The sequence below is a fragment of the Urtica dioica genome, chromosome 6, assembly GCF_054948205.1.
Source record: "Urtica dioica subsp. dioica isolate 48M chromosome 6, U.dioica_male_clone48M_v1_H2, whole genome shotgun sequence".
NCBI lineage: Eukaryota > Viridiplantae > Streptophyta > Magnoliopsida > Rosales > Urticaceae > Urtica > Urtica dioica.
The window spans coordinates 6,062,811-6,134,899 of NC_142761.1; the positions used below are offsets into that span (position 1 = coordinate 6,062,811).

At 37.6% G+C, this 72,089-nt stretch overlaps 3 protein-coding genes across 4 annotated transcripts; 2 read left to right on the forward strand and 1 right to left on the reverse strand.

Annotated features, from left to right (window-relative positions):
• Positions 1-21,765: 21,765 nt before the first annotated feature.
• LOC149393140 (FCS-Like Zinc finger 8-like) lies at positions 21,766-24,215 on the forward strand. 2 transcript variants are annotated; one of them, XM_089617317.1, is made up of 3 exons: positions 21,766-22,587; positions 22,671-23,443; positions 23,653-24,215. In XM_089617317.1, the coding sequence occupies exons 2-3, from the start codon at positions 22,686-22,688 to the stop codon at positions 23,735-23,737; spliced, it is 843 nt and encodes a 280-aa protein (XP_089473443.1). In that variant the 5' UTR covers positions 21,766-22,587; positions 22,671-22,685; the 3' UTR covers positions 23,738-24,215. The 2 variants fall into 2 exon arrangements, with proteins under 2 accessions (XP_089473443.1, XP_089473444.1); XM_089617318.1 differs by lacking the exon at positions 21,766-22,587 and having other exon boundaries at positions 22,611-23,443.
• A 26,982-nt stretch (positions 24,216-51,197) lies between these two features.
• LOC149393141 (Major facilitator superfamily protein) lies at positions 51,198-54,806 on the forward strand. The gene is made up of 8 exons (XM_089616324.1): positions 51,198-51,557; positions 51,933-52,174; positions 52,258-52,322; positions 52,417-52,579; positions 52,884-53,032; positions 53,164-53,406; positions 53,497-53,758; positions 54,331-54,806. Exons 1-8 carry the CDS (start codon positions 51,272-51,274, stop codon positions 54,628-54,630), a joined length of 1,710 nt encoding a protein of 569 aa, XP_089472450.1. The 5' UTR covers positions 51,198-51,271; the 3' UTR covers positions 54,631-54,806.
• A 12,326-nt stretch (positions 54,807-67,132) lies between these two features.
• On the reverse strand, positions 67,133-68,897 carry LOC149393142 (uncharacterized). Its single transcript, XM_089617918.1, has 2 exons — positions 68,467-68,897; positions 67,133-68,204 (listed from the first exon to the last, which is right to left on the reverse strand). Exons 1-2 carry the CDS (start codon positions 68,895-68,897, stop codon positions 67,133-67,135), a joined length of 1,503 nt encoding a protein of 500 aa, XP_089474044.1.
• Between the last annotated feature and the right edge of the window lie 3,192 nt (positions 68,898-72,089).

Sequence of the window (72,089 nt, forward strand, 5' to 3'; positions counted from 1 at the left end):
TGAGAATACTAAGGTGTGAAATGGCATGTCTCATTTCAGGATTAAGGTAAGCATGATGCAATTCATACATAGTGACTTCGAGACATAAGAGGTTAAATGGTTTGTTCTTATATTGTCTCTAGAAGTGCACTGGTCAATTCAGTACCTTCGGAAGATACCTAGAAGAACTATAGAGTCTCCAACTCTCAATGCCTCATAACCAGACATCATAGATTCTTGTAACAATCATACTGAGGTCAATAGTCCTTTGACCCTAAGATTGCGAATATATCGTTTTAAGCAAACTACGAAGAGTTTGTTCATGCAAATCTAAATTTGTCTCTTTGTAAGTTGTTAAGTTTGTTTATGGACTAAAAGACTATGGTTTTATCATAAAGCTTCAAACAAAGAAAGAATGAATGAACGTTTCAACTTTATTAATGAATAGATAGGCAATTACAAGCAAGAGTCTTCATGAGACTTTATTACATCAAATGTACAAAATAAAGACTACAACTCTTCTTGTGGGCACCATTGACAACAACTTTCAGGTGCGACTGTGTCGCATCAGATAGTTTTAAATTTTTGGGCGGGCCTCATCTCCCCCTCTTTTATTTCATTAATCTGACGTGGCGAATGAAATTTTTATTTTTTTTTAATTATAATCCGGTGTGACTAGTCGCATCTGATGAGTTATCAGGTGCGACTAGTCACACCTGAAGAGTTATCAGGTGTGACTAAGTCGCACCTGATGTTTAGGGTTTGTTTAAAAACCCAGGTCGCAATCCTTTCTTCTCCAGCCGGTCAAACCATTTTTTCACTCTGTTTAAAAACACTCTCCTATCTCTCTCGCGGAAATAAAAACACTCTCCTCTATCTCTGCCCCCTCCGCCGCGCTCCGCCCTTTCCACCACCTCCGCCGATTCTCTCTCTCTATGCCTCATCTGCCTCACGCTCCTCCGTCTCTCCGCCAAGCCGCGCGCGCCACCAGCCACGCTCCGCCGCTGGTGGGACCTCCGCCGCAGCCAGCAGCCCCTCCGAACCTCGCCTGGCGCTCAGCCCCTTGGCCTCGAGCCCCTCCGAACCTCTGCCGAGCCTTGTTCCGGCTCACTCTCACTCTCCGGCTCTCTCTCTGCCTCACTCTCACTCTCTCCGTCAGGTCATCGTTAGCTCTTCCGGCCGAGCTTCCGACCGCCGCTCAGCCTCGGCGTCTCTGCCCCGACAGCCCTTCTGCCTCGACGCGTGCTCAGCCTCGGCGTCGCTGCAATCCCGGTAAGCTATCTCTCACTGCCTCTCTCTCTCTCTCTCTCTCTTATTTTCCCTTTGACTGAACTGCTGCGCTGTCCCGTGCTCAGCCTCGTCAAGCTGCCTCGTCCCTGCTGTTTCGACGAGTCCCTGTCCTCGACGAGTCTCTCTCCCCGTTGCACCGAACCGTCGCTGCCTCGATCCTTCCTCCGCCGTTTCACCGAGCCGCTCTTCCGCTGCACCGAGTCTCTATTCCAAGTAAGTCTAGCTTTTTTTTTTAAAAAAAATTATTGTTTGTTATATAAGCTGGCTGTTAGTTTAGTTAGTTTAGTTAATTAGGCTAGTTGATATAAAATGTTAATTAGTATGTAAATGTTAGTTAATTAAATAGATATGTTAGTAATTAATTGTTTAGAATGTTGAGTGTTAGTATGTAAATGTAAATGTTAGTTAATATAATTGTAGTTAATAATTGTAAATGTTAATTAGGTAGTTAGTAATATGTTTAAGTTCTTTAATTTAATTTTGATTAGTTTATGTTAATTGTAATTGTAAGGAAATTATAATTAATTACAATACCATGTTAATGTTTAGTAATGTGTTTAGGTTAGTGTTTAGTTTAAATTTGTTTTGATTTATTTTAATTTATCAATTAGGAATTGTAATTAGTCTAATAATTACATGAATAGGTTGTTTAGTTTAAAATTATTTAATGAAATTAAAATTGTAATTGTAATATGCTACTTTGAAATTGATTAGTAATTGTAATTGATAATGTCACATGTTTAATAATTTGATTAGTTTAGGTTAAAACTAAGTTTTATTTGTGTTTTGTGACATGTTTTGATGTTTTGTGACATGTTTAGTATAAAATGAAGTTTAAGTTAAAATGAAGTTAATGAATTTGTGATTAGTTTCATTTGATTTAACATGAAATAAAATTGTAAGTTTAAATAAGAAAAATAGTTTGTGACATGTTTTGATAGTTTGTGATATTTTGTTTATTTCGGTTTTTCATTTATAAATGTTGTGATCGAACCACGGAGGTTCGGTTTAGGGCTGAGCTAATTTATAGGATAGTTCTGGATGGTTTGTGTATGTTTTAAAATAATTTTGCAGGTTTTTGGTTTGTCAGTATAATAGGGGAAACTCTGCCAAAATTTCGGTAGAGTTTCGAATTAATTAGTTTAAAAACACCCAACTTATTCAATCCGAGCTCAAAATAACATAGAATTCATAATCTCTCTTTCATTTTGTTCTCCGTCGTCCTTTATCAATAACTCTTCCAAACTTTCATTTCTCGCTCTCATTCAGCGAAATGTCCAATCCAAGTAGAGATTGGATCACGGGGAATAATCGGGTGACATTGCAGTACAAAACCGGTGTTAACGAGTTTATTCGCGCTGCAAGAAGATTCCCTAACGAAAAAGCCAAATATCGGTGTCCTTGCAAACCTTGCAACAACGTGAGATGGCACGACATCGGGGTTGTCAGGAATCATTTGCTGAACAAGGGGTTTACCCCAGGCTACACAAAATGGTATCATCACGGCGAGCTTGAGCGTGTCGTCCTTCCTCATGAAGAAGATTCCATCTGAGGAACAGATCAGAGAGGAATAGGAGGATTGCACGGTGCTATGGAGGATATCAGGGATCACGAGGATTTCGACGATGCTACGGAGCCGACCCAGAGCGAGGTGCGTGCAGAGGAGCAAGTGGAAGACCTCTTCGCCAAGTTGGAAGCAAAATTGTACCCTGGATGCAAAGAGTTTTCTTCTTTGTCCTTCTTGGTTTCGTTGATGCATCTCAAAGTCACGAACCATTGGACGAACAAGTCGTTCACAGAACTCTTGCAGCTCTTGAAGAAGTCTCATCCAGCTGGTAATCGAATTTCGGAGAAGCATTACGAGGCAAAGGCGAAGCTGAAGCGTTTTGGCATGGGATACGAGATGATCGATGCGTGTATTAATGACTATGTCCTATTTCGAAAAGATCTCGCGGAAGTCGACGTGTGCCCAGTATGCAACGAGAGCAGATGGAAGCCAACTGGGAAGATGATACCGCAAAAGATTTTGCGATATTTTCCCCTGAAAGATCGATTGAAGCGGTTGTACGCGTCTCGACATACGTCGCTTCTGATGCAGTGGCACGAAAGAGATCGCGTCAGGGAAGTTGGTGTTCTACGACATCCTGCGGATGGTACGACGTGGAAAAACCTGGACAAGAGATACCCAGGCTTTGCTGCATAGCCTCGAAACGTGCGGCTTGGACTAGCTGCGGATGGATTCAATCCGTTCGGAGAAATGAGTTTATCGTACAGCATGTGGCCTGTGGTACTAACTGTGTACAACTTGCCGCCTTGGTTGTGCATGAAGAAAGAGTACTTGATGCTGACGATTTTGATCCCGGGGCCTCACTCACCAGGAAAGGACATGGACGTGTTCTTGCAGCCAATTGTCGAAGAGCTGAAAGAACTGTGGGAGACCGGATTCCGTGTTCGAGATGGCGCCAACGATGAAGTGTTTCGATTGCGTGCCGCGCTACTTTGGACGATTAACGATTTTCTAACTCGATCCTATTTATCGGGATGGAGTGGCCAAGGGTATCTCGTTTTCCCGACGTGCAACCTTGACACGCCGTCTTTGAAAGTCAGAAACAGGATCGTCTACTACGACCATCGTCGTTTCTTGCATACGCGTCACCGATTGAGAAAAAGCACCGATCACTACAAGGATCGCCACGAGAAACGCAGTAAACCCGAGAAGTTGACTTCGCAAGACATACTCGCTCAGTTGGCTAGTGTGTCTTGCACGACAACTGGCAAACATGCTGGCTCTGTGGGCAGAAAACGAAAGCGAGCCGAGTGCGAACTAAATTAGGCCAAGAAAAGCATCTTTTACAAGTTGCCGTACTGGTCAGATTTGGAGTTGAAGCATAACATGGACTTCATGCACATAGAGAAGAACGTGTGCGAGAATCTTCTCGGAACCTTGCTCAGCTTAGAAAAGAAGAACTACGACACAGATAAGGCGAGGTTTGATTTGATGGACTTGGGCATCAAGACCGCTCTCCACTTGAAAAAACAAGGGGATTCGTGGTACAAACCGCGAGCATCGTACACCTTAACCCTTGATCAGAGGCAACGATTTACCGAGTTCCTCCAATCTGTCAAATTCCCAGATGGGGTCGCTGGGAATTTGAAGAAAAATGTGACTGCTGATGGAAAGCTCACAGGTTTGAAGTCGCACGATTGCCACGTGATCTTGCAGAGGTTGTTGGTTGTTGGTATTCGTCATTTTGTGCCAAAAGAAATACATCAGACGATCTCCGAGCTTTGCAACTTTTTCAAGCTGATAAGTTCGAGAACCTTGAGAGTAGAAGATCTTGAAAATGCGCAAGAGTCTATCATCGAGATCTTGTGTAAGCTTGAGATGATATTTCCACCAGCTTTTTTCACGATCATGATTCACGTGGCGATTCATCTACCAGAGGAAGCGTTGTATGGCGGCCCGGTGCATATGCGGTGGATGTACCCATTTGAGAGATACCTTGGGACGTTAAAACATTTTGTCAAAAATAGAGCTAGACCAGAAGGCTCTATTGCGGAAGCTTATGTTGTAGAAGAAGCTCTAACGTTCGTTGCAAGGTATCTTGAAGATAAAAAAAGTGTAGATGAAGTTCAAGTGCGAGAGCTCTCTGTTGTTCGATCCGAGATGTGTGTGCCTTATGGGATGATGAAACCGATAGTATTAGACGATGAACAGAAAGAGAACGCGGAGTGGTACATCTATACCAACTGTCCTGAAGTGGATCCATATTTGACGTAAGTTATCGTTGGGAATGTGTTTCAATTCATTATTTTTATATATTGCTATTGAAGTAATGTTTTTAATAACAGCGAGCATTTGGATCTCTTGAGCGAATCTGGAGTTCGCGATATTGAAGCGGAGCATAGAAAGAGGTTCAAAATTTGGTTTGAGAAGAAGGTAATAACACAATATCAATGCAATTTTTTGATAAACGCACAAGTGCTAATCAATGCTTTCTTAGGCAAATGTTGTGGGCAAATGAATGTCGCCAAGAAAGAAATCCCAAAAGGATATCAAAAAGACGATTGGGAGAAAGTGATAGAGGAGTTCGCAACTGACGATTGAAAGGTAATGTATAATTCAAAAAAATTATGTTATCTTATATGAAATCGAATTATAACGCAATTTAATATATGCAGAAAAAGTCTACTCGCAACAGAGACAATTCAAAGAACAAGAAAACGAAGTCCACACAAGGGTCGATTTCTTTTTTGGCTCATCGACATTTGAACGTAAGTTTTATTCTAATTTTGTAAAAAAAAATTTGCAATAAATACATTACTCATATTTTCATAAGAACTGCAGAGTAGGGAAGATGGGACTTTGGCCTCGGCGTTAAACACGTGGGAGAAAAAACATCAAGATGATCAAGGCAATTGGACGACAGCTTGGGCGCAACAAGCATTTGTAAGTTACTTGTGTTAATTACTTAATAATCAAGTTTCGATAATCTTAATAATTTTTTTAACATATGTTTGAAGGCGCGAATTATGACTCAAGTCGAGGATATGCAGCGACAAGCAGCGGAGTCAGGCCAAACGTTTGACATAGACCAGGCGGAGCAGTACGCGATGGATACTGTTCTCGGGCAACGTCGAGTTTTGTATGTCGGGATAGGTCCCTCGATCGCGAGATCCTCGTATCTCTTGGCTCAGGCTCAGGACGACAGCTCGTCCTCAGGTTCTTCATCGACGCGCGTTCCAGATCCAGTGATTAGCGAGCTACAAGCAGCGTTGGCCGCACAATAAGCTCAGATGGAGGCGTTTCAGCGACAGTTCTTTGCCTACACACAGCAGCATCCGTCTCCCATGCAGACATCCCCCGCGATGATGCACCCTGGGACGACGCCGCCATCGGCTTCAATGCCGAATGTTCAGACGCCGCCATCCGCTTCAATGCCGAATGTTCAGACGCCGCCATCCGCTTCAATGCCAAATGCTGATCAGACGCCAAGTTCGGTAGAATTTCAGCGACATCGTTCGAGCGGCAGCGCACCAGGCCGCCAAGGCGCACGAGGAAGATCTGGCGGAAGAGGAGGCCGTGCATTCCAGAATTGGCAGACTTCGAATGAAAAAAGGGAAACAAAAAGAATAGATTGTATTTTTTTTAATTTATTGAACGTAAATTATCAAATTTTATGAATTTAATATTAGAATTTCTATTAAATTATTTATATAATTATTCTAATTAATAGTATTCAAATTATTAATTTAATTTAACAAAAAAATTATTTAATTAATTTTTAAATAATTTTTTAAATTATAATTTTTATATATTTAATAGGCTGATTCTATTAGAATCAGCATTTAAAAAAAAACTACAGACAATCAGATGCGACTAGTCGCATCTGATACCTTCGCGGGAAGAGTATCAGATGCGACTAGTCGCATCTGATTGTACTGTAACCCGCCAAAATATTAGGCAGGAAATTACTATCAGATGCGACTTGTCGCATCCGATACTTTTCCCGCGAAGGTATCAGATGCGACTAGTCGCATCTGATACTATAATTCACGCTTTAATATCTTATTTTGGAGGATATTTAGGTGCGACGTTTGGTGCGACTAGTCGCACCTAAAATGTTGCACCTGATAGTGATGACTTTCAGGTGCGACAAGTCGCACCTAATATCATCAGGTGCGGACTTTCAGATGCGACTTTGTCGCATCTAAAGTCGCACCTGATGATACTTTCAGGTGCGACTATGATGCTTTCAGGTGCGACTTTTGTCGCATCTGATGCTATCAATTGTACTAGTGTATGTATAGTTTTGTACTCGTACAAACTGAACTTTGTATATATATAAAAAAAAATATCAGTTTATCTAGTTAGTCACATAGATCACTAATGTTCAGGACATCGGTTCAACTTCAAAGACCATACCTATAATTATACATGCATGCACAAAATATTTATATGTATATATGTAGATATATATAAATTATCATATATATATATATATATATATATATATATATATATACTATTGTACTATCTCTTCTCTATTATATTTAATTATTAAATATTTGAATTCTAACTGATAATTAATAACTTGTATTTATAAATTATAGCTGCCTCTTATTAGAAAATATAATATCATAGAATTAACAAACAATTTTGTTGAAAGATTAAAAAAAAAACATATGTACTTAAATTATAATAATAAGTGAGATATAGATTGCGTAATGTGTGTTAAATCAAATTGAAATGATAACCTAATATTTATTAAATAAATTATTCTTCTTCCTTTTGGTTTATATGTAAAGTTGTAATGAAGATAGAGAAACAATCAATGTAGTAAAAATATATATACAAAGCCTCTCGTCAGCATTTTCTCTTTGTCTTCTCGCCGTATTTATTTAAAAACGATAAATATATTACTATAATTTATTATATTAATAACTCTAGGTGATTCATATTTTCATAATGAATTTTTTGTTTGAATTATATTCTAATGAAGTTAACAGTGACTCTTCATATATGTAATTTCAAGTATTACCATCAATTGTTAAAAACTAATGAAAAGTATAGTAATTTAAAATAATATAGAATACATATTCACAAAAAAAGGAAACTACACTCTGGAAATAATTACTTAGTTTTTTTTTTTAATATGACGATATCAACATGTCAGGGATATAAGTCTATATTGTGCCTTGTTTAAAATAACTCTTATCCGTAAACATACATACACATATACATATATTTGTCTATTTTGAATATTTAGGAGTAGGATACCGGATTTTGATGTTTAACTAATTTGTTACATTTTATTTACAATAGTATTTTAAAGTTTATTTTGCTAACATTCGTATTTTTAAAGTTACTATGGTAAAGAGTATAACGTGTATTTATACGCAAATGTAAAATATAAATGTTAGGATTTAGGGACGTAAGAGTTATGTCGTTATTTATGTATACTTAAATATTATTGCATTGTCTAATTATTAATAGATATATGTTAATCATAATAAGTTTAATGTTATCATATATGTATTTTAATATATATATTTTATTTAGTATATAAGATATGGAACTTTGAAAAATATGTTTTATGGTATGAAATTAAAATTATTTGGTGGTTTGTAAACTTTGTATACAACAGTAGAAGAAAATTGAGTGGATATATGTATAGAGAGAGAGAGAGAGACAAAGAAAGATAATCAGTTAACAAAATAAAAGTAAAATAGAATAAATTTTGTAGGACCCTATCAGTTATGTAAGAGAGAAGAGACATAATTTGAGTGGGCCCACTCGTTTTCAACCAATTAAAATAGTTTTAGTAGGGCCCACTTATAATGTGGCAAATAATGATAGGAGAAAAAGTTTCTACAGTGATAATGTACTCTTTTTTAGTATATATATATAATGGCTATTCTGCGATAATTAGAAGTTTACTATTTTACTAATTATATATTTTGAATATTTTCCAAATTATATACATTTTGATTTATTTAATAAGTAAATTTGTCCTTAACTTAATTTGAAACTAAATAAATATAAAATAATTGTTTAGTTTTACGCAATTTTGAGTTTAGCTAAATGATTTTTTTCCCATTACGTTTAGGTATGAATTCTACTGGACTCATAATTAATGGTAAATTTATTAGTAACCTGCTGAGCCTAATATTTTTGAATTATTTTATCAATAAAAATATACTAATATAGTACGCGAAATGAATATTTTCAGCTTCTTTGTTAAGTTTAATATATTTAAAGACTTATCTGGTCTTTTTAAATCAAATCAAAACTAGTAGCATTTCCATCACGAATTTTATCAAGATTTAAGTTAAGTATTTCACTGGAAAGTAAATTAACCAATTTAGAAGTTTTACATTGCTAAATAGTTAATATTTGGTAAATCTTAGATAAATAATCATTTTCATGTATTTACAGACGTAAATCTTAGATAAATAACAACTTCCATGTATTAGGTCACATCATTATTTACGGTTATTTACCTAAGATTTACCAAACGTTGGTATTTTAGCAATATCAAACGTTTAAGTTGTCTATTTTTCTAATTTTGTGTGTGTATATATATATATGTGTGTGTGTGTGTGTGTGTGTGTATGTATGTATGTATGTATGTATATGGTTGTGCATAAACATACTATATAACTAATATATGAATTCAGAGGATAGTTTATTGAGCTTAATTATAATTTCTTACCTTTTTTTAGAATGAATAAGTAAGAAAATAAATCGCAAGCATGTATACTATTACTAGCTAAGCATGCATGTGGGTAATCAACAGCTTCAATTTATATACAAGTATAATAAAAAAAATTAAAAAAAAAAATTAATTGTTCATGCTCATGTTAAGCATGCTAGCTCATTATGAGTCCATTCCAAGAAAAAATATTCAAAATAACAATATTATCTTCTAGCACTATCAAAAGAAGGCATTCAACTTCATACTGAACAAACACAACTACTACTCTTGGAATTGTAATAATGTTTTTATATAATTTTTTTTTAAAAGATGCAGCTCCTTATTTATTAATAATAAGATCTTAATACAATTACATAAATATATGTATATATGATATATATATATATATATATATATATATATCAGAATTCAGAAACACGAACTTCATTAATTCAGTGTATATCTTCAAGAACTAGTGAATAGTAAAAAAAAAAAAGCAATTTACACACGCAATAAGAAAAAGAACAAAAAAATACAAAAAAGGTGAGGTGTTGCATACAACAGTCCAAATTAGAGGTCCTTTTTTAATGCTTTTTATACATATACAGAGAGACAGAGGTCCTATAACAAGGCTGTTAGGCGATGTTTTGCATTAAATAATAACAGTGACACAGAAGAAGATGTAACGCAAAGGGCGTCCATAATTTACACTGCTAAATCCCCTCAAAAAAAAAAAAAAAAAAAAAAATTACACTGCTAAAACGCCAAAACCAGAGAACCGCACAGATATATCTGAATGGTATAAATTAATAAATTAAATACTTAATTCGATTTCAACCCTTCAATTTTAAAGTTTGTCACATTTTGACCCCACAGCTAAAACATGACACAGCATTTAACCCTCACGAATTCAATAATTGGAGCAGTATTATGTACTAATAAAATAAAATTAACCATTTTCTATATATATATATATATATATATATATATATATATATGTAATTAACTAACGTGATTAAGATGGTTGTTCAGGTTATAAATTGAACAAGTTATTGAACAAATGATTGTTTTTAAGTAGATTAATCAAGATGATAAGCAAGCGAACAACAATTAAACATAAAGCAATAAAGAGCACATGACAATTGGCAATCATATTCACTATAAACAACCTACTCATAGGGACTGATACGTCCGGGTGAAATCATTCTACTATAATCAATCAATCAAAGTTATATGAATATTAAGTTTGACAAAGCTCCATTTCGCAAACACCTCTCTCTTTGATTATCTCCAATGGATATGAATCCGGGCTCTCCTCAAATCTAGAGACTCCCTCTCTATATTTCGTCCGATCTTCTCCCGAAAATCAATAGCACGTCAATATGCAAAACACGATCTCTCTCACACACACACACACACACACACACACACACACACACACACACACACACACACACATATATATATATATATATATATATATATATATATATATATATATATATATAGTTCGGTTCCCAAATCCTATGAGGAAATCAAATCAATCAGATTCTCCAAATCCGATATTATTATTCCAAGAAAAACGAGTAACTAACCAAAAGTAATTAGTTACTGATTCCACGTGAGGAGAAGTCGCAAGTACCCTGACTAAAGTTGTTTGAACAACTTGTTGATGCTCCGACTTAAACAACTCTGTTACAATTTGTTTTTCCAAATAAACTATGCCATAAAGGTTTCAACAATATATATATATATATATATATATATATATATATATATATATATATATATATATGGCGTTGTAGATTTTATTTATATTTTGAGCCGCTATTTTTGTACGTGAGCATGGAAAAGACCATTTAGTTTTGTGTTTAAAAATAAGAAAAATGACACATATATGCTTTGTGTTTAAGTGAATGTCGAGTTTAACTTTTGGTTTTTAAGAATGTCGAAGTTATATCTTATGTTTTATTAAAATGATAAAATTAACTTTTTAGTGACTTTTTTTTTTTCAATGTTGGCTATGATATTTATATGTAAACCTTATTTTACCCTTATTCATTCGAGCCTTGTATTCCCAAATATAATTTATTTAGAAATAAAAATAAAAAAACAACCCCCAATCCCCAGTTTTGAAATCGAAGTAAATCAAATATGACTAGTAAAATTACAATATATCTCTCAAATTGTGACTTTGATTATGTGTTATCCACGATATTTCATATTTCAGAGATCGTTTTTTTTTATTTATTTTTTACAACAAATTACATATATGATTATAAGGAGCGAATGAATAAGTGTAAAATGAGGTTCACATATAAATATCTGAGTCAACATCGATGAAAAGTCAATATAATGAATATTTGTGGCACAATATAGCAGATGGTACAAATTCGACATTTTTGAAAATCTTAGGTTAAATTCGATATTTCACTTAAATAGAGGGGAAATATATATATATATATATATATATATATATATATATATATATATGTGCGTGCGTGCGTGCGTGCGTGCGTGTGTGTGTGTGTGTCATTTTCCCTTAAAAATAAAACAGACCAGAGTTTAAAATTTTGATTAAACGCAATAAACACCGTTAGTAAGTAAATATGTTTATCATAACCTATGTTCTAGTTTAATTAAGACGATCTCAACGTTAATAGTAATGAGTATCAAAGCATTTATACCCGAATTTATTACGGCCAACTCTACTAGCATTGCACAAAGTGAATCGCCAACTTAACAGAGTAGTAAAGCAAACAAACGACACAAAGGCTAAACGAAATTTAATAGTACACGCCATTAAAGAGAACGACATTAAAACAATGAGAAAAAAATGACAATGACGTTGAAGCTTCATTAATGGCCCTTGTCAAGTTCGACACCTATGATGGCGGTTGTGAGCACTTCGCTGAGCTCGGAGAAGCTTGACATGTAGAGCGCTTTTGGTGAAGATGTCGGTAACTTTATAAGGAACAAAACGCATTTTCAAGTATTTTAGCTAACACTTTTACGCGAGTAAAGATACCATCGATTTCAATGTATTTTTTTCGATTATGAAAGACATGATTAAGAGCTAAGGAAGTGGCACCAACATTGTTACTCCAAATAAATAGAGTCTCGACAATCTTGACTCGAAGTTTATTGAGCAAATATTGAAGCTAACCTTACTAAGAAGTAGCTTACGCAATCCCACGATACTTAGCTTCATAGCTAGATCGCGCAACGACCTTTTGCTTCTTGGAACACCAGCTAACCAAGCGACTTCCCTTGTTTTGAGGGTTTGAATATTTGACCTAGTGAGTGTTACATATTGCAATGCCTCAATAGTACTCTCTCGAGTAGCAAACAATTCTAAATAATAAATCTAATGATGATCAAGCACTAGGAAGCACTAAACACAATTCATAAGCATTCCATAACATTGAAGCAAACAAGCATAATCTAACCATAACGAACCCTCCAACTATTATCAATCCCGACTACATTGCAAGCCCATAAGAAACTTAGCCTCTAGTGGTGTTCATGATCATCGACAAACACAACAAAATTATTGAAAGCAATAAAACATGGATTAAAAGAAAAACAAAATTCATATTAATTCAGATTGATGTTGAACAATAATATAAATAGCTTGAGAATAAAAAAAAAAGGAAGAAGAAGAACAACAACAAATGAATTAGAGTTCCAAAGTCTCGTCGGAGGCGTCAATTTTAACGAAGAACAATTTTTCTCTTCTCCAAAAACTCTCCAAAGTAGCCAAACACAATATGAGAAACTATATAAAAGCAAAAGTGTGTTTTTGAGGTTACAAGGTTGAATATATAGTTCATGAGGCAATTAGAGCCATCTGGACCTTTAAATGAGATCCAATGGCCAAGATTCGCTCAAAAAAAAAATTAACAGTTCAAGATTAGACGTCACTGCGTTGCGCTCAAAATCTATCGCATCGCAGTGAATAGTGTGATTGAGCACGCTCTATGGCAGGCTTTCAACGTGGCGCGCTCAAAGTCACTGCGGCGCGGTGAGCCTTGACTTTTCGATTCCCAGCTTTGACTTTTCCAAAATGTGTTGTTTTGCCCTGTTTTGACTCTCGGGAGCTCCAAAATATCTCTAATGTTGTCTTGGCACTCGATTAAGCTCCTAAAACTTTAAATTAACATGAAAACCTTGAAATGACCGTCAAATACACTTAAAAACGAGCTATATTCAAATCGAAAGAAAGAGGATTCATACATAAGAAATGAATTCATCAAATACCCTCAAACATGAATATTTGCTTGTCCTCCACCAATACACTAAACTAGACAATAAAAATAGGGTTATTAAGTTATATAGCCACACGGATATAGTGGATTGAGATATAGCCCACCTTTGGTTAATTTCTTTTAAATAACCAAGTAAACTTATTAACAAATTAATAAAAGTCTTATTTAACACAACCAAACATATATTTTAGGTAGTTAATTGGCTGCCACGTATGCAAGTTGGCTATTTACAAATTATTTACCAAAGGTTGGCTAATTTACAATTCCTATAATTTAGGTGGCTTACGTAGCCAATTTTTTGATAAAAATAAGCACAGAAAAGAAGTTACACTAAAAATTAATGATCATCACAAAATTTAGTAACGATTATCAAGTGTATGCTATGTTCCTCTACCAATCCAAAATTTCCGAAAGGGAATCAATTCACAAATGAGACCAAAAAAAAAAGTTAGATGGACTAAATGTCATTTTGCAACAAGTTCTTGGTCAAGATCCCCCATGTGTGAAATATTTCCCGAAAGAGAGAGTGGTCTAGCTACCCAATAAGTTTGTTCACGCCTTCTACTGTCAAATGCTCAAATAATAATGAAATGAATACCATAGTTTTTTTTCACTCACTATCCACTAATGCAAGAGACTTACCGATGATATCAATAGGGTTTTGTCGGCTTGTCGGCTTGTAACTCGATCCTTACCAAAAATTTCCAACTCTCACAAGAATTTTTACTAACCCTTTTCTCACGTTCATGGCATAAAATTTTTCCTTTCGAGAATGTTTGCTTTTCCTAAGTCTTTTTTTTTTCCTAATGTTCTTCCTAACTTTGACTATGCAATGATCCAGTCTCTAAAACTAATGTCACTGAAAACCACGTCAAAAACTAAAAATAACTAGACACATAAAATAAATTGCAGAAATTACACACTCTTTTTATGTACTTTGTATTTTTTCTCTCTTTTGTAATTTTTTTCTTTTTGATACAAAACAATAAATATAAAAACAAACAGTCACCGGCGTGGTGGAACTATAAAACACGTAGAGAATAGTTGAAAAATAGGTCGCAAAATCGAAATAATTTAGTCAAAATGTCCATCAAGAGTTGCTAAGTTAATGTGGTTCTTTGTGGGATTTCAAACATTAGGGCTCGGATTTTTCAAACTAAGTATCGAGAAAGGAATATTGTTTGGATTTTTCTAAAAGAGTGCTCAAGGATAAATGTAAGGGTCCGCTTCGTCCAAATGAAGGCCTTAATCATTTTTTCTAAGTTCGTGTCAAGTCATTTCGCCTCGAAGAGGCCTAGAGCGGTTATTATTGTTCGTGATAAAAAAGAAATCTAAAGATGTGATCAAACTTCTAAGGACTACTCAAACCTTGGGACGGGTGTGTGTGCATAAATGAGAAAAATATCAGAGGTTCGTCTCACGCAAACCAAAGTCAATCTTAATAAAACACACAAATATTTTTTCAAAATTGACTCAAATCCGAAATTTCTGGGAACCTGTGGTAGCATTGGCACATAACGAACATAAACACCTAAACACCACTACTAACATGTGATCACCAAACAAAATTAAGAAAATAAAAATTAAATAATAAAATCTTATTTAACAGAATTTTCCAACAAAGTAGGTCAATTCCCCCCCCCCCCCCAAACTTACTTTGCGAGGGCGGTAGAATGCCCCGACTCGTCGCTGCACCGCTCAGGCGGCGGCGGATCTTCTTTTTCGTTTCGGCGCTATTTCTTCCTCCATATCTCTTTGAATGGTTTCGACCATTGTCTTCGCGCCAGTTTGAATGGACAATTTGATGTCCTACCCTTTCTTTGTTTTTTTAGGAGGAGCACGTGGCAGCAATAGGGTCGGTAGATGTTTGACTTCGTTAGTCTCGAGGACATAGACCTTTTTCTTCTCTTCTGCGCGCTTAGGGACTTTGTAGATCCGGAAGGTCTCTTCCTTGTTCTTCAACCGTGTATTCAGCTCGCCTTTTTGCACGTATATACGAGCTCCACAAGTGGCTAAGAAAGCCTTTCCCAGGAGTACGAGGATGTCGCGGTCTTCATCCATCTCGAGGATATAAAATTTGGCCGAATAAGTGAATTTTCCAACCTTGACGAGGATCTCTTGCACGAAGCCGCGCGTGTGCCTGATGGACTGGTCCGCCAGTTGAAGAGTGGTGTGCGAGGGCTTTAGTTCACCCACCCCGAGTTTGTTGAAGTTGGTCGTGGGCATGAGGTTGATGCTCGCCCCTATATCACACAAGGAATTTTCGATGGAGACGTCTCCTATGGCGCATGGCAAGGTCATGTGGTACGGGTCCTCAAATTTGGATGGTGCTCTTATTGTTGAAGCGCGCTACACTTCGCGGAAAGTATCATCGTGAGACTTTGTAAGAATAGAAGTCGCGGCTTGTAGATGTGGATCGACAATGACGGCCTAAGAGATTCGACAACTGAGGCTGCCTTTTCTTCTTCTTTCCTCGGGCTCTCGACGACCGTAATGCGTTGATATGAAATAGAGTTACATTGCTTCCTAGGGTTTACTTTGGAGGTGCTCAAAATTATGCCTTGTGGCGGTAGTGAGTTGCCCTATCTGCATCGCGCGACTCCGGATTTGCATCGATTGAGTTTGAAGCATTGTTTGCGTCTCGGTCATGAACGTGTTGGTGGTGGTGGCCATCTACGTCACTATGTCCTCAAGGTTAGACTTTGGATCTTGAGCTTAGTGCGATGGTTGATAAGCGTGCGGAGCTGCTTGCATTGGCGTGTTCCTCTAGCCCGCGTTGTAGATGTTGGTGTGTTGGAACGCCACGCGATTGTGGTTGGCCACATAGTTCATATGTCCACTGTTTGCCCCATATGCGCATCCCTTAGTTTGTAGGGCGTGGACGGAATGGGCCAATGCTTGTTGGCTGTAGACAGTTTGGTGAGGTCGAAAAACTGCGTAGCGAATGCCTTCAACAACTCCTTCTCTAGTGTGACCGGATCTTTCTTCATGATTCTCCGCTCGGCTGGACATTGATCGTTGTTGTAAGAGAGCTCCTCGAGGATTGCGTGTGCTTCTTCTTTAGTCTTCTGAAAGAATGACCCTCCCAAAACGGGGTTGACGAGGGTGCACAACGATGGAGAGAGCCCACAGTAGAATATTTGCACCATCATCCACATTTGGATGCCATGATTGGGACACTTTCGCTCGAGCTCTTTGAAGCGAGCCCATGCCTCGTAGAGAGATTGTCCATCGTATTACGCGAACGACTGGATCTCATTATGTCTTCGATGTATCTTCTCGAAGGTGAAGAATTTGGAGATAAATTTCGTGTGCAAATCTGCCCATGAGGTGATAGAGCCCGGTGGAAGAGAGTAGAGTCAGGCTATGGTGCGGTTCCCTAGAAAGAATGGGAAGAGGCGGAGATGGATTGCTTCTATGGAGACGTTGTAAAGCTTGAACGTGTTGCTTATCTCTACGAAGTTGGCAAGATGATCTTGGGAATCTTTGGTAGGCAACCCCGTGAATTGGGATTGTTGAACCATGTTGATTATGCATGTCTTGATCTCAAAATTTTGGTTCCTCGCAATGACCGGGAGTACAACGGCCGATTGCGTCATGTCGATCGGTGGCAACCCATAGTGGAAGCATACAGGTTGCGATAAAATCACACACGCAAGCGTATGTGCAGCCAAGTAATAAAGTTATGGAAGTAACGAGTGTCGAACTAACAAAGACTAGAAGAATTTGCGATTTTACTCTAACTTGGTGCGAATTGATGCCAAGAAAAATGGAATGGTTTGGTATGAATGAAGAAATTAAAGAAACCTAAAACTATATATGCGAAAATTATAACCTAAAAACACATCTTTTGGTTTAATTTTTTTCTTATAGTCTGTTTTGCTACTTTTAAAAGCTTTTTGAGAGGAGAAAACATGTTTTTCGCCATAAATGACGCGCGGACGAATCTCTTGAACTCTATTTCAATTGTTCTTTTTTCATCTTCCTTTCTTTTTATTGTTAGTTGCTTTAAAATATTGTGAACATCGTTTTTGAGTAATATAAATTCCTTTTTTCTTTCAATCATTGTTTTATTGCTTTCAATTATTTTGTTGTGTTTATCAATTATTTTGTGCTAGTGATGTAGCCGAGATTGATAATGGTTGGGATGTTCGCTAGGGTTAGATGATTATTATTTGCTTCATCATTATGGATTACATTATGTGAATTATGTTTAATGATTTCTAGTGCTTGATCACATTGTTATCTATGGTTGTTTGCTTCTCGAGAGGGAGTAGAGAATCGTGCAAATATTCATGTCTTCATTGTTGACCTAGGTTAGTAGAAAACTCTAGGCGATTGCACGTATTTATTTGAATAGAATTAGAGGTCGAGAAGATAACAATCCATCATTTATATAGGTTTGCTATAACACTCAACAGAGGCTAGTTAGTTTCAGCTGAAATCGTGACTCTCGTTTCTCCTTTATTAAAAACTAGCGATTATTCTTTGTTTTTATTATTTTTCTCAATCATTTCAAAACAACCTCTCGGTTACTTGGAATCAATTCGCAACAAATTAGATTAAATCATTAATATTTCTAGTTATTGTGGGATCGACACTTGCTCTTACATTCACTATATTACTATTTGGGCGACACGTATGCTTGCATATGTGATTTAATCGCAACAAAATCTTTGGACAATTACTCTTTCAACTTGATTGTCTCTAGTAAACTGAGAAATGCTTTATGGATTTTTAGTGATACGAGGTACATGTAGAATGTTTTTAAGTTAGAACTAATTGTGTGTATATGAAATATAAAGAATGGAATAACAAATATGAGATATTGATATTAGAGAGCCATACTCTATAACAAGTACGCATTTTCATTGATAGTTGGATTACACACTAAGCTTTTCGAATAGAGAGTGCAGTTATGTTATATGTTGGCTTTATTTTTTAGTGCAAGTTTTGTGGAAAGATGTCGATCGTTATGCTTCTACTTCTTGTGAGACATCTTTCCTCCTGTGTACAGAATTTATTTAAGGCAAGTTTCCAGTTTTGACAGATTGCCTCGCTGGTGACTTCATTGTGAGATATTGCCTCGCTGAGGACTTTATTATGAGATATTCGTATGAGGCTGGGTAAGGAAAGCCTAGATTCACTTCCAGACTTGTACAGCTGCTATAAAAGCCATGCGCTCCCCCTTAGCAGCCTTGACGCTTTTGATAAAACACTTAGAGCTCTTAGACGTGCAAGACCGGCGGACTGGGAGGCTTTGTGTTTTGTTGATCGCGGTGTATTCTCTCAAACACTATTCCACAAAGATTGAGTGTCTGTGAGAGTTGGGTTTTGTGTTCGCGTTATTGAAGGTTCACGAATAGCTGAAGACTGAAAGTCATCCGAGCACAGGTGGTTGCTCGAAGGGTGGAATTGAGACGGAGCTCAAATTCAGGGGGAGTCCCTGACTAGGTATTCACTGGTGGTAATAGTCTCTAGGTTTTATTGATTTAAAGATTAGAATCATATATAAACCTTGTGTGTACTATTGACTACAAGATAGTGAAATCATTTCCACTGGCAGAGTGCCCCCAGACGTAGGTGTATTTCACCGAACTGGGTAACCATATCGTGTGTACTTTGTTTATTGCACTTTTTGTTGTTTATCCATAATCTGTGTTCAAGCAAGTTGTCGGACACATTGTCAACACATTGTGTGCGACATCTTGTATTTGTGACTAATCAAAATTTCAGAGAGGTCATAACATTAGCATCAACCGATGAGTCGTGACTATAGTTGTAAATTGATTATACAAGTGGTGAAGACTACATGCTTCTTCAAAGCATCGTCGGTCCTGATATGAACTTGATAATTGAATTTAGGAGGTTGTGTATTGTGTGTTTGTCCTGGATAAACACTTCGAAAGTGAACTTAAAAAAATGAAAGCACTTACTTGCAATGTGCCCAACACAGCCACATAAGTAGCGTAAAAGCATGCCTCTTCAATTGAGCCGCGTCCACAACCTTGACTCTATATTTCTTTCCCTGGATAGAAGATTGATTGCTTCTAAATCAGACTTCACTTTAAAACCTCCTTGGTTTGACTGATATTGTTGTTGAGAACAACATTTGCAAATAGTCTATCTAAGAAAGCCTCATCTCCGGGGATCGTAACATGAATTGAACTTTCAAGCGCTTCAAATTATCTTGACGAGATGTGAGATAAATTACTACTAATTCATATGTTGCTATGATCTAAACATAGACATTGTGTTTATCTGCAATGACCTTTATCTTGAGAGTATACTCATTAATTGATATATTATCTTCTTCGCGGTTTGGAAGAGAAATTTGGCCTTAAGAAATTGTGCTCTAGACATAGTCGAATTGAAGTGTTCCAGAGTGAACCAGACCTCTGCAAAGCTCCTGCATGGATTCATATGATCGAGAAGCTTATCATAAATTTATCTTAGCGAAGCCTATTCAGAATTTGCTCGTCGAATATGTGGCTGAGCTGGATCTACAAACGATTCAACAAACTCAGTACTAGATAATTTTCTTTTATCATATCCATGCGTACTGACCGTCAGAAGCCCCTAAGATCGCTAGAGCATGTAATTGTGACGATTAAGCTTCATAGGGAGAGGATTCAAGTGTGGTAAGGCTGTGAACGGTCCGGTCCGGTCCAACACCGGCCAAAAAACCAGACCGGACCGCTCAAAATGGTCCAAAAAAATCCAAACCGGATCCGACCAAAAAACTGTAAAAACCGACCGGACCAGACCATTTTAAACGGTCCGGTCCAGTTTAAACCGTTTTGAACCGTTTAGACCGGACCGTTCTAGACCGTTTTGAACCGTTTTACATAATTAAAAAAAACTACTAATTTTCCACCAAAACAAAAAACATATAATCATGTAGGGAGGGAAATTCATGCACAAATTCCTAATTTGGCTAGTTGGACTTTAATTTATTTTTTATTTTTATTTTATTTTTTTTATAAATAAGTCGGTCCAGTCCGGTTTAACAGTTTAAAAAAAAAACCGGACCAGACCGTTTGTAATGAGTAGATCGGATCGGATCGGACGAAAAAAAAAAACCGTTTTAAACCGGACCGATGGTCTAAAAATCATCGGTCCGTTCGGTTGACAGTTTTTACGGTTTTTTTGCGCCGGCCTAAAGTGTGGTGTGAAAGTTTAAGCAATTTAAAACATTGCTGATGATTTTTCGGTGATCGGAGTTAAGGAGGAGTGCGTCGTCATTGTTGAATCCGTGATCGGTGACCCAAAAGTATATTCCTCGGTATTATAAACATAGTAGGTCTATTAGTGATATTACAAAACTTAAGAGTTATAGATTAAAAAATTTAATAGTAAGTCTCTAATCTTACATTTTGTTAGAATCAGTTGAATAATGAATTAGTGATAAAAAAACAACCCTATAACCTTTATGAAACATGATTAGTTATATTTGGTGGTCAAACTAGAATAGTTCATGGTTCACGCTGGGATTTCGGTACGAAAGCTAGTGGAAGGAAGACTATTTTTTTTTTTGCCTCACATAAATATCATTTCTATAGCTAATAGTATCGGAAGAAAATCTTCCAATCGCGGGTTGGAAGTGGAAAAAGCTATCGGAAGGCCTTTTTTCCGCAAATTTTCATTAGTCATTTGTATTTGTATATTCTAATTGAAAAAATTTGAACCATTGATAATTACACATCTAACAGTTAGTATTATTTATCTTTTATTAATTATTATTATTTTTATTAAAAATCGGAAATTTGCCACTTCCGCTAAATAATAAAAAACACATTGACGAAAGTGTTATTTACACTTTCTTCCAATGTCCACAATGATTCCTAATCCTTACATTAATTTAGAGTAAAATATAAAATAAAATGACATTAACCCCTAAAAATAACAAACCTACCGTATATTTACTTTCAAAAACTGCTAATTTGTGAAGAAAGCGGGGTGGTTTTATTTTATCAAACCCACTGATTCCTATGCACACGCTTCTTTATAAAATCACTCACAACCACCTCTCACTCCCACGACTCTCTCTCTCTCTCTCTCTCTCTCTCTCTATTTTTATGTGCCTCAGCTTCTTTTACTTTTTATTTTCTATGCAAACTCGTAGTCTATTTTTCAGTATGATAATGGAAAGCTGATTTTCGACTACCCAGATTTATTTATTTTAAAATGTCGAAAGAGAGGTAAATCCACTAAAGGAAAAGAGAGATAAATTTTGTAAGAAGCCAGTTTTTTTTTTTTTTAATACTTTGTGTGTATATTTGGGCTTTGGTTTTTCAATATCTTTAGTGCTTTGATATTTTTTTAGTTTTATTACTAACGTTGAGTGACAACTCCCTCTTTGTCTTCTTCTCTCTTAAAGCTTGAATCTTTTTCTCTGAGGCAGCACAAGAAACTAAAAAAAAAAAAAAAAACTGATGAGTTTCTAGTAAAAAGAAGAGCACTAAAAATACTACAATACAACATTTTTTTTCTCTCCTTTATTTTTAGAACATCCTTATTTTTATTTGTATTTTTATTTTTGATATCTGAGGCACGTCTTGTCCCTTGGGATCATGACTTGTGAGAAGAAGGGTCTGTAATAGTGTCGGTTCTGAGCTTCAGGGTGTCTTTTCAAAAAATCAAAATTATTTAAAGAAAAACAAGAGCGAGAAACTCGGGGAAAAAGTACACTATATACCTCCAGATTCCCCACAAAAAAAAAAAAAAAAAAAAAAACTTATGGAGGTCTCTGAAATTCAGTGAGGATCTTCAATTAAACATTTTTTTTCATGTATTCATTCACTCTGTTCATAAAACGTTCGTCCCACTGAAATTCACAACTTTGATTTCCGGTGAGTTTTTTTTTTTTTTTTTTTTTTTACTCTTGCAAATCAACAATAAAGATCAGAGCTTTTATTTTTGTTTCCTTCTTCAGTGAAGTCTTTCTCAAATGGCTGAATTTACGACTCTGTCCTCTCCAACGACAATAGAGAAACCGAAACGACACATAATTGCGTCCACTCTCTTCGCCAGTCCGATGAGTCCAACTTCCACGCTCGACGCCAAGCCGTTCTCCATCCTGAAAAAGAACCCGTTTTCCCCGGAGCCAAACAGCCCCGTTCAGAGAAACGACACCAAATCCAACAACAAACGACAAGACTGGGCGAAACTCGACACCCGAGGAATCGGACTCGCCATCGTCGACAATCCCAACGAATCGGACCGAGTCACCCGACCCGAGACCCGAATGGTCCTATTCGGGTCGCACCTGAAGATCCAAATCCCGCCCCTAGAGAACCCGATCCTCAACGTCACCGGTTCGCCGAAATCGGCCGATTTCGGGATCAGGACGAGGAATTCGCGGTCGGGTTTTTTCTCGGCGAGGAATTCCGGTTCGGCGAGTTTTTCCGGTTCGATCTCGGTCACGGAAATGGAGCTCTCGGAGGACTACACCTGCGTCATCACTCACGGTCCGAATCCGAAAACGACACATATTTTCGACAATTGTGTCGTTCAGAGCTGCTGTGGCGTTGTGGATGGCAAAAGAGAGAATAGTAATAGTAATAGTAATAATAATGATAATAATTTAAATTATAATAAGAATAGTAATATTTGTAACATCGGTTTATTGTCATCGGAGAATTTCCTCAGCTCTTGTTTCACGTGCAAGAGGAATCTTGGTCACGGCAACGATATTTACATGTACAGGTTAGTGTTTATTTTTATTTATTTTTAATAATCGAATGATTCAATTATTGCGTTGATTAAAAAAAAAGAGGTTTTTACACGCTATTTTGTGCTGGTCTAATACATCATATCATTACGTACTTTAACCGCTCTATACTTTTTTTTTTCTTCTCTTCTTTCTGTATTTTTTGATGATTAAAGTCTGTTTTGTTTTTTAATTTAATTTTCAGGGGCGAGAAAGCATTTTGTAGCCAAGAGTGCCGTTATGAAGGGATGATGATGGAAGAGAGAGAAGTAAATGAAATTGGAATCTAATGGTGTTTAAACTTTGGAGTGAATAATATATTTCTACTACAATATTGCCAATCGATATTATAAATTGTTTTTGTTGAGCCTCAAAATTTAAGACTGTCCGATCTCAAATTATATATCTTCCTTATTACAGAATCAAAATACTTGGGGCAAGTGATTTTGTACTCTTTTGTTTTTTTTTTTTTTTTGTATTTTTTTTTTTTTTTTGGCTTCAAAGAGAGCTAAATAGTTCGTTGTCGAAGTAGCTTCAGATTGGTGGTCCAGTTTTATAACAGTCAAAGAAATATTACCAGAATGACACGGAAAGCTATTGCTTGTTCTTTCGATATTCTCGATGAAACTTAGCTCAATATGCCATTTCTATTCGCTATTTGTTGCGATGTTTATCTTTGTAGAGGAGAGGTAAAAAAAAAGGTTTGATATTTGTAGTTTTGACGAGTAAATTTGTTGAAATGAAATTGAGAGCTCATTTTTTTCCTTGAAGTTGCTAGAAAATTATGAATATGATCAAGGAATATAAGAAACTGAGAGCTCATTTTTTTCCTTGTAGTTGTTAGAAAAAGAAACTTATTGTATTTTCTGATAAAATAATTATTATGCCGCTTTGAGTTTTAACATTTTGTGATGATGGCGTTGGACGAAAAAGCTGACATATTACCTTTGTTTATAATATTATTAGAAATAAGCAAAATAAATTAATAAAGTGCATTTAATCAATCTTCAATCAGAGCGTAGTGGGGCCAATATTTACTCATTTGTCGTAGATTCCCTTCATTTCAATTGTTTTCCCAACCCTTTAATCATTCATTCACTTATGTCACTTTCGTTTCGACTTTTTTTTTCTTTTTTTTTATTATTATAAAACAAAACTTTATTGGGGAATTCCGACGTGTTATTTAAGTTCACTAACTCTATCCATTCTTTGTGATCACCGATTTAATATTTATTTTGGGTGTGGAGCTTCAATTAAAATATGGGTAATAAAATAGTAAAGATGACATGAACTATTTTTAACAAGATATAAATAGAGGTTTGATTACGTTTTTGTTAAATCATTTTTTGAATTTAATATTTGTAAATACGTGGTGTGCATAGAATGAGCACGTGTCTAATCTTGGATGAGCCCGAAATCACTTTTCGAGTTTACAAAAGACTCAAAAAAGTTTAGGACAAGACTCAAAACATCCGAGAGCTTCAGATAAATCTTTGAATCATGGGAAGAGAGCCTAAATAGGGTTTGGGTGTGGCGGTGAAATATTCATCTTATCGAGTGAAGAACATGATAATCGATTTCCAAGTTTTTTGACACTCTTGTAAATGGAATACAATTTAGTTTTGTTAGCTTTTATTTGTAAGGGAAAGTGTTTGAGAGAGAGAGAGAGAGAGAGAGAGAGAGAGAGAGAGAGAGAGAGAGAGAGAGAGAGAATGTTTCTTCTCTCATTCTAGAGAAATTGAAGTAGATTATTCGTCTTTTGTCTTTCGTTTTCTCTTTTGTGTGATATTGCATTAATGCAGTGGCTTTGATTTCTCATGATTTTAGTCTAATAAGTGTTTTTTGTGAGGGAAATTGTTGAGTAAAAAATTTGGCATAGTCTAATTAGAGAGAGAGAAAAAAAAAAGCGAGAGGAGAGACTTACCTTGAGTGGTATTTATAGGGGTATTTTTATTGTATTTGTATGTTTTTTAGGGTTTATTTTTTATTGCACCAGACTAGAAATGTTCACTCATGAAGTGACAATCTATTTCAATGTGTTTAGTCCGTTCGTGAAAGGACGGATTCGACGCAATTTGTACTGGTGCTTGATTATCGAAGAAGAGTACAACAGGCATCACTTTCAGTCATGGACAAATCACGAAGGAGCTGTTGAAGCCACACAATCTCTGACGTTGCTAAGCCTAGTGCTTGATACTCTGATTCCGTGGACGACCTGGACATGGTGGACTGTTTCTTATATTTCCAAGAAATGATTGAATTTTCCATAAAAATGCAGAACCCAGTAACTGAACGCCTTGTGTTTGAACATGTTGTCAATGGTGCCCACAAGAAGAGTTGTAGTCTTTATTTTGTACATTTGATGTAATAAAGTCTCACGAAGACTCTTACTTGTAATTGCTTATTCATTAATAAAAAGTTAAAACGTTCATTCATTCTTCCTTGTCTGTTTGAAGCTTTATGATAAAACATTAGTCTTTAGTCCATAAACAAACTTAACAACTTACGAAGAGACAAATGTAGATTTGCATGAACAAACTCTTCATAGTTTGCTTAAAACGATATATTCGCAATCTAAGGGTCAAAGGACTATTGACCTCAGTACGATTGTTAGGAGAATCTATGATGTCTGGTTATGGAGCATTGAGAGTTGGAGACTCTATAGTTCTTCTAGGTATCTTCCGAAGGTACTGAATTGACCAGTGCACTTCTAGAGAATAAATAAGAACAAACCATTTAACCTCTTATGTCTCGAAGTCACTACGTATGAATTGCATCGTGCTTACCTTAATCCTGAAATGAGACATGCCATTTCACAGCTTACGTATTCTCATTTGAGAAAGTCAGAGTTCGGACTCACTATGTGATTCTGAACAGAGCCTATTGGTGAAGTACTAAGTTGTGAAGATTTCATGAGTAACTTTGTGAAGTTCTCATAGATATGGAATTCATGTACAAGATTGCTGAAATGCAATGTATATCACCTCATGCTTTGTTCCTTGGAATGTGAATAAATGAACTGGCCAGTGTCCAAATTGAGTCTTGACTCTTTTGGATGAAACAATGTGACTTGTTAGCTCCTCGTCAATACATTGTTTCTAACTTATTCACAAGCGACAAAGGAGTTGAGGAAATAACAGTTAGAATGGTAAAATGGTAATTTTGTAAATCCCGACTAGCTGATGATATTCATGAAGGGTAAACATAGATAATATTCAGTGGATCCGCTCATCATAATTTGGTTGAATTCTTGAGTAGAAAATAAATTCATTTTAACCGAGAGATTTTCAGTGTCAACTCTTTAGTGGAGTCAGTTGACATTAAGCTAAACTTGGAAAAGGTTTGTGAACTTTTGAGTCCAAGTGTTTAGCTCAAGCTTTGTTCATTTGGATCCATGAGGTCACTGTCACAAATCACATCGAGTAGGAATAGTTAAACTAGAAGCTAAGTCAAAACAAGAACGAGACAAGTTTTATGAAAATTGTCAAAAGGGTATTTTTGTCCTTTTGGACATAGGATGAAATGAATGTCAATAAATTTTTTGACAAGGTCATTTGATGACTTAAGACCACTCGGCCAAAATTGATTTAATTGGGCCTTGTGGATTAATTTCATTTCATAAGAATTTTATTGAAAATTCTTAATGGGCCTTTCTCATGTTGTCATGAACAAATGAAGAAGCTTCTAGAAGCTCCTTCTAGAGAAGCCTTGGGCGCCCATCACCCAAAAGAAAGAGAGAATATTTTGTGCATAAATGTATCAAGATACTTGTCAAAAGAAAAAGAGGAAACAAATTTCCTATGCATGGCATAAGGGAATTCGGCCAAGTAGAGTCAAGGGAACAAAAGAGGAAACAAATCCAAGCCTTCTAGAAGGCTCCCTTGGCCGTGTGACTCATGAAGGAATAAGGCAATATTTTCTCATGAATATGTGATATTCTATAGAAGAGGAAACTACCTTATTGAAGGTAAAGCCTCTCCTATAAATAGGATCCTCATTCTTCACATTTCATTCATCCCAAAGTTTTAGAGATTGAGAGTCTCTCTCTTTAGAATATTGGCCGACTCCCCTCTCTCTCTCTCTAGTTATTTTCCGTTTTTGTTTTGGCACCTAGGTCCTCATTTGACCTAGCGAGTTTAGCTCTTCGACTTTGAGACTTGTTCTTGAGTCGTAGTGTTTAAAAGTGCCCACACACTAATTCCTATTTTTCTCGAGTGATTATAGTGATAGAAACTTGCATGGTTGCTCGAGTTGGCCAGGAAAGAAGAGAGACGTACTGCGAGGGGAGACGAACGTTGCAACTTTCCAAAAGCTCATCAACGTTCAAGCTTCTAAAAAGGTTAGTAAATTTATAATGCTCATAATAGTTTATATTTACATGTGCTTGCTCTTTGTCTAGGTTAGTAAAATCGTTTTACTTGTCAAAAGAAATTTTTTAAAATTCCGCCGCTTACCTGAAGCATTAAACTTTTTCTTAAACCCTAGATCAATTCCAACAGAACAAGTCCCCCAATCCGCATCGGAAAAAGCCCTGAGCTGAATGCTAAAACTTGCAGAGTAGAACAAAGCAAGGCCCGGCTTGCCTTTCAAATACTGCAAGAGATGATGAGCTGCATCAAGATGATCTTGTCGCGGCGAAGAAATGAATTGACTGTGCTGATGTACTTCGAATGTTATATCCGGCCTCGAGATGCTCAAGCACAGCAGTCGACCAACCAAACGCCGATAAGACTGTAGGATCTTCCAGAAGCTCACCATCCATAGCGTTAAGCTGCTTCCTTGGATCCATGGGAGTCTTGGCAGGTCTGGAATCAAGGGAATCATAATTAGATAAAATCTGCAAAGCATATTGGCGTTGAGAAATAACCAAGCCTGAGCTAGAACGAGCTATTTCAAGACCCATAAAATATCTCAACTGTCTCAAATCTTTCAGTTTAAAATGATCATGTAAAATGATTTTAACATCATCAATATCTTTAAGACTAGGACCAGCTAAAATGATATCATGAACATATAATAAAACAATAAAAAGGGTTGTACCAGAACCCCGTGTAAACAACGAATAGTCAGATTTGGATTGTTGATATCCAAACTGAAGAAGAACCGAACCTAATATTCCACTGGCAAGACGTTTGTTTTAACCCATGAATAGATTTATGCAATCTACAAACTGGCTTTCCCGGCGGTAGCTCCCCCTCAGGTTTATATCCGAGAGGCAGTTCCATATATACTTCCTCAAAAAGGTCTACGTTAAGAAAAACATTTTTTACATCCACTTTGACAAGATGCCACCATTTTGCAGCTAATATTGCCAATAAAAGCTTGACAGTAACCAACTTTTCTACTGGAGAAAAGGTATCAAGATAATCTAACCCGTCTTGTTGGTTATAACCCTTAGCAACTAAACACGCTTTTCATCTTGACAAAGAATCATCATAATTGAATTTATTTTTATAAATCCATCTACATCTGATGGCTTTATTATCTAAAGGTAAAGACACAATACTCCAAGTTTTATTATCATGCATAGCTTCTATTTCCTCTCTCATGGCAGATTTCCAATGAGAGTGTTTAGAGGCTTGGTGATAGTGTTGATGCTTGTACTCAATGGAAATAGACAAGATATAATGTCTAATGGAAGGAGAAAAAAGATCATAGTTTACTACCTTGTCTAAAGTGTGAGGAGATGTGAACTTAGCCTCTGTCTGTGATCAAGCTACAATGGAAGTCCGTGAGATAAGTAGGAGCTTTGACTTGTCGAGTGGAACGTCTCATAGTGGTAGAAGTATCTACATCTTCAAAAGTATCATCTTGTGATGCTCGGCTAGGTGGAGTCTCAACTTCCAAGTCTCGGTAATTTGGCTCTACCAAAGGAATTGATTTTGTACTATAATCTGCATGTTAAATTCAAGGCAATCATCTGCCGGATGTGGCAAAACCAAATCATAAAAAGGGTCACCGATGGACTCAGACTTATTAATATAAAAAAAAGGGAACGGGGACTCGTGGAATATCACATCTCTTGAGACAAAAATCTCGTGAGTGTTAAGATCCACGAATTTATAAACTTTAATTCCCGGTGGATAACCAATAAAGGCACACCACCTTGCTCGTGGTTCAAAATTTGACATGCGTGCCTTAATGGTTGATGCAAAGTATAAACAACCAAAGACTCGGAGGGACTGATAATCAAAGTTCTTTTGAGTCATGAAAGTGTACGGTGTTTTGTTATGTAAAATAGGAGTTGGCGTGCAATTTATAAGATACATTGCAATGCAAACACATTCAGACCAGTAACGAATAGGAACACACGAATGAAAATAAAGGAGTTGTGCAACATTTAATATGTGTTGGTGTTTCCTTTCCACAACAGAATTTTGTTGTGGAGTTTCAACATAAGACAAATGATGCACAATCCTTTTTTGAGAGAAGAACTAAGCAAAGGAAAGTTCCTTGGCATTATCATACCTAAACACTTAAATAGTTCTAGACAATTGATTCTCAACCATAGCACAAAAATGAGGAATAATGCTATGGACATCAGATTTATGCTTCATAAGAAAGATCCATGTGAAACGAGAATAATCATCAACTAAAGTAAAAAAGAATTTATAGCCAAAATGAGATTCAACATGCAAAGGACCCCATATATCACAATGAACAATATCAAGGAGATTATCACTCAGATTATTATTACTATGGAAAGGTAAACGACGCTGTTTTGCAAGGTGACGAATACAGCAAGGAACAATATTACGACTAGACACAAAATGTAGAAAGGGTTTGAGAGGCTCTAATCGTTTGTAAGACAAATGTCCCAAGCGATCGTGCCAAATCTGGACAGAGACGTTATTCACTACTATTAGGAATTCTTGCCCACGAAAAGATGCTTTTCTAAATTCTAGCTGAAATATTAATAAAATAAAGTTTTGGCATTCATAAGTTATTCGAATCGAAAGCGTTATTTCTTGTATATTAATTTATCAAACATTCATCAATCCATAGTCTTCGTATCGAACTGAGTCACATGCACGGCATCTGAGCTTCGGCGGTGAACTAAACTCGGTTGATGATTGGTTCATGCCTGGGTAGCTGAATCTGAAAGCATATATGCGGAACACAAGTGAATGTTGATCACTTAGTAGGAGCATTCTACACTTGTGGTAAGTGTACGACCCGGACATGTCTTGGTTGTAGATGTGTCGTTTAAGGACCGCTACGACACACTAACCAAGGTCACAAATGATGGTCACATTGAGAATTGATCTAAATCCTGAAGTGATCATGGACATTGGATCATGTTACCGCACTCTTTGACTCATTCGCTAAAAGGCCACTATCATGCTAATCATAGCTTATGTGTCTTGGGAGTTGTGGAACATCTTTCGAGTGGGAAGTGATTTACATATATGGAATCTATCCTTCCTAAAAAAAGTCAAGTGTTCTCTCACCTGAGGGTTGATTCGAGAACCGATAGATTACGCGCACTTTTGAAGTTTATACGTTCGGAAGACTCTTTCGCTGGGGAAGCAACAATGCTTCGGGGTTATAGGTGTTAAGAAAAGTATAATGGAATAATTGACTTTTCTCGACACGAGATGAACCTAGAGGATCTTGATCACGAACTGACTATATCAATGGACACTCGTCATGATGAGTAAATATAATTCTAGCACCAAGGAGGATTCAGTCTTAGCTTGCAAGGTCGAGTCTGACCAAGATTAGACAATCGATGTAGAAAAGAGAAATGACTTTTCATCGGATTTTTTAAGCTTCTAATACTAGGTCCATAGTCCCCGATTCGGCTCTGTTAAAGCGGATAAGAACTTTCGAATAATAATGTTTTCATTATTATATTCTCACAAGCTGACGTTGTAATTGACGACATCAATTATGAACAAGCATTAACCAATTATTGAATTCATGATGAAATTCTGGGTCTTGACATGAATAATCCTCATAAACCATATCCAATAAAGCGATATTTACCGCTCGAGGAATATCCGTTGGATCGGATGCGCAAGAATTATCTTTTGATATCAATTTATTTATCAAATTAGGGGCTAAGTGCCTGAGATCGAAGTCCTTTTTTTCGGAACTGCAAATATGGGTATTTGCATAGTTCAACAATTATTTATGTTAGTATTAATCATTTGTTGTTTGATCAAGTAAATAATTAATCAATTACTTATTTGTTCATTGTTGGACCAAGTAAATAAATAATTAATTGGGTTTTAAGCAATTGGGCCTTGCACAAAAATGAGGTGCACGAATTTTGAGGATTCCGGCACAAGATTTGCGCAAATCCCTCCTTGGCCGTGTGCAAAAATTCGTCCATGCTTTTATTGGTAGGCTAAGAGAGAAAGTAGTATTCATGAGATATTGTCCTTTATTCACTCTCATGAATATTAGGAGAGAATAATATTTAAAATGAAATAAGATATTTCCTTTATTCTCTCATAATTAAATATTCTCTATTTAAACAGAAAATAAAATCTCATAGATATTGATCTGATGGCTAAGAGAGAAAGTATGATTCATGAGATGAGATCCAAGGGCTAAGCTTTGATTCACTAGTGTGAATACAATAAAAGGAAATAATATATTTTGGAAACTACCAAAAATATATCATTTCCACTACTATAAATAGGGGTTCATGAGAAGGCAATATTGAGACTTTTGTGCTTCAAAAAATTCGACCAACAGAGTCTTTCCCTCTCTCTCTCAGCCGACTCCCTCTCTCCCCCTCTTGGAACTCCGTGATTCCAATCCCATAAAATGGTACAATCTAAACACCTCATTGTAGATTGTAGTAAGTTAAAGATTGTGTCCACTCATCTTTCTTATTCGTCTCGGAGATTACGTCTCGAAAGATTACGGTGTTATCACTGAAGCTTGAAGATAGTCTTTTAAGACTGAAGACGGAGGAGTCAAAGCTTGAAGATTCAGTACCTAATCCGAATCATGCAAATATTACTTAATCTCTGGACCTTGCTCTTATTGGTTGCATGACATTTCTTTCATGAATAATTAACAAGTAAATCTAGATCTTGTTAGATAACCATAATATTAATTAGCTCTTGTCAGTGTAATTAATTAATTCCGCAACTAATATGGTTATCAAGGTGCTATCATCACCAACAACTACGTTGCTGACTATAGTATCTTGACTTGGATCAAGCAGGTAGAGATCATCTTGCAGGTTTCCCTTGCCAATCGTCTTCAAAGTCCGAATGTCCTGTATGATGAAACAAGAATCGGTGAATGTAACCTTGACATTGGAATTTTTGGTTAAAGCACTAACAGATAAAAGGTTGAACTTAATCTTAGGAACAAAAAAGACATTTTTCAGTATAAGAAGAGGACTGATTCTAATGTCGCCACTGTTGCAATATTTTTATAACTAGCATGCAAGCGGACGTATCGAACAAGTAATAGTGTTACGTAAGTAACAGATATCGATCCCACAGAGACTAGTTACTATAGCGACGTTGAAAAACCTATAGCAATTAATTTCACGGAATTAAAATTGGTGGTGCGAGAATTGACTCCAATTAAACTAATAAAAACTATAACGGAAATTAAACACAGAACTTTGAATAAGAGAAAATGGGGGTTACGACTTCACCGGAAAATTAAGACTCGGGGGTTTCAGGTTCGAACAACTTGAACTACTCTATTCACGCTAATCTCACTCTCCCTATGATATTACTAGCCTCTCTCGAGTGATCTAGCAACCTACGTAATTAACGGATTATGTATATTCTCGGCCTCTAATCCTATTAAAACAATTACGAGCAATAAACGCGAGAATTCAAACAATTACATTAAGCTTAAGCCGTCTAAAAACCTAAGAAAAAAACGAAGTATGAATTACGAGCTTGAGTTTTTGCTCTCTCTCGAGTGATGAAAACTCATAAAAACAATCCTAGAGATGACCAATCTAAAGAACGCATTAAGACCACATTCACACAAGCATGAATAATTAAGTAAATCAAAGCATAATCTAACCCTAATGAAACCCCCTAACTCAATTCACTCCGGCTACATCGCAACCCCGCTAAAGACTTAGCCTCTAACGGAATTCATATTCATAAGCATGGTAATCAAGACGAGAATCAACATAACCATAAATAAGAGAAGCAATAGGGAATTCATGAACGGGAAGAATGAAACTATTAATTAACGAGAATTAGAGTAATAGAGAATAAGGGAAAGAAAGAAAAACTATTAAAAACGGGAGTTCATGGTTGCTTGTTCGTCGGATCTTCGACTCAACTTTGCTCCCAAACAAAAGCTCTCAAAGAAAAGTGCAAAGTAGAAAAAACAAGTCGAAGAATAAAGAATTTAGGTTACAAAGGTATTTTTAACTCTGAATGTGTCTTTTTTCGGAGTCATCTCAGCCTTCCAATTAAATCCTAGGGTCAAAATCTTCAGAAAAATGTTAATTTCTTATTCCAGCAAATCGGAGGCGCGCGGCGCGCGGTGGTCGATGCGCGGCGCGCGGACAAGACTTCGGCTTACGCACGCTCCGTGCATAAGACTCTGTGAGTTCTCTCGGTTTGTCTTTGTAGTATGCGCAACGCACGCAAAGAAACACGCGGTGCGCGGTCTCGACGTCTGTCTTCCTGCGGCGCGCGAGGTGGTGCGCGCGGCGCGCGGAGTCGCAGATTTTTTTTACTATTTCTTTTTTACTCCTTTTGACCGTTTTGTCTCCAAATCACGTCTTTTTTTCCATGAAATTGATTGTAGACACTCTATTGCTCCTTTGAACCTGAAACTAATTAAAAACATACTAAAAACTATTAAAATACTCGAGAACTCGTCGGTTTTTGGTCTGAGAAATAGAAGTTTTACGCGTGATTAATGCACCTATCAGCTACATTGGTGAACATGAATGACAGAGTGAATTTGTCAGGTTACTGTAGAATTTACAAGAGGCCTCAAAGTGCTAAACAAGGATTTGTAAATACAAATATGTAGAGAAGCCCCAGAGTCTAGTATCCATTGACTATGCAATATAACCAAATCATCATAATTTTTAATAGAACAACAAGCACATGAGTCGTATGAAGCTAGGTTGATTTCAGTCTTTGATGCTGCACCTGAGCTTGCTGACTCGTGAGCTTGTTCGAGATGAGGTTGATCAGCCGGTGACATTGTGCGTCATAAAGACTGTTGATTGTTTCCAGCTGATCATCCTGAACGTGCTCCGCCGCATGTGCTTAGCCTTTGACTCGCTGATTGTATCCTGGCAGATAGCCATGGATCTTGAAGCATTTGTCGATTGTGTGGCCAAGGATCTTACAGTGATTGCAGTAGGGCCTATTCTTCTTGGTTGGCTTCCTTTGAGCGCTTTCTTCTTTAGTCACCATGGCCTTAGATCTGCTCCGATGGATTTCTTCTTTTCCTCTTGCGACACAAGCGCGTACACCTTGTTGTTGGAAGATATCGGATCCATGAGAAGTAATTGTCCTCTCGTAGTGGTGAAGGACTCATTCAGCCCCATGAGAAATGCCATGACATGCTCAGATTTGAGGAAGGACATCGTTGCCTTAGTAGCTCCACAGGAACAGCCTTTGCAGGTGCAATTAGGGCGAAAATCACTCAATTGCTCCCGAAGCCCCCCTGAGTTTGGTGTAGTACGCTGTCATAGACATTTGATCTTGAGCCAAATTTGACAATTCTCGGCGGAGTTGAAAGATCCTTGATCCATTGCTCTACTTGAAGCGCTCTTCAAGTTCTTTCCAGATCTCACTTGTTGTGTGCTTCCCATAGACGATGCTTGAGCAGATTTCCTTCGTGACCGAATTGAGGATCCAAGAGATAACGACAATGTTATTCTTGTTCCAAGAATTGAGAAGAAGAAGATTTGATTCATCAGGTTTCTTGTTTGAACCGTCAAGAAAACCTAATTTACTCTTCACAGAGATCGCAATTAGAATGGATCGACTCCAAGACGAGTAGTAATCTCCGTTGAGAAGTTAAGACACCAATATCGCTCCCGGGTTGTCAAAATGATGCAAGAAGTATGGACTGGTTGGATCGTCGATTGGAGATTTCAACGATTCGATTTGCGAAGCCATTTTTCGTGCAACCTTGAGCGCTTTCTCTTGCGATTCCTTGGCGACGAGGATCACGAGAGGAAGGAAAAGATTTGTGAATTACTGAAACTCGAAATTGAGGTGAAAAATTGCGGAATAATTATGCTCTGATACCATATTACTTTCAAGAAACAGAAGAAAGAAGATTCTCAATCGAGAGAATTGAATGAATTGTATTGAATGAACATAATGAAGATACAATCATACTTAACACTGATTAGCTCAACTAACAAACTGAGAAACCGGGAAAGAGAGAAAGAAATAAAAGCTGACTCAGTAGCTGATTAAGCAAGACACAAGAGAATAAAACAACTGAAGAAACTAGTGTCGTATTAATATATTATCACCGATTATCGTAAACATATATTATTTTATGGGTTAAGAGAGTGAGTGACGAGGTGGCATTGTTTTTTTTTTTAAACAATGAATTGGCATTAATCTTTGAAATATTATCATCGAATATTGTAAACCTATATTATTTTATTGGTGGAAACTGAGAGAGTTTTGGGAGTGATGAATGGACATTAACCTCATTTCCATACTTTAATATAATGAATTGAGTAGTTGGTGAGATATGGATCAGAGAATAGAGAGCCAAACTCTTGGACATATCTTAATCGTAGTGGCCTAATAGGCTGTGAAACAGAGAAGATAACAGAAATAAATAATTTTTGGGGACCATCTGATATTTCTGACCATTTTGAATCTACAAATGTTATATTTTGTTTCCCATTTTTTCCAATTCGCAGTAAAAGATTTTGGTGCCACTGCCAATGTATGGCATGTTCCCCATATTGGTGCCATTAACAGCCTTGTCTTAATTCTTTTTTTTTTTTTTTTGGTATAGTGGCAAAAAATAATAATAATAATAATAATTGTAGTGATATGACAGTGTTTTATGCTTTTTCAAATATTATTTTTATATGGATATTTATTTATTTCATTTGGATTTTAGTGTATTTTATATTGCACACGTAAATTCGAAATAATAGAGTAGCAAAATATATCTTAAAAGGTGTTATTATTCCTAGGTCAAAATTTTGCATTACCACGGCTGTGTGGTCTTACTATTATTTATAATTTATTATACTTTGTTATAACGTCATTTTTTTTTTTTATTGTCGAGAAACAACATTCTCATTAAAACTGATAAAAAAAAAGCCTAAAAATAATAGATTGGACTAATGAGATCAAATCCAAGCACAGAGACAGAAAAGTAAAAAATAACACATTTATACCTGTGTTTTAGTGAAATGTCGGGTTTAACCCTCGGTTTTAAAAAATGTCGAGTTCATAGACTCTGTTTAACTAAAATGACGAAATTATACCATATGTTTAACTAAAATGACGAAATTATACCATGAAATAGACAACAGTGTCACGAATATTATTTTTATTGACTTTTCATTGACGTTGACTATAATATTTATATATAAACACCAATTATCATTATTCATTCGCGTCATATATGTAATTTATTTAAAAACTAAAAAATAAACAACAGTCTCTTAATCGCGAAGAACACATAAAGAGGCAAATGGGTAAACATTGATAGATGATAATCATCAAAATCGCATATTCGTACAGAGAATCTAGGATTTAGAGTTACAATTCGAACACGGAATGAAGTCATTTCTTAGGAGGTATGAGTTTTGTTATTTAATTTCAATTTAAGACTATTTTTATTTCAAAATTGAGAATTTGGAAGTTAGGATACTGATATAGATTTGATTCGGTTTTTCTTATATAAGAGTTAATATCAATGAAAGAGAGATTTGTGACACTGTTATTCATTTCAGGGTATAATTTCGTCATCTTAGTTAAACAGAGGGTATAATTTCGTTATTTTAGTTAAACAGAGGGTATGAACTCGACATTTTTTAAAACCGAGGGTTAAACTCGACATCTCACTAAAACGCAGGGTATAAATGTGTTATTTTCCCGACAGAAAATGACAAGCCATGCCTACAAGGTCGTTACCCGAACAAAGAGCGAAGTCGTGACTTAAGAAGTGTCAAGTTTTTAGTGCCATGCTTTTGTTAGGAATAATATTGCCCACTTGAAGATAATGAATAAATGATTACTAAATTCGATAATAAGATTACTTTATTAGCATTATATGATTAGTGGATTGAGTTCTACACAATTAGAATCAATAACAACTATCTTCCATAGCCTCCGTATTAAACTGAGTCATGTGCCGGGCACCTGAGTTCGGGCGGTGAGCTAAAACGAGGTCGATGACTTATATACGCCTGGAAAGCTATATCTAAAGTCATATATGTGGAACACGTAGGTGAAGGCTGATCACTATGTGGGAGCATTCCACACTTGTGGTAAGTGTACGACTTGGACAGGTCTTGGTTGTAGATGTGTCGTTTAAGGACCGTTACGACACACTAACCGAGGCCACTATGATGGTCACAGTGAGACTTGATCTAAATCCTGAAGTGATCATGGACACTGGGTTATGTTACTGAGCTCTTTGACTCATTCGCTAAAAGGCTATTCATGCTAATCACAGCTTATGTCTTGGGAGTCTCTCAGAGCATGATTCGAGTGGGAAGTGATTTACAGATACGGAATCCAGCCTTCCTGAAAGAAGGTTAATGTTCACTCACCTAATGGTTGATTCCAGAACCGATAGATTGCTAGCACTTTTGAAGTAAGTAACGTTCGAAAGAATCTTTCGCTGGGGAAGCAACAATGCTTAGGGCTGATATGTATCAAGAGAAGTATAACGGATAAATTGACTTCTCTTGACACGGGTTGAACCTGGAGGATCTTGATCACGAACTGACTATATCAGTGGACACTCGTCACGATGAGTAAATATAATTCTAGTATAAAGGAGAGTTCAGTCTTGGCTTACAAGGTGGAGTATTTGACCAAGATTAGACGAATCGATGGAAAAAGAGAAAGGACTATTTCGTCTTTTTCATCGGATATGTTAAGCTTCTATTACTAGGTCCATAGTCCCTGATTCGGCTCTGATAAATGCGGATAAGAACTTTCGTATAATAATGTTTATCATTATTAATCTCACTTGCTGTAATTGTGATTGACAGCATTAATTCTGGAAAACGGGTATTCGCAGAATTAAATAAATATTTATGGTAGAATTGTTTATTTATTGTTTGATCAAGTAAATAAACAATTATTAATTATTTGTTTATTGTCGGACCAAGTAAATAAATAATTAATTGGGTTTTAAGCAATTGAGCCTTGCACAAAATGTGAAAATCGGATTTGGGAATTTTGGCATGAGAGTTGCGCAAATCCCCTTGGTCGTGTGCCTAAAAACCGATTTTTATAATATTGGTATTTACCAATATTTTCTCTTTAGTTGTTTAAATAAAGGAGAGAGAATAATATAAGATATTGTCCTATATTTTCTCCTTATTTAAAGGAAAGTATTTAGGAGAATATATGAGAATATATTTAAAGGGAAATAATATATTCTCCTATATTCTCTCACTAAATAAAATATTCTCTATTTAAATAGAGAATAATATCCCATAGATATTGATCTGATGGATGAGAGAAAAAGTAGGATTCACTTGTTGAGATCCAATGACCTAGATTTAATCCACTAGTGTGAACACAATAAAAAGGAAATAAAATATTTTGAAAGATTCCATGAATATCTCATTTTTACTACTATAAATAGGGGTTCATGCGAAGGCAAAAAATTAAACAATTTTTGAGAAAAATTTCGTGCTCTCTAGCCTACCTTGGCCGTGCACTTCTGCCTCTCCCTCCCCTCGAAAATTCGTTTCCATTCTTAGTAAAATAAGAGAGAGAGATCTCGAAACACCTAGTTTCGTGATCTAGTGAGATAAAGACTGTGCCCACTCATCTTTCTTATTCGTCTCGGAGATTACGTTTCGGAAGACTAAGGTGTCATCCTCGAGTCCTTCATCAAGACGACGCAAGGAGTACGCGATTGGTTTAGGAGCGTTCTGTAGCTGAACCGAAAATCAATGTAAGTATTCGTTTTTCGCTCAAATCGGTTGCTTGATAAATATGCTCTCGTGAATTAAATTAATTAAACATAACTAGATATTGTTAGTTAGAACCATAATTTAATTAGCTTATGATCAGCGTAATTAATTATTTTTCCGCATTAATATGGTTATATGGTGGAATCATCTCAAACGAGTCGCATCAGAACGATTGTTTGTGTCTGATACGCGTTCGATTCCCCAACAAGTGGTATCAGAGCTAGATGTTATGATTAATTAATCGATTCGTTCTAGTAATTAATTTAAATATGGTTTGAATGAAATTATATTTGGATGTGAATTTTATGCAATTCAATATATGATATGTGGATTGTGATTCGTGGTTTGATCGTATAATATTTGATTCTCGCTTTTCTAGATTTTTTGTAAACCCGAAATTCAGAGGGTATATGTTTTATGTAATAATTATTATTGTTGTTATAATCCGATGGTGCGACGTTCTTGATCACGACGATCGGCGAGAGACAGACACACAACGAATAAGCATGACGGACAAAGAAAGCCTCCACAACTACGCCACAAGAAAACTTGTCACAAAATTTTGTGACAAGTTTCGGCCGTCCTCTTTATGCCGGGCCGCGCCCTCGTGGCGGCGGCGGTCCGATGCAGCCTCCAAGTCTAATCTTGACCTAGGTCAAGATTAGAGGATTCGTCCGGGCCTCAGCCCGGAAACCCTAGTGGGCCCACGGGCCCACTCATAATTTTTTTTTTTACCGAAAATCAATGTAAGTATTCGTTTTTCGCTCAAATCGGTTGCTTGATAAATATGCTCTCGTGAATTAAATTAATTAAACATAACTAGATCTTGTTAGTTGTAACCATAATTTAATTAGCTTATGATCAGCGTAATTAATTATTTTTCCGCATTAATATGATTATATGGTGGAATCATCTCAAACGAGTCGCATCAGAACGATTGTTCGTGTCTGATACGCGCTTGATTCCCCAACAAGTTTCACTTAGCGCATAATGCGAAAACGCCAAGCTATTCCTTGCTCCCGATGCCACACCTTCGACCGTGTGAAGACGCTTCCTGAACACCATACATTGCATGGCATTCAACACCATCAGCCTCACGCCCAAAGACGAGTTAATTGAGTTAAGTTGAAGTAATTGCTTCTAATAGCTAAATTTTTTTTATTTTTTTTTATACAAAAATAGCGTATTTACAATTTTTATTGCAAAAATAGCAATTTCTAGGTTGAAACAACTAATTTTCTTGATTTTTCTTTATATTTACAATTTATTTTAAAATTTTGTTTACTTTTTGGGTCATATTTATTGTTTACAATTTCATTTATTGAAATGACTTGTTTACCATTTGAAAAAACGCTATTTTTAACAAGATTTAAAATAGCCGCTATTTTCAAATTTATATTGTGCCCTAAAATCTTTATGTTCGTAATATTTCCTAGATAGATCTAGTGAGCCATATGATATTGGAGTTCCTACTAATCCAATGCCCTTTTTATTGTTCAGACATCTGTTCAACTCCATTTGTACTGATTAATATTTGAGCCTTGAAAACCACCGTCAAACAAAATTCGCGATACATTGAGGCATAGTCCTTTCCTCTCTAGATTTCCCTTCGTGGGTGTTTGGAGTTTTAGGTATCTTTTGTTTTGGGCCACCAATCTCAGCACCAATTCGAGCAATTTTTTGTGGGTTTTTAGGGAAACACCAAGAGAACATAAAGGAGTGAGAATGAAGATTAGTGAGGGAGGGAAACACATACGAGAGTGAGCGATTTTTTCTAAGAACAGGGGGGAAACACCTGGGTTTTGTGGGTTTCTGAGAGAAAATGAAAATATGATTATGGAGAACCAAGAACCTGAAAATGAGGACGTCAACTCTACAGCCTCCATTTTGGCATGTAGACCATATGGTTCCAATGTCGCTATGAAAAATTGAGAAGATTTTGCTTCAGATGTGGGACAATAGGTCATGAAGAGGAGGATTGTCCATGCTTTAGCTGGGCCATGGTGAAGGCATAGCATTCCCCGAAAGTCTGGATGTATGACGGCAGAACGCACTCGTAGTCGGGGCTGAAATCATGCTTTCATGGAAAAGAATTAGAGGTGGGCAAGTGTCCCAAAGCCAACGCTACTGGTCTCGGCATAATCAGCACATAACAAGAAAAGACGATAACTCCGACGCCGCGACCCTGAAGAGGGTGGCAGAGAAACCTATGCCATGCGTTGGGACTAATGCTAAATAGAAAAAATGAGTGGGGCCCATGTCAGCCCGGAATCAACCAGAGGCACATCGCAACGTTGGGCTCTTCTGATTTCCTGAATCATATGCGCGTCGAGCATCGTCAGGACCTGCAGAAAGAAAAAGCCACAATGTTGTATGAGGTAGCTGTGAAGGAGGCACCATGCACTCTGAAAAATGTGGTGCTCCCAAATCCTATATCCACGTTGGAGGTCTCTAGGGTAACTATTGTTAAAAGAGATAGGCTAACCCATTCCGAGCCTTCCCAACTTTTGGCCTAACCCAGCTTTAATGAGAAGCCAATGGGTCAAGGCAATTCATCTGGGCCAACACCACCAATCTTTCTTCTGAAGGCTCAGACACCACCAAAGTTCAACTTGGGCCGAACAAGTGCAAGAAAAGGAAATATCAAATAAGTCTAGAAAGCAAATAGAGCCACCAAAAGGGATTATATTCTATTAAGGAGATCCTAGACGGTCTAATAGAAGGGGGTCCAAGCTCAGGCTAGCAAGGAGGACTTTACACTAGCAAAAAATTTGGTGATGGATTTTTCTCCAGTAGCATTGTCGAATACCAACAAGGTGTCTAAGAGGCAGATCAAGACATAGAAAAGATTGGCTCATAATCTGATTGGGCCCGTTCGTCGATAGCGACATGTCGGCCAACAAGGAGTTTCTGATTTCTTCTAAATCCAAGGGCAAGGATGCGGCCCATAACAACTCCCCACTATCTTTATGTTAGTTTTATCCTAGACTTGTCGCGGTCTCAGGCGAGATGTGTCAGTGGAGGCCCTACAAGGTTTGATTCAGAGTATGAATCTGAATGTCATATTGTTGTTGGACACTAAAGTAAATGGTGTTTATATGGATAATTTACGTAGTTGGTTGGGGTATTACGGGGGGTGTCTCACTGGCGGCGGATGGAAGGTTGGGAGGCACGTGTGGTTCCGTAGAAGGGTGGACATTAGCATTTGGCGGGCTGATAAACACCTTATGGCCACGCGAAGATTTTAGAAGAGGGTGAAAAATCGGACTGGTACCTTTATGGAATCTATGGTCCCACCGAATACAATCTCAAACAAGATTTACGGCTGGAGTTGGAGAGTAAGGTGGTTTGGAGGCCCGTGCGTGGTTTTAGGGGATTTAAATATTATCCTCGATAAGCAAGACAAGATAGATGGACGATTGGTCTCATGGCAAGATGACACAATACTTCGAGATTTCCTTCAGAGCTCGGGTGGCATTGACCTATCCACTCGAGGAGCGGCGTACACTTTGTCTAACTGGGAATGACCGAGCCATCACATTCGAGTCTGTCATGACCGCAACATCGTGAGTCAGGATTAGTTCATTTCCTTCCCTATGGTCGGGTTCCATAACTTGCTAGTTCAATATTCAGATCATGGGCCGTTATTACGCATGTTTGAAGAATGACTACACCATCCGTTCAGATATTTGGAAGCCTGGGCAACCAAAGAAACATGCCGAGATCTTGTCCATCATACCTAGAATCTGGGGATAGGGGTAGTTGTGCCTTCATCCTTCATTGTAACCTACGTAACATAGGTTGTGAATTACAAGATACCCTCAAGATCCGACATGCCCAAATCCAGAGTGAGGTACCTTCAACGTCGAATATAGCCAAGGAGTCGCAAATTCAAGCACATATTGAATACCTTGAGGTAGTATTGAGCAATATATGGCACCAAAAATCAAGGGAGTTAAGCAGCATGATAGATGATAGCAATATCAAGTTCCACACTTCTTCGATCATTCGGCGGAAGCGTAATCACCTTAGTGCTATCCAAGACGAACATGGTGGCTGGATCAAGTTCTTGGCATGTATCGCATCATTCACTAATGACAATTTTTGGGCTCTTTATACCGTAAGAGATATAGGGAAACCAAATGGGCTATTAGAATTGATCGGTGTAAATGTCACATATTTGGAAAACAGTGCTCTCACGACAATTCATACTTGGGAGTATATGGAGATGTGTGTTTGGGAGATGTACCCACTAAAAGAACCCGGCCCGGACGGGCTAGAAGGTGTTTTCTTTTGCACAATTTTGGAGAGAATCGAGGACTAGGTGGTTTCTTATACGCAAGATTTCTTCCATCATGGGAGGATGCTAAGGGCGATGCACCACGCACATGTGGTACTTGTTAGATAATTCTTCGAAATTGAAGACTTCGAGGCTTGAATCACGCATAGGAACGCTTTCCTTATAGTATTTCGAGTACCCCAAAGTGTCTTAAGGTTTTTGTACAAGAATACCGCAGGATACGACAATCCTGGTTCGGACTGCACCAAAACAGAGTGAAAATCCGAAAAATAAGCAAGAACTGTGTTTCTGGATTAGTGTTTCGGGAACTGATACGACAATCCTGGTTCGGACTGCACAAACTCACTTTCTCAATCAACAACACACTATTTTGTCTTTTAGTGAACAAATAAAATTGAGCTAATTAAAACACCTATTTAATTTTACTCAATTTCCAACAATCCCCCACTTGTTCAAAAAAGTCAAAATAGAATCCAGAAAAGAAACAAAGAGTGTTAGTACAGATAGGTATCTTTCGATTTGAACTTATCCTTAGTATAAGCAACACAAGACTTTATCGGAAATTAGGTAGCCAGGCTTTGAACCTATTTTCCTTGTGATAAAATCGGTGTTACTCAACACACACCCTTTAGTGTTCTTCGCCTATCTCACACGCTTAGCACCGTTTATGGCCATGTGCTCATCCTGTTTCGTGAATTTTTCATGAGAGAAACTCCAGCTCTCACTTTGGAACGGCACCATCCCGAAATTCACATAGGTGAAGTTCTTACAGTATCTCTGTTATGTATAGATACTTGTCCTCAAGACTGAACTTCATTAAGAGTTAAGAAACTCAACCTCCCGATTGTAACAGTCAACATTATTATATAATGTTATGAATATCCAATTCAATGACTTGTTCGTACCCATTGAACCTATTGTTAGTCATTTCCTAACCTTAGGTTGGGTTGCCATCATTGTCAGATCGCTACTCAAGGAGTTTAAGACCCATACCTCTCGAGGTCGATTTCACCAAATCTCTTGCAAGAGGTTTAGTGAACGGATCAACAATATTAAAGCTTGATCTTACATATGTGAGCGAAATGATTCCATCTTTGATCAATTTCCTCACATAGTCATGTCTCAGACTAATATGTCTAGACTTTCCATTATACACTTCACTGTATGCTCTCGCTAAAGTTGATTGACTACAACAATGTATCGACACGGTTGATATATTGTCTTTAGCCAATGGAACTTCTAAAAGAAGATCCCTCAACCATTCAGCCTCTTGACCTGTGGAAGCAAGAGCCACGAACTCTGATTCCATGGTCGAATGAGTGATACAAGTTTGTTTCTTTGATTTCAAAGAAACCGCCCCACCGGCAAGTGTAAACACCCATCCCGTCGTAGATTTGTTATCTCCGACACTCGATATCCAACTTGCGTCAGTATATCCTTCTAGTACGGCAGGAAACTGACCGTATTGAAGTCCAAGATTTTTGGTTTTCAAAAGAAATCCAAAAATTCTCCCAATGGCCTTCCAACGCTCGGCACTTGGATTGCTAGTAAATCTACTCATTTTACTAACGGCGAACGCTATGTCTGGTCAAGTACATAAGACAACCAACCGCACTAGCATATTCCAATTGAGCCACAGCCCTTCCATCATTCTTTTCAAGTTTTACACTTGGATCAAATGGGGTGTTCATTTCTTTGAAATTTAAATGTTTGAACTTATCAAGCACTTTTTCAACATAGTGTGATTGACTAAGTTCATAACCCCCACTGGTTCTACGAACCTTGATACCCAAAATAGTATCAACTTGTCCAAGATCTTTCATTTTGAAAGTGGAAGATAGAAACCTCTTCGTTTCTAATATTCCTTTCATCTCATTGCTAATGATCAACATATCATCAACATAGAGACATAGGAAAATCACAAGGTTACCACGCACCTTTGTGTACAAACACTTGTCACAAACGTTAGGAACAAATCCTTTCGAAAGTATGAATGAGTCAAACTTTTGATGCCATTGTTTGGGTGCTTGTTTTAATCCATATAAGGATTTAACAAGTTTGCAAACCTTTTGTTCATTACCCGGAAGCACATAACCTTCCGGCTGCTCCATGTAAATCTCCTCATCGAGATCTCCATTTAAAAATGCCGTCTTGACATCCATTTGATGAACATTGAGGTTATACAAAGAAGCTAAGGCAAACAACACTCTAATTGTTGTTGTCCTTGCTACTGGTGCATATGTGTCAAAATAATCAATTCCTTCCCGTTGTCGAAATCCTTTGGCTACTAATCTAGCCTTGTAAGTGTGAGTACCATCACTATGGTACTTCTTTCGGAACACCCACTTACACCCAATAGGTCTAGACCCTTTGGGTAGATCGACAATCTCCCAAGTGTGGTTTGACATAATAGAATCCATTTCATCTTGGATAGCATCCTTCCAAAAGGCAGAGTCGCGAAAAGCCACAGCTTCATTATAAGTCTTAGGATCATCTTCAATAAGAAGAATAATAGGAATTTTCCGAGCAAAACTCTCTCTATTTCCTTCTACTAGGTAAAAAGAAATGAGGCGAGAATCTATTTCCTTAGTCTTACGGACTCTTTTGCTTCTCCGAAGTTCGGGTTGTTCTACGACTACCCTAGAAGAACTTTCCTCTCGAGGCATCGAGCCTGCCTGGAGGTCGAGCTCGCCTGGGGTCGAGCTCACCTGGGGTCGAGCTCGCCTAGAGGTCGAACCTGCCTGGAGGTCGAGCTCGCCTGAGGTTCGAGTTCGTCTTGAGGTCGAGCCTTCCTGCTTGTCGAGCTCGCCTGGGGTTTGAGCTCGCCTTGAGGTCGATCCTCCCTGGAGATCGAGCTCGCCTAGTCGAGGTTCTTCATTAGTGGATTTTTGAGATTCTTTTCCCGTTGAGTTAAGATTCTCAAAGAATTCCACATCTCGGGATTCTACTATGACATTAGACTCTAAGTTTAGAAGTCTATATGCATTGCTATTCATAGCATAGCCAATAAAAGCACTTCGTATCCCTCGAGGACCCAACTTGGTCCTTTTAGGATCCATGTTTTTGTAGTAGGCTAGACACCCCCACACTTTGAAATACCCAATATTAGGCTTTCGCCCTTTCCATACCTCGTACGGAGATATTTGGGTTTTCTTTAAAGGAATACGGTTAAAAATGTGACATTTGGAAAGTAAAGCTTCACCCCACAAACTAAAATGTAATTCAGAATGCATTAACATGGCATTTATCATCTCTTGAAGTGTCCTATTTTTACGTTCGGCTAAACCATTTTGTTGTGGTGTTCTAGGTGCGGAACATTCATGAACAATGCCATTTTCTTTACAAAAAGCATTAAAATCACTAGGAAAATATTCACCGCCCCTATCACTTCTAAGGACTTTAATATTAATTCCTAATTGATTTTCTACTTCAGCCTTATACACCTTAAAAGTATTAAAAGCATCATCTTTATGTTTCAAAAGATACACATATGTAAATCTAGAGCAATCATCAATAAAGGTAATAAAATACCTATTTCCCCAACGGGTTAACATGCTATTAAATTCACATATATCAGAGTGTATAAGAACTAACACCTTAGAATTTCTCTCTACACTATAAAACGGTTTCTTTATCATTTTAGATTTCACATTTATCTAATTTATCAGATTTGCACGAAATTAAACCACATTTAATTAATATTTTCATATTGCTAAAACCAATATGTGCTAATCTACTATGCCATAAAGAAACGGAATCAACCATATAAGCAGAAGGAGAAATTTCATTAATAGCATTGTTAACGATACACAGTTTGACCATCCCTTCACTGGAATAGCCTTTGCCAACAAATACACCATTACGGGTCAAGATAAGCTTGCCCGACTCATACACAGATTTGATCCCCGGTTTGCCTAGGAGATCGCCACTAACTAGGTTCCTACACATATCCGGAACATGGAGAACATTGGTCAAAGTGACCGTTTTCCCGGAGGTGAAGTTGAGATCCACGTTCCCGATGCCGACAACTTGAGAGCGATGCTCGTTTCCCATCTGAACCACTTGTCCATCGTTGACTTCAGAATAGGTTTTGAAGGCAGCCCTATCATAGGCGACGTGAACGGTAGCACAAGTGTCGTACCACCACCCTTGAACCTTGCCTTTGACCTCCATGAGTTCGCTCAACGTAGCGACTATGTTAGTATCGGTCATAGTGGCGTCGACCTCTTTCACATCCGTCTTGCGGTGTCGACAATCTCGAGCATAGTGACCGGGTTTGCCACACACATAGCAGCCCCCTTTGGACCCCTTGGACCCGGGCTTGTTACCGGACTTGGATTTGCCGGAATGCTTGAATTTCTTCGAGTCCTTTTTGGAACCCGAAATTCCTTCCTTGTCATTCCACTTCCTCTTGCCTTTAGCGCTCACCGCATTGGCCTTGGAAGTACCGGAATCCGTCGTCTTCTCTCTCATCTTCGATTCCTCCTCGATTCGAAGATGTTTATGGATTTGCTCCAGAGAGAAGTTCTCTGTATTGTGAAGAAGTTTCTTCCGATAGCCTTTCCACGAATTGGGCAACTTCGCAATAATTGCACCAACTTGGAAAGACTCCGGAATATCTATCTTCACAGCCCTCAATTTGTTGACTATAACTTGCAATTCATGAACTTGAGCAAGTATAGGCTTGTCATCAAACATCTTGAAATCAAAGTAACTCGAGACAAGGAACTTTTTGGTACCTTCTTCTTCGGCCTTGAACTTGTACTCGAGAGCCTTCCATATCTCGACCGCCGATGGATTGTCGGTGTATAGATCGTAGAGTCGGTCTGACAATGTGTTCAGAATGTGACCCCGGCACAGCAGCTCGTCCTCTTGACGCTTCTTCCGGTCCGCCTTGAGTTCGTCATCATCTTCGTCCGTCGGCTGTGGGATGGGCACCAACGTCGGGTTGAGCACGTAGAAGATCTTCATGGCGGTGAGGAAGAAACGCATCTTGTCCTGCCAGCGGGTGAAATTGGTGCCGTCGAAACGGTCCAACTTGACGAATTCCTGGCTCATCACTTTCAGACTTGAAACAGACGCCTCGGTAGCCATAGCACAAGATACTATAAGATTGTTAGATAATTCTTTGAAATTGAAGACTTCGAGGCTTGAATCACGCATAGGAACGCTTTCCTTATAGTATTTCGAGTACCCCAAAGTGTCTTAAGGTTTTTGTACAAGAATACCGCAGGATACGACAAGCCTGGTTCGGACTGCACCAAGACAGAGTGAAAATCCGAAAATAAGCAAGAACTGTGTTTCTGGATTAGTGTTTCGGGAATTGAGAAAGTTGGTTCGAAAACCTATATTGATTACTGAATCCGAAGTCGGATTATATAAGCAATCGTACCTGTTCGCGAAGAGGTTCGACGAACAAACGCACTGTTTCGGTCGAACTACGGTTATAGTCGCAAACGACACTACCGTTGGCCATACGATAGCTCGTTTCGAAGCGACGTGACCGTTAGTTCGAACGGTAACTAAAAATAACTACTAAATGAGGAGACGCAACCGTCCGCGAGAATCGCCGCGAGAAGCTCGCGAATCGTGTCGTTTCATCTAGAGGTCGATCTCGCCTGGAGGTCGAGCTCACCTGGAGTTCGACCTCGCCCAGTCGAGCATAAATGACTTCGTCACTTCGTCCAGTCGACCTCGCCCAGTCGAGCTGAAATGACTTCGTCACTTCGTCCAGATCGTCACTTTCTCATTCACCTTAGTATTTTGTTCCATGTGGGACTCTTTCCCACACACAAACTCACTTTCTCAATCAACAACACACTATTTTTTCTTTTAGTGAACAAATTAAATTGAGCTAATTAAAACACCTATTTAATTTTACTCAATTTCCAACAATCCCCCACTTGTTCAGAAAAGTCAAGTATTGTGGGCATGGTGTTTAACAACCAAGTATTGTCGTTGAGGTCCTTTCCTTCGATGTTCTCTACATCATTCACCGGCATAGAAGGATATTGTGGGCTATCGAAACCTCATTGACCATAGCAGCTACTACGTTGTGGGAGATGGAACATCCATTGATGCGCATCGAGATGATTGGATTTCGGGAGGTTTTCAACTATTCTAGAAATTCGAAGCTTACATGCAGCAATGAGTGGCTGACTTTTTCATCCCAGGCATTAGGGTTTGGAATAGAGCAGACTAGAAGAGGCTTTCGAGGATGACTCGATGGAGTTGATCTGTGGTGTGGTCTCTCTTTTAAAATCGCGAATGGAGAAGCTCCTCTCGATAGACAGGGCAACCAAAGTTCACTCCGTCAAATCGACGTACAGACGACACATGGGAACTCTATTCAATCCTTAACACCCAAAATGGCAGTTATTGTGGAACTCCAAAATTCGTGACTGAATGAAACTGTTCATGTGCCGCGTACTCAACAACGTTCTACCCACGATGGAACAGCTACACTACATCTTCCCTTCAACCTCCGACATTTGTGCAAGCTGTGGCAGTCCTGGTGAGTCCCAAGTCCACATTTTCTTCTCCTGCTCACTGGCCCTAGACTATGATTTGTTGCGGTAGATGGAAAGACATGGCAAATTGGGCCTCAAATCAACATCACTAAACTCATCAGCAACCTCATGGATGTAATGGAAACAATCTGGTGGAAACATAATCAGCGAGGTCTAAGGGTGTCTAACCCCTCAATTCCGCTGCTCCTCGTCATATCGAAAACGCGTGGCAGAGACACTAGCAGCCCAAAGTGCTCAGCTCAACCCCACCGAGCTTCTTGACCACAATAGCCAAGCTTCGAACTCTAAAATCGAACCGTGGAGCTCTCCACCACCAGAATAGCTCAACGTTAAGATGCATTACTATCTGAAGGCCATACATTCATCGGTGCAAGTATCTGAAACCAATAAGGGGAGCCGGTTTTACTATGGACGAGATCGATGAAGCGGGCTCTATCCTGGAGGCTGATTTGGAGGAGTCCTTGTGGGCACGTGGGATCGTGTCATTTTCGAAGGTGATAACAAGACTAACTTAATAAGGGATTAAGGTGTCCACAATTCCTCTATCAAGTGAATTTTTTTCTTCATATTTTATAAGTAGTTTTTTTTATTTTAGTCAGTTTATGTTTTGTTGGGCGAGCCGATCGCTATGGTCGGGTTCATTATCCATCGAGGAAGCTCCTCCCTCTGTGAGGAGCAAAAAAAAAAAATATTAATATTTGGGCCGATCGATTTAATGGGCTTGGCCATAAAATACAGGCTCCCACACACGTGTCTGTTCCTTAGCCAAACACTTATCTACCTTACTCTAGTACGAAGCAGAGGGGTATTAACGTCAAGGTCTCTAAGACCAGGACACAACTAAGCCAAAATTAAAAAAAGAAAAAGAAAATTCTCGCCTTTAAGAATGGGGTCGAAGGCAACATTATTAAGTTTAATCCCGATATTACCCTCGCGATCCCCGGCTTTCTCATCCGCGTCCCTCTCTCCTCTGCTTCTGGTCCACAGAGTCAACCATCGTCGGAGACCGCTTACACGCCGCGACGGCGCATTCAGAAGGCCACGGGCTAGAGCTCGAAAAAAGATTTCTGAGAACGGCATGTCGTTCGACGTGTCAATGTCGTCGTCGCCGCCGCCGAAGAGCCCTCGCGAGGTGGTCGGCGAAGAAGACGTCGTTTATGATCCCCTAACCGGTAACTAGAGAATATCAAATTCCATGTTTATATTGTTGACCGTGATGAGAAATAGGAATTCTGTATTAATATACGATATTCAATTAAGATCAGAAAAGAAAAATAAAAAATTTGAAGGATCTTCGAATGAGATTCAGGTTCGGCATTATTCAGGAAATTTTTTAGGTCATAATGATAATAATACTCGACCTTTAAAGGTTTGATTGATTCTCAGTCATTTGTGGAACTTATTGGTCCTGGATATGTCAAATTAATTTATATAAGTATGTAAAAACTCTCTCTTTATAGGTTAAGCGTTATTATCTCTCATTTCCAAATGCTAGAATATGCTTGTTCAACACTGGATCAAATGCTCGAATTTCTTTGTCAATGTAGACGGTGAGAGAAACGGCGATACACTTGCGACGGACATGGAAGCAGAGATGTCATCATTGAACAACAGAGCCGCCCCGAGGAAGAGCAAGTATCGAAGGAGTGCAATTAGAATCTTCGGAGTGGATTTGACACCGGATAATATCGCCGTTGCGATGGTGTATTTTGTGCAAGGCGTATTAGGGCTCTCGAGGCTTGCCGTTAGTTTCTATTTGAAAGACGATTTGCATTTGAATCCTGCGGAGGTGTGTATTTCGCTCGAATCTCTGTTCTTTCGTTTATCATCTTAGAATGTTAAAAGACTGATGAGTTGTTCCTGCTTGACTAGACAGCTGTGATAACAGGCTTCTCTGCTCTCCCATGGCTCATTAAACCAGTGTATGGGTTTATTAGGTGAGAGAGAGAGAGAGAGAGAGAGAGAGAGAGTGTTTTTCGTATACAACTAATCTTTTTATGTGTTGAGGATTTTTCCTGTGTTTTCTTGAAGTGATTCGGTCCCACTATTTGGCTATCGGAGAAGGTCGTACTTGATTTTGTCGGGACTTCTCGGCGCACTCTCATGGAGCTTGATGGCTACTGTTGTCGATGGGCAGTACAGTGTGGCTGTCTGTATACTTCTCGGCTCTCTTTCTGTTGCCTTCTCAGACGTCGTAAGTATTTTCTACTCTGAATACGGACATAAGTTTTGATTTCTTTATTTGTCTATAGATATCTCGGTTAGATAACACAATACCGTATGATTATGTATTTTTATTTTCAATTTTTGAGTCATCAAAGACCTGCAAACCGGTGCTAGATAGCGCAATGATTAAACAAAAGTTGCCAAACTTCTAATTAAGTTTCACTTTAATTTGTCTTGTTATGTTGAAATGAGTAATGTCTCGACTCCTAATTATATTTCGTCTTTCGAGGGTTTTGTCTGTTTCAATAAAATCATCAAGAAGTTTGGTGTAGGTTGTAGATTCCATGGTTGTAGAGAGAGCTCGTGGCGAATCACAGAGCGTGTCGGGATCGCTCCAGTCCTTATGTTGGGGATCCTCGGCCTTCGGTGGAATCGTGAGCTCTTACTTCAGTGGCTCCCTAGTCGATGCTTACGGTGTAAGGTATCTCTCTCACACCCCCGATTCTTGTACTTTAGTGTGAATCAGTAGTAAATTTGTATATAGATTTTTAGGGTGGGTCATTAGGGTACTATCGGGATAAATCAATACCTCTTTCGATTGTGATGCGTCAGGTTTGTTTTTGGCGTCACGGCATTGCTACCGTTACTGACGTCAGTGGTCGCCGTTCTTGTAACCGAGCAACGATCGAAGGGTCAAAGCCCTAACTCGCCCAGCCCGAGCTTTCTACAAGACTCGAAACAGAATGTGATTCAGTTGTGGAAAACTGTCAAGCAGCCCAATGTACTTCTTCCCACAATATTTCTTTTCCTTTGGCAGGCAACGCCTCAGTCGGACTCTGCTATGTTTTTCTTCACGTACGACCTTTTTTTTTTTTTTTTTTTTAAATTCCATTATCATATTATTTTTCAAAAATAAGAATACCGAGATGATATCATTTTTTCCAGGACGAACAAACTTGGTTTCACCCCTGAGTTTCTAGGACGGGTCAAACTCGTTACCTCAGTGGCTTCGTTGCTTGGCGTTGGAATTTACAACGGGTTTCTAAAAAAAGTTCCGTTGAAGAATATATTTCTTGCTACCACGATATTTGGTTCAGCCCTGGGGATGACTCAAGTCTTCCTTGTTACGGGACTAAACCGTGAGTTTGGTATAAGTGACGAGTGGTTCGCAATTGGTGATTCTTTGATCCTCACAGTTCTTGGTCAGGTACGCTTCAATGATTCATATTTCCTTTTAATTATGTGTAATTTTGGTACCCTGAAAATCGGATGGAAATCAATTAAGAATCCCATGTATTTTCTGAGTGTTGTTTGGATTGAGGAAAGTAACTGGTATTGGGACTTTATTTTCTTTCAAAAAATGTGTGCAAAGTGAAAATCCAAGCAAAATTGCACACGAGGGAGGGGATTTCGGTTTTATCATATGCCATACCCGTGACTTTCTCTTCTCACACTTCTTATACTTTAAAAGCACAGTAAAAAAATTGATTTTCCCTCGCAATATCCTTCAAATTTTGGTTTTCCATCATAAATCTGGGTTCCAAACATAGCCTAAGAATCTAGGATCTTAATTTCCTTGGGAAAGTGTGGAAAATGAAAAATCCAAGCAAATTTGAACGGTTTTGGATTTTGGTTTTCGTATGTGCCACACGCTTGATTCTCTCCTCTCAAAGTTTTCTAATACGATCTTTTGACCTACATTTTCCATCCTAAAAATTTAGATTTCAAACACAGACAATGTGTCGAAGATAAATACGAATAACGAGTTTTGTGTGACAGGCTTCGTTTATGCCGGTCCTGGTATTGGCGGCGAAACTATGCCCGGAAGGAATGGAAGCGACACTGTTTGCGACGCTGATGTCGATATCGAACGGAGGAAGTGTTTTTGGGGGACTCATGGGAGCGGGTCTCACCCAACTCTTCGGCATAACCAAAGACTCATTCGACAACTTGGCATTTCTGATAATTCTCTGCAATCTCACCTCGCTCTTGCCTCTTCCGCTGCTCCGCCTTCTTCCGGACGACAAACCCGATGTCGAGTCCGAGGATAGCCAGGACATAGAGATGAAGTCAAACTGATACCTTTTTTTTTTTTTTATTTATTTACAAAAATCTGATGGACAAAGCCAGTTAGATAAGATAAAGGAAAAGAGCATTGTATATATTACCACGGTGGACCAGAGTAATTTTTGGATCTTTTACATCTTGATATGGCAGGAATTTCTTCTTAATTTTATTGAAGTGACGTACGTAAATATTCTGTTTTAAATAATGATAAAAGTATTCTTTTACCTTTTTATACATGTCTTTTTGTGTTTGTAAGTTTGAAGGGGGAGTTTTGTCATTTTCTTCATCAATAGGGTTGTTCAAATGGGGATTAGAAGATGAAGTTTTGAGACATCAAAACATTCTTGACTCGTCAACGAAGGGGAGTAATGACACATGTTCGTCTTAATTTTGTTGTAGATAGTGATCATGATCAGTTCATATTCTTAGTTTGGTTTTTGTACTTGCTGACACTCTAATATGATGTCTTTTGAGTTTGCAACTAAACCTCCTACGTTTTTTTTTTTTTTTTTTTTTTTTTTTTTTTTTTTTTTTTTTTTTTTGTCTAATATCACAAGGAAAAAAAAAACGAGTCGATTAGCATTATCCTTGGAAATAAAGTTTCCGATTGGTTCCAAAAATTTAGGTGAAACACAGGACGAATATAGAAATAAAAAAACTAATCAAAAGATGTCGCGTCGCCAATGTAGATACTTATGTAAAATTTACAAAAAGTTTGCTATTTAGCAAATCTCTTAGTATAGGTGGTTTAATTAGGCTATCTAGCCATTTTAAAGTTTGGATTTTGCAAAATAGCCCAACTTTCCAGAGTTGAGACAAAATAGCCAAATATTGACTAAACCCCCAAAATATCTTTATACACCAAATACTCATGTTTACCCAAACAATACAATCGATGAAAAAAAACCCTAAAAATAGCTCTCGATCGATATTGGAGATCGTCGCCGTCATCGTCGTCATCATCTCCATAGGTCGTCGTTGTCATCACTGTCCTCGTCTTACGTAAATCGCCATCGCCATCGCCATCGCCATCGCCGTCATCGTCTTTGCAGTTCCGTCTTCATCGATGAGAACAAATTGCCTTACTCATTGTCAATAGCTCGGGATCTCGTCGTCATCATCATCATCATCATTATCGATTTCTTTGTATCAGTCGCAAAGCAGGCTGTTCGTGTTCGATCGCCATCGGAGATCGAAAGTCGGAGATCGTCGTTGAGTTTTTCTGCATCTTCTTCTTCTGATTTATCGCACTAAGGATTAAATTTTTTGAAGCAAGATTAAATTTTTTGATATCTTATTATTCTTCCTTTTCTTCTTCTGATTATCGCACAGTGGATTAAATTTTTTGAAAACAGGATTAAATTTTTTGACATCTTATTCTTCATTTTCTACTTTTGGTTTATCGAAGAGTGAATTATATTTTTTGAAAGTATGATTAAATTTTTTTGAAAATAATTAAGGGTATATTAGTACTTTTATATTATAAGTGGCTATTTTGCATCAACTTGTGAAACCTTGGCTATTTTGCTAGACATTAAGTTTGAAATGGCTATTTCATACAAAGAGTCCTAAAAACTAATTAGTTTTAACTTTGTTTACTTAAATTGAAAGAAATAAGGAGAAATGGTTTAAAAAATATTTTTAGTGGGGATCGATATTTATATATAAAAAAGGGAAAATATCAAGAGTATCCCTTGTGTTTAATCGAAATACGAGATTTATCCCTTCGATTTCTAGAAATATCAGACATATTCCTTCAGTTTAATATAAATGACATATACCTATCCTAAAAAAATGTTGTATTGCAAATACCACCCTTGTCGTTTATTTTTTATAAAAAATAATTTGAACTCCCCAAAATACCTTTAATAGAATAAATATTTATTTACTGTTTTATTAAAAAAAATTCAAAGCTTCTCTTATTAAAAAAAATCCTTAACTTTTTATGAAGAAAGTTTTTAATTTAATTTTTTTTATATATAAAATAGAATAAAAAGTTATTTCATTAAGAGTATTTTGGAGAGTTCAATTTTTTTTAAATAAACGATAATGGTGGTATTTGAAATATATCATATTTTTAGGGGAGATACACCTTATTTATATTAAACGGAAAGAATATATATTAGACATTTCTGCAAACTGATGGTAGAAATCGCGCATTTCAATTAAACAGATGGAATATTGTTGATATTTTCCCTTATCAAAATTACAACATTAATACGTTTTTTTTGGAGGTAATCGGCTAATAAAATGAGGTGTTATTTTCTAGTAAGGTTTTTTTGGTTGTGTCAGAACCCTTGTGGAAATTTTGAATAAAAAAAATGTTTTTGATGATGGTTTTGACCGGATGGAATTCAAATTTGAACTTTAATCCAGGGACAACCCAAATGCCCATCGAAAATCGACCGACATCTGAAAAAATGTAATATTTAATATGAGCATATCATGAAACGTTGTTAGAGCAACTCCAATGGGGGTTGCCCATGTTTAGGTGGAGATTAGGTGTAAAACAACTCAAGCTGTTGCATTGTAGGCGCCTTAAAATGCCATAATCATTGCTCATGTATGGCACCAATGTTCACTAATATTTTATAATAAAAAAATTATAAAGTGGATAAAAAATAAATAAAAAAGAAATAATATGACTTAAAATAATATTATAGTTGACAACTTTTATGGATGATCACATTGGAGTATTTTGTCTAAAAAATGTCCATTAGTAATATACAAATAATATATAGTATTTATGATGATGTGTCATGAGTGAGCATCTTTTAGCATTAGAGTTGCTTTTAAAGAGAAATAGAGAAATTTTATTTTCCATACCTGTTAAGAGCAACTCCAATGCAAACAGCTAAAGTAGTTTTATTGCTTATGTGGGAATGTCATGCCACTTTTTTTTTACTTTAACATTATTGCCAATTTCTAGCACCGCCATATTTTTTATAAAAAAAAATTAATAAAATAATAAACACACCCCAGTACTTCTGAATAGAGTGAACCCACTTCAACCACTTTTTAGTGCTACATCATTGGAGTGATTTTTATGCAAAGTGCTATAATTGATGATGTGGATGAAAAATAAAAAATAATTTTTTTATGATGTGTAAAAATTTGGCAACTTATGCATTGGAGTTGTTCTAAGTAGAAAATACATGTAAATTGACTTTTTCGTATTTTTGGACAATAATGCCCCTCCAAACTAATATACCCCATTTCAATATTTTTCATCATCTCACTTTTCTCTCTACCTCCATCTTTCTCGGTTCTCACTACTTCGATGACCTCTGAAGATCTCAAACGACCGTAGATGAACACAGACAAAATCATTTTTTTAACTCTATTTATAAAGAATATATTGAATTTCATCAAAATAATCGGATTTAATCGAAATTAATCATATAAGGGAAAAAAACAACTCTTTGGCGCAATGACTACAAAAAGAGTTGTTGCCTTTAAATTTGATTTGCTCCAATAAAGTATGATGACTACCGAGTAATTCCGATGAAATTCATTATATCCTTAAATGATAGAGTTCAAGATGAAAAAAAGCTTAATTTTCGTAGAAATTAATTCAGCATGCGCTCATCTATGGTTGTTGGAGGTTTTTAGAGGAGTGAGAACTGAGATAATTAGAGAGAATGATAATTTTTTTTTAAATGAGGTATAATAGTTTGGAGAGACATTTTTATCCAAAAACGTGACAAAAGTTTATCATTTAAAGTGTGTAAATAAATTTTTTTATATATGATTATTGTTGATGTCGTTTACGAGTCTCGACGATCACGAAGAAAACAATATGGATATTATGTGTTTGATTCGATTTAATTTATTTGTAGATCTCAGAAAGACTTTGTATAAGAAACGAATATTAAATGTGTAATGATAAATATGAAAATAAAACAAGAAAAAGATTAGCTTTATTAAATATCCGATCTCAAATACACTGGTCGAGCTCGACTGATTATGAACACAATCGACGGGCTACGAAGTGCAATTATAGAGAGAGAGAGAGAGAGAGAGAGAGAGAGAGAGAGAATAGGCCAAAATCACGTCCCAATTCTCTTTGAAGTGGAGAATTTATATTATGGCGAGATGTGAAATCCTCGGAGATACATGTTGGCGGCTTCGTCCTTCATTGCCTGTTCTTCTGCCACGTTTCTTCTGCGTTTGAATAGGCTATGTAGAAATAGTCAATTCTCCAGGCTTTAAGGCGAAATCGCTTCTTTTATGTTGACTTCGACTTCTTCACGACCTTGATGGTTGCATTGTGAGTTCGTAAAATGGACTTCGGCCGGACCCTAGTGACATGTTAAAATCGTATGATAATAATCAACGAAAGTCAATTAATAAATGTCGTTTATTAATTGTTTAAATCGATTCGTGAAATGAGCTTTGATGATCACTGAGCTTCGACGGCCCAAAATCAAATTATTTAATGGGGGCAAACTCTCCCCTCACAATAATTTACTGCTTAACAAATCTAGAAAACTTATATTTTAAAATTATGTTAATATATTTTAGAACCGAGTGTTATGATTTCTCTCATTAGAATTCGTATCATAGTAGACTAATAGCATATCAATATATTATGTTATATCTAAAATTCTAACAATTTGAAAAATTAAGACAAAGCTCCCTTTTCATAATTATAACTACGTAGATATGTTTCATTTTATGTCAAGTATATTTTAATTGAAAATGTCTTTTGAGACATGAATTTTAGTATATTCTCAACATGTTTCTATCGGCCAATTGTTTTTGTGTTGAGAAATGATTTTTTTTGTCAAAACAATATTTTTCTTTCATTTTTTTCCATTCCATTAACTTTTTTGGTTTATCGAAACCATTGGCAATGAAAATGGCCTTTTTAGATAATTACACGCATAATTCTTGATTAGTTAGTGGATAAAGAACTCAAAAGGTTTAATTGCAATCACCCCAAATCATAGAAGATAGACATGCTTAGTCAGTCCACGTGGTGGGTCCCATGTTGTTTGTTTCGTAAATTGTGTTTTCATCATCACCCGATTTGGCCACACTCTACCACGCAAATACACTCTATCAGTTTCCTACCATGGCATTTCATACACTATATGTATACAGCGTAGTTAATTTATCTAAACACTCCGCCACGGCATTTTCATTCTTTTTTTTATTATATTTTTTTATTTTTTGTAAATTCGTTTCCATAATCTGAAGGATTAAATTTGATCAATTAAGTAGGACAAGCAGTAGTATTATTGCATTATTTTTCTTGCCTTTTATTTTACAATTATAACATTTTATTTGCTTGATTGGGATTTCAAGTTTGATAACTTATATTCTACGTTGTACTTGGTTCATTCTCACGCAGACAATATGTATATAAGATACACGGTTTAATTTTATGTATATGCGGAAAAGATAGCTAATTAACTAATAATGTATAGTGTTGATACTTTATATGACATGGTCTTAGTTTGACAAAAGTGTGTGCTCTATCTTGTTCAAGACGATGTGCAACTATTTGTCCAAGATCTGGGTTGCACAAGTCACGTGGTCTGGTCTGCGCGAATTGAAGTAGAAATATTATGTTTTTAGTTTCGAGATTTTGAGATACGATTGGATTTGATTTTCTGATCGATTTAATTCGCGGAGATTTTGTTATTGACTCTAATAAAATTTATCGATGATTTCATTAGGTTATTCGATACTTTTAAGTCAAAACACGCCAACTTTAATCTTGTGCCAGTATCTCTACCTTGGAGATCTACATCAACAACTGGTTCAATATATAGTTTGCTACTGATGTGCTTTATTTGTATAGAGTTTGTGAGTGCGTGTGTTATTAAAAAGTGTGGCACCTAATATAATATGAGTGAAAAAAGTCTCACATGGGAAAGGGAGAGCAACTTTGTGAGCTACAAGAGTGTATAAATAGGTGTCCATATAGTGGATTCTATTCATCCCAGCAAGAAACACTTTAAGCTAAGTACTGTAATTGTAAACACCACCCGATTTGGGTTTATAGTGATTTTGCAGCGGTAAAGTGGATGTAGCTTTCGCATTGAAAGTGAACCACTATAAATTCTCATGTCCTTTATTTGCTATTGTTTAATTTCGTTTTCTGTTTGTATTAGGGGTTTCGACGAAGAAATCCCAACATGTGTTTGCGTTCATACGTTGAGAAGATCTTCGGGAGAAAGAGTCATGTGGAAGTGAGAGGGAGTCTCTGATCTAAGGGGAGCTTAGATTGCAGTTGATCTGAGATTGGAGGAGATCGCTATTTGAGAAGAAGTCTACAAACCTGAGTCCTTGTATTTATTATTATTATAGTGAGTTGCTTTCCACCATCGGACATATCAGTCCCCCTAAGTAGGTGCTTTATTTCTGAACAGAGTTACTAAATATCTATGTTTTTTTTTTTTTTTTTACTTTCTGATTAGTTGCTTGTTTGATTAATAAATCGAGTTAAAAACAATAAGTTATTTAACAAAAAATTTCTCCAACTAAATTGAATAACCATCTTAAAACACGTTGATACCTAATTTCATATAGGTTCTAAGTATATATATTTTTTTTCTGACAAGTTGGCCAGCATCCAAAAAAGGGCATTTAAATGAAAGTGATCAGTTGGAAGTTGAGAATTTGTTGTTGGACTCTCGAATTAATGATTGAAAGCTCAACGAATTGTTAGCTAAAAAGGCAGTTTTTAAGATTACGATGCATGATTAAATATTATACAATGATATAAATACATTGGCTAGCCAAAAGAAGCAGTGTCCCACATTGACGAATTGTATAAATGTAGCAGAATATGTATAAATTGATACACCACCCACACATGCTTTCAGAGATCCAATAATGTCATATTTTATCATATATTTAATAGTTAGGTTTCTAACTCATATGTGGTCTATATATACCTTCATATTCTATGGTGCTTCGTTGATTTCATATGATGATATATAGCTAAGATTTAAAAATAATAATTCTTTATCGTAGACTGATTAACTATATTGTGGTTGCTGTTAATTATATTAGGTCTGTATTAAGCAAAATGATCAAATATTTAGCTTCAAATCTTAATAAGTGATCATTATTTCACGAGTCTAGGATGTTAAGAGAATATTGAGATTTGTTAGTACTGGACCCCAAGAGCAATGATGCCGCTATATAGTATGGTCGTAAATTAATTTACCACCGAATCTATTTTGTTTAATATTAGAGGAAATGGCGGCACAAGTGTCCAAAATTATCGGGTTTTTACATTTATGTACTCAAACTTTTTTTTTCGCGGCATAAGTGTCCAAAGTCATTTTTCGGTTACTCTGTTGGTGTTTTGGACATTAAATATAGATGGACTTATAAATGAACTGCTGTGACTGATTTGGTTAAATAAATTAATTTTGAAATGAAAAATAAAATAAAATAAAAGCCCTAAATCCCTAAATTCTCCTAAACCCTAAACCCATGGATGAAGCACCACCGCGGGTCGAGGAAGCACCACTGCGGGTCGAGAAAGCTGCGTCGCGGGTCGAGGAAGCATTAGTGCGGGTGGAGGCAGCAGCGTCGTGGGCCGAGGAAGCACGGTGGAAGAAGGAAATGGCGAATATAAGATTTTATTTTTCAATTTGTTATAATTTACTATCATTTATTAACTCAGACATTGTATGAAGACAAGTGGCTCGCCGTTTACATTTAACGTCCAAAACACCAACAATGTAATCGAGAAATGACTTTGGACACTTATGTCGCGAAAAAAAAAAGTTTGGATACATAAGTGTAAAAATCCGATAACTTTGAGCACTTATGCCGCCATTTCCTCTTAATATTATAAACATCAGTCGAATAAGAGAATAATTAGCCGCAGTAATGTCCATGGAGAAGGAAATCATAAGAAGTAATTATGATGGTATTTTGGAGTTTTGTGATCCAACATAACCCCAGAGGCTTATCACTGGGCTTTGCCTCCATAATAAATCGACAAATAATTAATAAATAGAAAAATAATTAATACCTTTACGTGAGCTGCAATTAATTAATGAGTGACATTTCTATTTGATAGATATAAAAAAAAAAAAAAATCGAAGTAACTAATTCACTAAAAATTTGTGAATAGTAGTAAATAGTCATCCGGATATACTGTGTGTGTCTGATTCAAGCACTTTATATGAATGCCCCTTTATGTATTATGTAAATTTGAGTGTTTACATAAATTGGCCATGTTAATAAAAAAAAAAATTGGCTACTTAGTTACAATTAACGTAAAGTTAGTTATATATCAATTTTATTACGTTTATAAGAATATATATATCTAACGAACTAATATATATAAAACCGTCTCCAACCCACAAAACTGTAGAGTATAATTAAACAAAATAGAATTGAATTGTCTTTAATTCAATACTCTATTTCTCATTTTATTATAGAGGCAATAAATAATAAAACTCTTAATATTAAATTCTACTATTCACAAAATATATAATTTATGACATTAATTTCCTTAATATCAAAACAACCCAAAATTATTATAATAAATATATTTCATCTATGTTCATATGATTTTATATAAAAATTTTACAATGATTTCTATAACATTTTAATAAGAACCTATGGTATATAATTTCAATATATGATATCACAATAATACACAAAATTAATTAAAAATATAAATCTCTTTTTCAAACATACTTTAAAATAAATTACATTATACAAATATATAAATACAACCCTACAAAGATAAAGTTTCAAGCATAATACAATAAAAAATAATTTAATTTTTAAAAAAATGATACTTGTAATCAACATTGGAAATTTAGGTATGTCTGACGGTTATCCAATTTCTATCACATTTTATTTTTGGTATACCTGATGTTTAAATGATATATATACATATAGTGTTTACATATTTTATGAGAGTTCACATTTACATGATATTCTAAAAAAATCTTTTAAATTCATATAAAATGAATAATAAATAAAATTATGATCGGATATAAAAGATACAAGTTAAATATATATGTGGACTAAAATGTGATGTATAAAAAGTTTTTAAAATTATTAAATTACTTGACCAATAAGATTTTTTTTGTGTGTATTGAAAATAAAGTTGTTTACTATTTGATTTAATATAAACTGTTTAATGAAGTGAGACAAATTGTATAATCGAATTTTGGGTTGAAAATGCCCTTATAAATGGGTTTTCTCTTTCGAAAAACAAATGAAAATAAAATTAATGATAAAATCAAATCCAACCCAAAATTCTATTATATAGTTTCTCTACAATTTTTGTCAAATCAATTAGTCTTTTACCCTAACCAAAAACTCTATTTGGAGACAAAATATATTTTCCATTTATCTATCAGTTTAATAATTTTATACACTTTCTATGTATCATATATAGCCCCACATATATTTAACATGTGAATTTTATATACTACCATATTATTAATCTTAGATGAATTTAATATGATTTGACTGTATATTTGAAATAATAAAAAATAAATAATGACACTTTATATGTAATATTTAAACATTTAAGTATACAAATTATAAATAAAAATACAAATTAAAACACATTTATATCCCAAAAAATATACTACATAAACTAGATACAAAGATATATATTTTTTAATATAAAAAATATAAAGACACATAATTTCATTGTTATACCATGAATCTTAATTAAAATGACGTAAAAATAAGTTTAAGATTATGAAATTTATTTTGTTATTATAAAATAATATAATTATAGATAAAATGTATCAAATCAAAATTATTTTGATGCTTACTAAAAATTTATAAAAATAAGTTTATAATTAACTAGGAAAATTGAAATTACAACGTTCAATATATGAGCAGTTTGTTGGAGTGTCTTAAATAAAATTAAAGTTAAAATATCATAAAATAATATCTATATTCTAGAGTTTTATGAGTTGTGAAATTTTATATTTAGAATATTACTCTGATACGTCCTAGGTCGTCGGACTCGTCAAGATCGTAAATCGCCGGAAGACCTGCAATCAAATCCCACCTGCAACAGCCAAGCTCCGCTTGAAATTTTCACAATCTTAGCCAAGCTCCGCTTGAGATATCTATTATAGCGTATAGAGTGTTTGTAATGTAAATGTGTATATGATAACAATGGTTATGGAGAAATGGGAATTGTATTGTTTGACTGAGAATCTCAAGGTACAATGATACACACGAGCCTTTCGAGAGCACTCGTTCTCTCCTAAACAAATGAACTAAAACTCACACAAGATTTTCGGTAAAACTAAACAGCAAGATTACAATCTCTGAAGTAGTAACTCTTCTAGACTCCGACATGCCTTCCGTCTTGACCACGTCACCGATCATGCGCGTCTCCGGTACATGGCTCGTACCGGAGGCCTAACAATACCGCCCCGCCAAACTTCCACCATGTCCTCAAGGTGAAAGTCGGGAAATTGCTCATGAATGACGTCGAAATCCTCCCACGAAGCCTCGAACTCTTCAAGTCCACGCCACTTAATCAACACTTCAATCTCGCCCGCTTGTCCCCACAGATTTCGGCCGAATCCCGAGAAGCCTCTCCGGTTCCACGATCAACTCTAACTTGTCGGTGAGCTCGGCCGGGAGCGCGTCCGCTGGCTGTGCCGGTCCGATGGCGCGACGGAGCTGCGACACATGAAACACCGGGTGGATCGACGTGGTCTCGGGAAGAGCGAGGCGATAGGCGACCGCACCGACTTTGCCGACCACCTCAAACGGCCCATAGAAGCGAGCTGCGAGCTTCTCGTAACGACGACGAGCCAACGAACGTCGACGATACGGTCGAATCTTTAAGTACACCTTGTCCCCGATCATGAAGGACTCATCCCTACGGTGCCGATCCGCTTTTGACGAGCCCGGAGTAGGTGCATCTTGAGATCATCGAGGATGTAATCGCGGTCGACGAGTTCTCGGTCCACCTCGGCCACCACGGCCGAACTCCGGACGTATCGAAGGACCGGTGGAGGGTCTCGACCATAAAGGGCTCGAAACGGGGTACATTTGGTCGCCGAGTGAGATGCGGTGTTGTATGAATACTCGGCCCACGAAAGCCAACGGGCCCAAGTACGGGGCTGCCCGAACGCAAAGCACCGAAGATACGTCTCCAAACACCGGTTGACCACCTCCGTTTGGCCATCGGTTTGAGGGTGGTACGGGGTACTCCGCTTCAACCCCACGCTTGGAGTCGAAAAAGTTCCGACCAAAAATGGCTCATGAAGATGCGATCCCGATCCGTCACAATCTCACGTGGAAGACCGTGTAAGCGAATCACTTCCCGAACAAAAATTGCCGCCATCGTTGTTGTCGAGAACGGGTGCTTCAACCCGAAAAAATGAGCATATTTACTAAGCCGGTCCACCACGACAAGGATCGAGTCGGAACCCTCGGACCTTGGCAACCCTTCAATGAAATCCATTGACACCGCATCCCACACATCTCCGGGGATCGGTAGTGGTTGAAGCAACCCCACCGGTGACATCGCCATTGTCTTGTTTTGTTGACATACGGCGCATTGTCGAACAAACTCGACGATGTCGTTTTTCATCCCGGTCCAATAAAGTTCCGCCGAAATCCGTTGGTAAGTCTTTGTTTCGCCCGCATGACCTCTCAAAGGCGAGCAATGGAAGTCCTTCATAACCTCCGTGAGTAACTTCGAGCTTTTTGGAAGCACGAGTCTTCCCTTGTATCGAACCAAATCCTCATCCACGGTGAACCCACTCGGAATCTCTTCTCCGGTCGCTACGGCTTGCTTAAGGTGACATAGGAACTCATCCAAGTCCAATTCCTTCTTTAGGTCCTCTCAATGAGTCGACACTGGAACCTTTATGGCTTGTATTTTGACTCCACCCGAAACCCATGAAAGAGCATCGGCCACTTGATTGCTTGCTCCGGTGCGGTATTTTACGTCGAAGGTAAAACCCATCAATTTCCGTACCCAATTTTGGTACTCGGCTCCGACCACCCGTTGCTCAAGAAGAAACTTGAGACTTTGTTGATCGGTGCGAACGGTGAATTTTCGGCCGAGGAGATACGGTAGCCACTTCGTCACGGCGAACACGATGACCATCAACTCTTTCTCGTAGATAGATTTCAAACGAGCTTTGACCCCGAGTGTTTGGCTAAGGAATGCAATGGGACGGTCGTGTTGGAGTAGAACCGCCTTTAGCCCGAAGCCGGACGCGTCCGTATCAACCATGAAGTCTTCCGAGAAGTCGGGGAGAGCGAGGACTGGAACCCGTGTCATGGCCATCTTAAGAGCTTCAAATGCCGAATCCGCTTCGTCCGTCCACCGAAATGCGTTTTTCTTCAATTGCTCGGTAAGTGGCCATGCAATCCGAGCATACCCCTCTACGAACTTTCGATAATAGCCGGTGAGACCAAGAAATCCCCTCAAGTCTTTCACGGTTCTCGGCTCTGGCCATTCTACCATGGCTCGAATCTTTTCCGGATCGGCTTCGACCCCGTCGCCGGTGACGATATGACCGAGATACGCTACTTAATCTTTCTCGAACTCGCACTTTCCCCGGTTCGCGTAGAGCTTGTTCTCGCGTAACACTCGTAGCGCGGTGGCCAAGTGCTCTCGGTGCGCCTCCGGACTCGGACTATACACCAATATATCGTCGAAGAAGACCAAGACGAATTTCCTCAAATACGGTGGGAAGAGGTCGTTCATGAGGGATTGAAACGTTGTCGGGGCGTTGGTGAGGCCGAAAGGCATCACTAGGAACTCGTAGTGCCCGTCGTGGGTTCGGAACGCCGTCTTCGGCACATCTTCCTCTTTCATCCGGATTTGGTGGTATCCAGACTTGAGATCTAGCTTCGAGAACACCTTGGTGCCGTGGAGCTCATCCAAAAGCTTGTCGATAACCGGTATCGGGTACTTGTGCGGCACCGTTATTTTGTTGAGTGCACGGTAATCGATGCAAAACCTCCATGAACCGTCCTTCTTCTTCACCAAAAGGACCGGACTTGCGAACGGACTTTTGCTCACTCGAATCACCCCGGCGGCGAGCATCTCCGACACGAGCCGGACCATCTCGTCCTTTTGCTCATGTGGGTAACGATACGGTCGTACGCTCACCGGAGCGCTTCCTTCGTGGAGCACGATCGAATGCTCATGATTACGCCTGGGTGGTAAAGTTTTCGGCATCTCGAACACATCTTGAAACTCTTTCAACATGGCCGGTGTTTCGGTCCCCTTGTATGCCTCTAGAGAATTTGACAAGTGGTTGAGCTCTATCGAAAACCCGGATCCTACTTTCCTAATCGTCTTCATCATGCACTTCAAGGACACGAGCGACCGACCGAGCGAGGGATCGCCTTTCAACGTAACTCGCTCTTTCCCCACCATGAACTTCGTGACTTGAGTTTTCCAATTTGTGTTCAGGAATCCAAGTGTTTCCAACCATTGGATCCCCAAGATGAGATCGGCGCTATCCTCATCGATCTCCCCAACCAAAAGAACACTCAACTCTTTGCGTTTACACCTATGGCCCGGATTCCATTTCTCGTCACGTCGGTAGCAAAGTCCCTTCTCTCGTTTCTTTTGTACCTCGGCTTCCGTCAACCTTCAGGGTTTCATTACCACCACGATGGCCTTATGTCCCTCCGTTTCCCGGGTTGCGGTTAGCTTTCATGCCCTCGGTCGCCAGAATGATCGGTCGGGCATTCCACGGCGGTCGTGATTGACTCCCTTGTCCATGGCCGCGGTATCCCCGGGCTCGGTTCTTGTTGTCGAGTAGTTGGGCTAGCTCCATTGCTCGTCCCAAACTCGTAGGCTTGAAGCAACGTAACTCGAGTTTGATATCCTCCTTGAGCCCTTCTAAGTACTTGCCCATTGCGAACGCGTCAGGAATCGGGTCCAAGGGTTCCGACAATTCCATGAACCGTCGAGTGTATTCGGCTACGCTCGTCTCTTGCACAAGCGCACTCCATTGCTCGTGTAACGATCCTCCGAAAACCGTTCGGAAATGTCGTAGAAGCCGAAGCTTCATATCTTCCCACGAGCCAAATCTTCGCGTCTTGTTCTCCCAACGGTACCAATTATACGCGTACCCTTCGAACGCCCACACGACATGTTCAATCTTCTCTTCGTTAGCGAGAATATAGTAATCGAAATAACGCTCGACTTTGGACACCCAAACATCGGGATTCGGTCCATAAAAAATTGGTAATTCCACGCGTCGAGTTCGAAACTCACCTCTCGTTCGTGGTGGATGATTGCCATACCTTCTGTAGTTCGCACCGTGGCGTTGGTTCATCGCCGGAGTGAGGAAATCGCCGGAGGAATTTCCTCACCCCATCGGTATTCCTCATCTCTCTCGTCGCGTGGCCATGGTCCAACGGGTCCGTGACCGTCTCTCGTTGCCCGTCTCCACTGATTCTCCGCTCGCGGACCTTCATTTGGATGTTCTTGACCCCTACCCGGTCCTGGAACGCCTTGGATATGAGCACGGTGGAGCCGATCATCATTCCAAACTTCTTTCATTGCCGGAGCAAGTCCTCTAAACCCTAGATCTCCTCCGGCCGTCACGCGCGGTTCGCCTGCCCATACAGCTCCCTCGCGCGCTCCCTGATTTCCTTCAGCCATCGCGCGCGGATCGCTCGCCCACACAGCTCCATCGCGCGCTCCCCATTCTCCTCCGGCAGTGAAATTCCCTCCGGCCGTCGCGCGCTGGTCACTCGGCCAAACACCTCCGTCGCGTGCTCTCAAGTCGTCCTCCTCGCGACTCTTAGATCTAGGTCTGAGAATCGCGCCGGATGTCGGGTTCACAGTCGACGAGGTCACACGATTCTGCAGATCTACTCCGTCTCCGATCACCACCGCCTTCGCTCGTGCATCTGGACGCTCTGGCGCGACTCGGCCGCCAGCCTCCGTCTCCGGCGAACTGGTTTGCGCGGTCTGGAGAACTCGCTCCACAAGCTTTGTGAGTTGAGCAAATTTCTCGTCTGAAGCGCGTTGGATCTCGTCGAATCTCGCCGTGACCTCGTTCCTCATTTCTTGCTGACTTCTTTGAACCTCTTGATTCGCGTTATGGATCTGTTCTCGGATCAATCCGATTTCTCCTTCTACGGCTTCGATCCTCGTCGTGTTGTTCTTCGCCGCCTTCTGACCGTACTGCTCTGATACCAACTTGATACGCCCTAGGTCGCCGGACTCGTCAAGATCGTAATTCGCCGGAAGACCTGCAATCAAATCCCACCTGCAACAGCCAAGCTCCGCTTGGAATTCTCACAATCTTAGCCAAGCTCCGCTTGGGATGTCTATTATAGCGTATAGAGTATTTGTAATGTAAATGTGTATAAGATAACAATGGTTATGGAGAAATGGGAATTGTATTGTTTGACTGAGAATCTCAAGGTACAATGATACAAACGAGCCTTTCGAGATGACACGTTCTCTCCTAAACAAATGAACTAAAACTCACACAAGATTCTCGATAAAACTAAACAACAAGATTACAATCTCTTAAGTAGTAACTCGTAGACTCCGACTTGCCTTCCGTCTTGACCACGTCACCGATCATGTGTGCCTCCGGTACGTGGCTCGTACCGGAGGCCTAACATACTCTTCATTTATTCTATATTAGAGTGAGAAAATCCATTGAATTGGATATAATTCAACTCTAAAAAATCCCATTTTTACCATAAAAATGAGTTGAAAAAGGCCTTAATGATGTAACTTGTTGATAAAGAAACTTACTAAACGAAAATAATTATAAGAATAGCATATCAATAGCATGAATGATTGCTAATTAATTAGACTATGGGCCAAACTTTCCAAAGACCTGTATCTCCACTGAACATTTTATCACAGTGATAGGTTCCTAGTACAATGATAATATATAATATATTTTCGAGTTGGAAGAAGAAGCCATTTATTTTATCATATTTTGACTAATTGCAAGTATTGCAATGAGTATGAATTGCATGTGGGATGCCATGTGAATGCCATTAATTTCTTGAACAAACTCGCCTTTCATCAAGCACTTTAAAGTATATAAAATAAAAAAAATAAAAAAACAGCATACTTCCAATTTCATAGTGGAAGAACCAAACAGAAAACCCATGTGAGAAGTCATTGACCCTTTGGCTATATAGGAAAAAAAAAACCCTCCCACTTTTGGAATCATTATACATAAAAGTTCAGAAACAAGTTGTTAGAATAATGTTGCACTATAGTCTATTGCTATGTTATACCCCAGTACAAGACACAAAATAATGCATTATTAGGACTAAACACACCCAATTTATACTTGATAAGGTTGATTAGTTATATTATAGTTTTTTTTTAATATGTTCGTTTTGTCTCAATGATTAACTTTTGGGAAGTTCTTTAGCTCGGCTTGCTATAGGGTGTTGTTTTATTCTGTTCTTAAGCTAAGTCTCTCAGCCGAGCTATATTGTTAATACATAAAAAAAAAAAAAAAAAAAAACAGAGTCGCATATAAATTCATTTTAACGTGTGATATGCTTAAAGATATATGTGTCTCTATAAGGGCCAAGTATTAAAAAAGACGGAATTCAAATCATATTTGTTATAAGTTGCATCATTGAACGAATTGATTAAAAGGTTAAAATTCAAAGTACAAATTTAAAATAAAAAATTGTAGAGACAACCGTCAGATCATCAGCAAATAGTTTAGTTTTTAAGTTACTATTATCTTAAAAGGTGATAAATAGCTCGTTGATGTACTTATTAGTATAGATAATTCACAGACATCGTATGAGAAATTTAGAGAAAACAAAAAATATGGTGTAGGATCGAATCTTGGTGAATGTTTTGTATCTTAAAAGTTTAAGCCGACTGTCTTTCCAATAGAGGAAGAATCTCTCGGGATAAACAAGATAAATTTCAAAGTGTCATTTCATTTCTTTTTAGTTTTCGTGATCATTGTTAGCGTTCGTCTTAGGGTATTTTTGGGAGTTTGAAAGCGTAAGGCAAGAACAAGGAAAAGTCAAAACAATATTTATAATAGTGTTTTAGGTTAAAAGTCGAGTGAGACCCGTTCATAAAGTCGCTATAATTTAGTTATTATTTTCTCGAAGTGTGGTTAAGATCAATGTGAAATTGATGAGGGAGTATTAAAAAAAACACCATGACAATGTTTCAAACTGAGAAATAATTGTATACAAACTGATTATAACGAAAAAAGTAGTGAAATCAATATATATATATATATATATATATATATATATATATATATATATATATATATATATATCCGTAGAAACTGAATCAGCCAAACAAACTATGCTAGCCAAACAAACTGAATCACTTTTTAATTGAGAGCTTGACAAATATATATATAAAAAAAAAAAAAAAAAGCCTAGATCATAGGGCTCTAATTTGTAAATTTTCAAGGTAAAAATAAGAGAAAAAAAAATTAAATTTGAGTAAAAAGTGTAAAAAGTAGTTGAAGGGGACTTAGGTGTGCATTAAATGGCTATAT

Coding starts and splice junctions, on each gene's coding strand:
- LOC149393140 (XM_089617317.1), top strand. CDS start 22,686: ATGGCTGAATTTACGACTCTGTCCTCTCCAACGACAATAGAGAAACCG. Junction 23,444..23,652: donor AACGATATTTACATGTACAG/GTTAGTGTTTAT, acceptor TTTAATTTTCAG/GGGCGAGAAAGCATTTTGTA.
- LOC149393141 (XM_089616324.1), top strand. CDS start 51,272: ATGGGGTCGAAGGCAACATTATTAAGTTTAATCCCGATATTACCCTCG. Junction 51,558..51,932: donor CGTTTATGATCCCCTAACCG/GTAACTAGAGAA, acceptor TTGTCAATGTAG/ACGGTGAGAGAAACGGCGAT. Junction 52,323..52,416: donor CCAGTGTATGGGTTTATTAG/GTGAGAGAGAGA, acceptor GTTTTCTTGAAG/TGATTCGGTCCCACTATTTG.
- LOC149393142 (XM_089617918.1), bottom strand. CDS start 68,897: ATGAACCAACGCCACGGTGCGAACTACAGAAGGTATGGCAATCATCCA. Junction 68,205..68,466: donor GACGCGTTCGCAATGGGCAA/GTACTTAGAAGG, acceptor GAAACCCTGAAG/GTTGACGGAAGCCGAGGTAC.